This window comes from Nyctibius grandis, chromosome 10 (genome assembly GCF_013368605.1).
Source record: "Nyctibius grandis isolate bNycGra1 chromosome 10, bNycGra1.pri, whole genome shotgun sequence".
Classification (NCBI taxonomy): domain Eukaryota; kingdom Metazoa; phylum Chordata; class Aves; order Nyctibiiformes; family Nyctibiidae; genus Nyctibius; species Nyctibius grandis.
The window spans coordinates 1,603,300-1,672,974 of record NC_090667.1 but is presented as its reverse complement, the minus strand read 5'-3'; the positions used below and the strand labels follow the sequence as shown (position 1 = coordinate 1,672,974).

General features: G+C 46.0%; 3 protein-coding genes and 1 long non-coding RNA gene across 4 annotated transcripts; 2 read left to right on the top strand and 2 right to left on the bottom strand.

The window, feature by feature from the left end:
- Positions 1 to 6,693: 6,693 nt before the first annotated feature.
- IRF1 (interferon regulatory factor 1) lies at positions 6,694 to 13,786 on the bottom strand. Its single transcript, XM_068409454.1, has 10 exons — positions 13,637 to 13,786; positions 12,540 to 12,631; positions 11,535 to 11,634; positions 10,850 to 11,026; positions 10,636 to 10,685; positions 10,373 to 10,508; positions 10,058 to 10,183; positions 8,918 to 8,961; positions 8,179 to 8,314; positions 6,694 to 7,812 (listed from the first exon to the last, which is right to left on the bottom strand). Exons 2-10 carry the CDS (start codon positions 12,624 to 12,626, stop codon positions 7,712 to 7,714), a joined length of 957 nt encoding a protein of 318 aa, XP_068265555.1. The 5' UTR covers positions 12,627 to 12,631; positions 13,637 to 13,786; the 3' UTR covers positions 6,694 to 7,711.
- Positions 7,158 to 11,105, top strand: LOC137668148 (uncharacterized). Its single transcript, XR_011048882.1, has 3 exons — positions 7,158 to 7,739; positions 8,135 to 8,218; positions 9,964 to 11,105. It is a non-coding gene; the product is annotated as an uncharacterized lncRNA (long non-coding RNA).
- A 12,365-nt stretch (positions 13,787 to 26,151) lies between the features above and the next one.
- Positions 26,152 to 29,258, bottom strand: LOC137667980 (interleukin-5-like). Its single transcript, XM_068409249.1, has 4 exons — positions 29,133 to 29,258; positions 28,934 to 28,966; positions 26,583 to 26,717; positions 26,152 to 26,244 (listed from the first exon to the last, which is right to left on the bottom strand). Exons 1-4 carry the CDS (start codon positions 29,256 to 29,258, stop codon positions 26,152 to 26,154), a joined length of 387 nt encoding a protein of 128 aa, XP_068265350.1.
- An 18,638-nt stretch (positions 29,259 to 47,896) lies between these two features.
- On the top strand, positions 47,897 to 68,358 carry RAD50 (RAD50 double strand break repair protein). Its single transcript, XM_068408882.1, has 26 exons — positions 47,897 to 47,954; positions 48,971 to 49,150; positions 49,558 to 49,641; positions 49,870 to 50,021; positions 50,624 to 50,809; positions 50,960 to 51,164; positions 51,640 to 51,768; positions 52,012 to 52,177; positions 52,937 to 53,130; positions 53,693 to 53,899; positions 54,293 to 54,475; positions 54,822 to 54,979; positions 55,873 to 56,048; positions 56,601 to 56,838; positions 57,350 to 57,539; positions 58,381 to 58,507; positions 58,750 to 58,943; positions 59,242 to 59,352; positions 59,922 to 60,014; positions 60,095 to 60,208; positions 60,914 to 61,041; positions 61,838 to 62,062; positions 65,324 to 65,409; positions 65,656 to 65,798; positions 67,412 to 67,545; positions 67,896 to 68,358. Exons 2-26 carry the CDS (start codon positions 49,022 to 49,024, stop codon positions 68,080 to 68,082), a joined length of 3,939 nt encoding a protein of 1,312 aa, XP_068264983.1. The 5' UTR covers positions 47,897 to 47,954; positions 48,971 to 49,021; the 3' UTR covers positions 68,083 to 68,358.
- The last annotated feature ends 1,317 nt before the right edge of the window (positions 68,359 to 69,675 follow it).

Sequence of the window (69,675 nt, the reverse complement as noted above, 5' to 3'; positions counted from 1 at the left end):
AGGTGAGCACAGGGCTGTGCTGATGGATGCTGTGCCCACCCCATGGGTGGCAGGGGGTTTCCTGCGCCATCCTCTCGACTTCAAGGAGGGAGCCATGGTAAGGACAACACCTGGGTCCTCTGTCTCGTAGCTCGCCAGGCCCTGCACTGAAAGCAAAAAGAAACACGCTGCAAGACCGGTGTCCTCCTCCTCACCTTTCCAAGGGCCATGTGAAATGTTGTGGAAATGATGCAGCGGCTCCTCCCAGCCGAGGGCCCCTGGCTGATATAGAATCATAGAATGGTTTGGGTTGGAAGGGACCTTAAAGACCATCTAGTTCCAACCCCCTGCCACAGGCAGGGACACCTTCCACCAGACCAGGTTGCTCCAAGCCCCATCCAACCTGGCCTTGAACACTGCCAGGGAGGGGGCAGCCACAGCTTCTCTGGGCAACCTGGGCACTGTCATCGAAACACCTCACTGAGTTGCTTCTCTCCAGATGTTAATTGGGTAGAAGATTTCCTACCTGTTCATCACAAGTAAAATACTGGAGGAAGGTGAGCTGGGGTCTTTCTTCAGCTGAGCTGTTCATCAGGGATGGGGATGAGGGGCTCAGGCTGCGCTTCGAGCGAAGCTCTCCGCGCTTCTCCATGAGGAATTGCTGTTTTGAGGGAGGGGAATTTTCCTGAAGATAGGAATTATATTCAAGCCTTGCCTTGGCTTTGCTGCCAGCACATGCACGTGGATTTTGTGTGCCGCTGCCTGTCTTGGAGCAGAGGTGTTGGAGGTTTCGGCCACAGGGATCAGGCCGTTGGGTTCTGAACTGGTGGGATGAACCCAGCAGCAAACAGGATCTGGGAATTAAGGCCCAAAAGTTAGCTCTGCGTAGAGCTGGGCAAGGGTATAATCTAGGTGGGCCCAAGCCCTTTAAAATAAATGGGAAAAGCTTCTGTTGTCTTTGGCTCTAAGGGAAGGTAATAATAAATCAGCTAAGAAAGGGCAGTTTCAGTAATTGCGCCTTAGTTAAACACGCCACCAATCTGAAATCTGGTCAGTCACAACATGTAAATGCAAAATAGGTGCAAGAACATGCCTATTAATTGCTGTGGGTTTTTAAATCCTCTTTTTGATGATTGCATTCCTTTCCTTGCCTCATGGAGAAAAAGCCAGTCAAGGAGACGGGCTGATCACCCGTGCATGGAAATGGCGTGTGTTGCCATGTCCCTCCAGAATTTTTTAAAAATATCCTAAAAACCAACCACAAGGCTGGAAACAGGCCAGCATAATCCACGCTCTGCTCTCCTCAGCAATAAAATTGGTGAAAACAAAGTTGTACCTGTCTGGACTTGGCTTCTCAGTTAATTTCTTCTGCCTGAAGATTGTTGGTGAAAACTTTATAGTATTTAGCTCGTGACAGAACAAACTGAATGAAATGTATTCTTGCAATGCAGGTATTAAAGCTGAGCCTGTTCCGTGTTTCTGCCTGTGGTTAGCCTGGGTCTTGTTATTTAATAGCCCTGCCTGCAAATAGCTATTATGTGTAATGTTTGTGCTGGATTCATTTTGAGTTAGGGCCAGCATCCTCATGCTGTTTCTGTCCTTTCTCCGTGCTATCACTGCTAAACCACCGCATGCTTTGAAAGGAGCAAAACCTCCATCTGCGTCCCAGATCCCCAGAGCTCCTCAGACCATTACCCCTGCTCCTCCCAGTGAAAGCTGCCTTTTAACCACTCCCTTGCTCTTGCATTTTTAACCATTGCTCCATGTAAACAGAGAAAACAAAGTCCTTCCCTTTCCCAGCGGCTGGCAGGGCAGCCCTTGTGACGCTGGCGAGGTTGGGTTCCCCTGGAAGGCCCCCAGGAGCTCCTGCACACACCTCAGCTTGCCCCAGCGTTGATGCTGTGGCCCCGTGCCTATCACGGCCGTGCAGTGGGGAACGATGCACAATAGTCAGGAGCATTTATTTAAAGTGTGACATTTCCTATACTGAAATAGGTCCCGAGTTCCTCTGCGCTGGCTGAGCATCCTCTGAGCAGGCGTCGTGGCTCAGGATGCTCATGTTGTATAAATACACTGCTGTTCTGGCCCCAGAGCTGGGTGCCCCTTGCCAGGGTAGAGCCACCAGCAACCCGTGCCACCAGCTCAGCCTTCTCCTCCCTGCAGTGTTTTAGCAGCTGAGGAGACACGGGTGAGCTGCGAGAGGCAGGTCTGTGCTGCGCGGGCTGTGACAGCATCTCGCCCCTGACCCCTGCTGATGTCCCTTGCTGGCAGGTGACACTGGCTGTGCCCAGCCGTGCCCGGGCTGGCTGGGTACTGACTGTCAAGCTCTTTAAAAGCTTCATGGTGAAGTTTTTGTATGAAATGTGAGCAAAATGAACAGGGTGGATCACCCTGAAGAGAGCCTGACCACTGTGTCAGCTGTGGGAGGGCAGGGAGAGCGGCTGGGTGTGCTGTTCCGTTTGCTCCCTGCGGGTTGGATTCCTTAGTCCTGGAGATGTCCTGATTGCCATTGTCCAATGCCTGTTCCATCCATGCATTTGTCCTGACTCCGTTTACCAGCCCCATATACCAGAAGGAATGATAAACTGCCTTTGTATTTGTGCAGACCCTGGTAACTCTGGCACCTGGGGCCCAGCCCGCAGTGGTTTTGGATGGGTAGGTGATGAGATCTGGCCCTCATTGTCTCCAAGCCCTGTGGCTACAGATCCAATAGGTCTGCCAGCGGGATGAGCAGGTTTTCTAGGTTTTAGGTGATTTATGGCTGCTGCTGGCTTGGGTTTGTGTGGCCTTTGAGCGTTCAGCTTGGTGGCAGTTCATGCTGTGCTCGTTTGAGCTCTAAGGGCCATGGGAAGCTTTCCCTGACGCTCCTCAGCTGCTGGGACAGGGTGGCCACCCACAGCCCCGCGTGGCAGGGAACCGCCGGCTGAATTTGCTTCCTGACGTTATCAGAACAGATAAGACCAAAGGTTAGCAGGGAGGGACGTAGCATGAGCTACACGCACCATGCTGCCTGCACGAACGCACTTTTATTATTGCCTTGTTTCTTTTACGCGTGGGAAGGCTGGGGAGGGACAGGGGTGAGTTTAGCAGTGAGAGAAATATTGAAGGGGGTGGAAAAATGCGGGAGGAAAAGGAGCTCTGAAGTGCGGCGCTGTGGTGGGAGAGGGTACAGAGTGGACTGAAGCGTTTGGCGTAGGAGAAAACACAACTTAGATACAATTTGTCCATGAAACTGTGGCTTTTCTTCCTTTCTAGGGAAGATTTTCCTCATCTGAACTCTCAAACTGACTTTTCTACAGACAACGCTTCTTCCTTTGGCCCTCGTGAGCCTCTGGGAGAGGTTTCTGTCCCACAGAAGTTTCTGTCCTTGTGTTGTGTGTACAAACACGGGGGGGAAAATGGACCCTTGGGGAACTGGAGAGGAGGGATGAACCAGCACGACAGCAGAGAAATAATGTTTGCTGTCCAAGACGCTCAGCTGCTACCTAAGCAGTAGTTTGCAGCAGAAACAAATATTCCACTGTGTTTTGGTGTTATAAATCCCTACCTTTGGTCTGAAGCACTTCTATCCTTTATAGGCGTGATAGCGTAAACCATGTGACTGCCTGGAAATGTGTCCAATTATCAGGATTCAATCGCCACGGCAAATAAAGGCGAAACAATAATTGCAGGCTCCGCTGCCTGGCGGGCAAAGCTCACACGAGGTGCCACCGAGAGCAAAAGGCTCCTTCAGGTAGCGTGGGGCTGAGCCTAAGGCTGCTCCTAAGGACGGATCAAATGCTGAGCGAGGTGCTAAGCAGACACAGGGGAGGAAGTTGTGTTCCCCTCTAATTATGGAATGGCATCTTAAGCTGTTTGGACAAAGAACAGGGGAAAAGCAACAACTCTCTACTTATAGGTCAAGGGTTTTCTCTAGGAAAAGCTGCAGTTAACAGGCGTGTGATACCCCTGCCTCTGCAGCACTGAAGATCTCCGTTGGCATGACCCGAGCTCTGCCTTCCTGGTGCAGGATGCTGCAGCAGGAAAACCTGTGCCTGCCTCGCTCTGGGGCTTCCCCACGTTCAGGCAGTGGGACTGTTTCTGAGACTGTCGTGTCCTTTTCAGGAGGTTTTGTCCTGTTGATATCCTAAAGCTCTAAAATTAAGTAAGGAGAATTTTGGCTTTGTTTTTAAATGGTTTCAAGGGTTGCAAGTGAGCTGCAGCCCGTGATGGTTGAAGTTGGGTGGAAAAGCCTGCAGCATTGGCTCCCTTCATTCCCCAAATGGCCACTGATGGCACAACGACTCCTTTTTGGTTGCCACCACAGAGAGGTGATCGCTCTTTATTTTCACAACAGTTGCATTACCTATAGATCTTTCTCACTGTCATGCAAGGTTCATGGCACAAGGAACAGCCGCTTGCCCTTGGAGCCCTACCCATAAAACCTTCCCTTTTATTGCTTTGTCTGGGTTTGGCAGGGGTGAGCTCTCTCCAATGACCTGCTCTCCTGGCATGTAACTGCTTCCCAGCTGAACGTAGCTCTGTGCACATTAAAGGTGAAAACAGCTCTTATTCCAGCACAGGAAAGCCAGCTGAAGTTCACTGTGTTTATGAATACCTGGATTAGGACAGGCAAGTTCAGAAGAATCCAATGTCAAGGTTTTAAAACTGTTTTCACGCCTATGCAGGAGGTTTATCCTGAGGAGCTCATGATGCTCCTCTGGGTACAAGCAGCCTAAAGGGCTCCTTGGTTTGCACTGGGGGCAGAAATGTTGCTTCTACAAATCCCACCTGCCCCAGAGGTGATGGAGGAGCCAGTCGGGCATGGACAGGGCACAGCAGCCTCTGACTCTCAGCTGGGGTTCGGCAAGTCTCACCCCTCCCAAGCTGGAAGGCATGACTCTGCTTTTATTTTTCCCCTCCCAAAGAGTTCAGAACAACAAAACCAACAAGAAAATACTTTGAATTGGGCAGTTATTCACCCAGGGGAGCAACTGGATGGATAAATTCCACCCTGTCATGGGACTTCACCACGTTTCACTGGCAAAATACGTAAGGTGCGGGCGGTCACACAGGTACCTTGGCAGGTGGATAGGGAAAGCATCTCCTGTCCTGGGAAAAGGAGACGTGGACCGTGTCTGCGGTCCCTCGGGGTGAGGCACTAGCTGCTGTTTTCTTCTGTCCTCAAATCTTGGCCAGACCTTGTATCTGTGAAAAATTTAAGTGCTGGGTTTTTTTGTATCTGAGCATGACTGGGAAAAACTTGCTCCTTTTAATGCATGAATGGGCAAATTAATCTCTCCTTTATTTTTAGCGCTGTTTGCATCATAGAAAGTTTCCCTTCTCTCTTCCCCCACCCCGTCCCCCTGTGTATAACAGACTCGCAGTGGTTCCTAAACAAACCCCAGTCCCTCTGGCTGTGTCGATGGCACTGCGACGGTGGCCTGTCCCAGATGCACAGAGGTGGCTCTGGATCCAGCAGCCCCACGCTCTTCCTGCTGCTGCAGCTGCCCAGGGCACAACGCTGACCTGGTGGGTGATTTTCTTTGCTTGTGCACAAAACTGTCCTGCTCTAGACCTGCGTTGGGCAGTTGTGTGGGATTTTGGGTGGGGATGATCTGAGGCAGCCGTGGGCTCAGCCCTGGTACCCGGGGGATGGATCCCTTCCTGGGAGGTGACCCCTTGGGGCAGATACCCTGCCAGGGAGTGTGATGGCTGGGGGGGACAGCAAGGAGAGCTGCCACCACACAGAGCCAGGAGGAGGCTGTAGGAGGCTGCTCTCTGCCCAGTGCTGCCTGGAAGGGGGCTGCCCCAAATAGGGCCAGTTAATGACTAAGAGGCACAGCAGTAACCCTGCCTAGCCTCCCCCTCCCCGGGCCACCCGTCCACCTCGCTGTGCCGTACCCAAACTCTTCAGCTGTGCTGGGTTTGAGACCCACCACCTGCTTCCTACAGCACTTACTTGTTCCCTCTTCCCCCGGCAAACCCCACATCTGTCCCTGCGCCTCTGCAGCTCCAGTCGCAGCTGAGCCTGTGCCAAAGGCAGTAGGAAACGTCCGCTTTGTTCCAGCCCTTTGGGTTGGGTCTTCCTCTCCCGCAGGCTGATGCTCTCCCCGCCCTCACTCTTGCTCGGGGGATGAGGTTGCTCCCCCAAGGCCCCCACGGCAGAGCTTTGTTCGGCTCAGGGGTTTTCCAGGCAGCGTCGGATGCAGCTGGAGACACGTTGCATCAGCCACGCTTGTCTCCCACCCCAGACAAGGCAGTAACAGGTCAGACCCTTCCAGCCTGGAAGGACGGCAAAGGAACAAAACACAGGGGAAAACCAGCTTGCTTTCCCCTCGCCTTGTTAACGTGCACGTGCTTTCTCTTTAGGCAAACCAGAGTTATTCAGCCAGGTCTTCACTGCTGACCTTCTCCTCACAGAGGCTGATGGTGCTGCTGATGGGGACGCCCAGAGCAGGGACTTGGTGCATAGGGGGGTTAACAGCACAGCCTGTAACCCCGCTCTGGGTTAGGTCTAGGTTAGCAGGATTCCACCCATCAGCTGCTCTGGGAAAAGGGGGGATAGAAAACAGGAGCAAACTGTGCTAACTTCCCTGTGCTTTCATGACTCATGAAAAAACCCCTCCAACAGTCTCTTGTCAACAGCGCAGTTGTTTGGGTATTTTCAAGGAATCTGGAATGCATTCTTGGAGCTCTCCCATGAGAAAAAGTAAACATGTCATATATAAAACATTTTTATTAAAACAAATATACAGCACTTTATATACAAAAATAAAATGTACAAGACAATAGACTATTAGAGCTTAGTGATTCGATCCCTGGGCACTACGCTCAAACCAGACCCTCGGCCATCCCGCACCCACTGGCCCAGGGTGTAGGTAGTACCTACGGTACTGTAGGTAGCCTGGGAGCGTGCTAGAAGAGATCTCAGAAAGGCATGGCATAAATAAAGAGCTCTGTCCCTACCAGTGCAAAAATTGTGTCATGCAGCAGCTCTTCAACTACGATGTGTAAATGGATACAGCATGCCTGCGAGCAGAGAGCATCGTCTGAGCGGGCCGGGGTAACTGTGCTAGGTGGAAGCGAAGCCTAAACTGAATTTTCACATTTTATTGGTCTAAACTATTTACACAGCTGAAAGATCTGAAAGATGAATTAATGTGATGGAGTAAATCAAAGAAGAGAGGGCCAATTAGTGCAATTTTGCTGACTAAGTGTAATGACAGTTGTTAAGTTCAATGTCACCAGTGTTGCACATGTAAGCAGCAACCAAAACTAATAGGTAAGAAGGAGACTCATTCGCAGGGTCTCTCCTAAGCACTCCACGGGTAAAGTGCTCATCACATCTCGCGGGGGGAGGACGGTAACCTCCTCCCAGGCCTCCGGCATATGCTGCCGTTCTGCAGACCCCCACCGGGTCAGACCCCCACCGGGTCAGACCCCCACCGGGTCAGACCCCCACCACACAGCAGCAACCTTCCAGCAAAAGCTTCACCTCCGAATCGACGCCGAGGTGGGTACTGCAGCTGAGCATCTTCCGTGCCGGGAGTCCTGCTAAGGAGATGAAATTCCTTTTTTTTTTTTAATTTATAATGGAGTTTTTCCTTCTATCCTTTTCCAGCCTAAAAGTTAAACGGAATATAAAAGCTACTTTCTTCGCTCAGTCAGTAACAAACTCTTTCTTCCATTCTCTTCAGGCTTGTCCAAGTTCCCACCCAAGAGCAGTTCATGGTTGGAGGAAGCCGGGGGTTTACAAGCCACAGGGAATGACTTGCATGGTAGGTCTCACTGTGTCCAGCCAGGAGAAGTCTAGGCTGCTCTTCTGGTCGAAGAACTTGAACTCCATCTCTCCTAGACACAACAAACTGAGAATGAGCACTGAATCACATGCAGCAAGGGCAAAATAGTGTATATACATACATGTGTGTATATATATAAAAATATAATTAGTAAATACCTTAGACTAATATTTTGCTAAAATACTCTAAACGCTCTCTATTAACTGTCCCATTTCAGCTATTGCTAGTGGAAATCCTTCAGCTACACTGCAAGGAGATCCTGAAGGCTGGCACAGCTTACATGTGTATAACCTTAGGATAAATCAGTAGTATAGTCTTACTGGTGGCATTTTTCTCCTTTTCCTTTTTATTTCACCGATTCCTTACATCTGCAGCACCCTGTGGCCTTGCCCGTCGCTGATAACCGAGGAGCCTGTACCTGAAGTCGTGTCGATCTCCCCATCCTGCTCCTTGTAGCTGTAAGTGCTGCACATGGTCTGCGTGCCCGGCTCGTTGGTGAGGTAGCCTTTGCCCCCGACGCTGGTGGTGTGCCAGTCTTGGGCTGGTTCAAGCAGCTGTAAGAGAATAAGGAGACGGTAAAAACTGCTCCTTCTTTCTGTGGGCACAGTATTTTCTTCCTTTCTCTTAATTAGAAGGCAGGTAAGCAAAAAAGATCAAATTATATCTTCTCATGCTAAATTATATAACACTCAGTTTACTCCCAGTTAAAAAAAGAAAGTTAATGCAGAACAGGGAGGGCCAGAGCACCTTTGGTGATGAAACCCCCACCTTATCAGTGGGATGAGCGTGGCACGTCTGGAAACACTGATTAAGTGCCACGCATGTCAGAGGTGGAGGGAAGGGCAAAATTAAAAAAGTCTAGAGAAGCTTTGCAGACTCTAATACAGCAACCTCCACTTGTAGCAGTGCTCATAGCTTCCTCTGACTTTCACAGGAAGAGTAAGTATTTCCCCAGCCGTGTCCTCTCCAGCTCATGTTAGTGAAGTAGCCGCCTTTTTGTATTTGCTGTTTCAGGCTTCCTCGTTAAATAAGGGTCCTGGATTGCTAAGTGTATGTTCAGCTTGTATAGGAGTGGGTCACATAGCTGCTTCCCTTCCTCTCTTGGTGCAAACAGCAACTTTGGCCAATTTTATTCTGACCAGAAGGGCTGGTTTTACCTTAAAAATCTCCGAATTCATTTCCTCTTCATCTTCATCCGTGACTGTTTTGGAAGCACATAAAAAAAGAGAAGAAAACAGAGAGAGATGTCAACTTTTTGCATGTTAGCGCTCACTTCTGCTTCTTTGCCACACAACCCACTTCATATTCTCTTCTCACACAACACCACTATCTCTTACTCTTCCCCCCCCTGAGGGATGACACTGAGGAAGGGCTCATGGGTTTGAGGCAGGGAGGCCCATCAGCAGCTCCGTGCCCCAAACTCCCCACATCTCGGATGCTCTTCCACAACCGTGTGTTGGGGTGCCTGGCTCCAGCCAGCTCCGACGCCTCCCCAGGGCTCACCAAAGCAGAGCCCCCTTGGTATGCAGGGAGAAGATGGTTTGCACCCCAGGTGCAAGCTTTGCCTCAAGCTTCGCCAGGGGAGGGTCAGGTTGGACATGAGGAAGCATTTCTTCTCAGCAAGGGTCATTAGCCATTGGAAGGGGCTGCCCAGGGAGGTGGTGGAGTCACCATCTCTGGAGGGGTTTAAGAAAAGACTGGACATGGCACTTAGTGCCCTGGTCTAGTTGCCATGGTGGTGTCAGGGCAATGGTTGGACTCGATGAGCCCAGAGGTCTCTTCCAACCTGGTTGATTCTGTGATTCTGTAAGAATCACTCTGATATATCCATGTTAATTTTTTTTTCCCATTGGAAAGCACGATTATCTCCACTGTCACTATTGTACCTAACTCAGTCCTGCTTCTGGCATCGCCTCCTTCCAGCTGCCTTGGGAACCCCCAAGTCCCACCCTCCCAGCTCAGAAATCTCTCCTCCTCTTGACGGGCTGACCTGTCCATGCCATCGCATCGGGCCTGCAAGACGACGCCAGCCCCTTTGTCCTCACGTGCAAAGTAAATGGCACTTGGAGCCTTTCACCCATGAGCAACTACTGCGCGTGGCACATGCCCATCTGTAACGTGGCCAGTTTGGTAGCTCCAGTAACCCAAGTCCATCAGGTGGAGGTTGGGTTTTTTTCCTACAAGACAACTCTTGTTTCTCCAGATCCCCCAGGCACTCCTTCATCCCGCTGCCTTGCCTCCAACCTTCCTCCAGCAGAGCGATGAAAGACCCAGCGTAGGAAAAAAGAACCACCCACCTTCCGAGGACGAAGCCAGGGGAGACACTTGGAGCTGGTAGAGGTCGTTGGTGCTGTCGGCCATGGTGATTTCCATCGGCGGCCTCCAGTCGGTCAGGGAGCTGCTCACCTCGCACAGGGAGAGGTCTGCGGGATGCACGGGGAGGAGTTGGCACTCACGGGAGAGACACAACCACCTCCATTTCCTCCCTGCCCGTCTGACGGCGCAGCCGGGCCCAGCCCCAAGAGTCATCTTTGTCTTTTGGCGCAGAGACCGTGGGTTTAGCACGAACGGCGCCTTCCACTCTGCTCAGAGCAATAAAAACGGAGGCTCACCTAAGGTGATGGACGTGCTCTCAACCTCCACTTCCTGCCCCGTGTAGTCGTGAACGGTGTAGCCGCTGTGGTCATCTGGCAGAGGAGTGTTGGTTAGCCTTTCTGCTGACTCCTCCGTCCTCACGTCTTCATACGACTACAAAAATAAGGGCAACGCATGGAAAGACTTGTCTAAGAAGGCGCAAGTTCCCACATGAAAAAAAAATTAAGCGTGAAAACCACCAAAACCTCTAGCTTCTTCAGCTGCCTCTACAGACACATACCTTTCTCTTGCTCCTGTTTCTTCCCTCTCTTGAAGACTTTGACTTCCTTTCTGGTAAATAAAAATAAGACAAATGTGAGAAAGGGCTGCATGGCGTGAGCTCTTGCAGCTTTGAGCCCTGATCAGCAAGTCTGCCTACGCGGAGCAGGGAATCTAAGCGGGGTTTAAGCGTGGGAGCAGGAGCCACAAGGCCAGCTGGATGGCCAAGGGCTTACCTTTCTTCTGATCCTTTGTCAAGGGCGGCAGCATCCTGTAAACCCTGACGGCGCTGGAGCCTTTGTTGATGCTTTTATCCTTCACTTCTTCGATGTCAGGCAGCGAGTTCATAGCACAGCGGAAATTCGCCTTCCAGGTTTTTGGGTCAGGGTCTTTCTCCCCTACTTTATATCTTCCTATAAATAAGAGACGAGATAAATGTTTAGACTTTTAGTGCCAGTTCTTCCCATCAAAAACAAAGAAGTTATTTTTCTATTTTCTCTGACATATATGCCAGAAGTTAATGTAACTACCTGAGGTGTAAGTCAAGACAAAAAAAATGCCTTGTTTGAGCTACTGTTGTGGTTTAACCCTGCAGGCAGCTGAACACCACCCAACCATTTGCTCACTCCCCCTCAGTGGGAGGGGGAAGAGAATTGAGGGGGAAGAAGGTAAAATTTGTGAGTTGAGATAATGAGAGTTTAATAGGACAGAAAAGAAAGGGAAAATAATAATAATAAATTACACAAAACAGGTGATGCACAATGCAATTGCTCACCACCATCTCTGCGTTACCAACATTATTCTCATCCCAAATCCGAAGCACAGAGCTATACCAGCTACTAGGGAGAAAATTAACTCTGCCCCAGCCGAAGCCAGGGCAGATATTCCTGCGACCGATGGGGGTTTAAAGCCAGCACGTACCTGTGTGAATGGCCCAGCTCCGGAAGAGGCAGGCGTCTTTCTCCATGTCCCAGCCATGCTTAGCTGCGTGTTTCCACGGAATTTGAAACATCATCTTATCCTGTAGTCAAACCAATAGAAATCTGAATTAAAAAAGCATCACGTGCCAGTTTGGAACGATGGATTTAATCAAAGAATTCTCAGTAGCAGCTCAGAAACTTCATAAACCCTCTGCTCTGTATCTTAACGAAGCATCCGTTGTTCCATCTATTTTGTTCAATGCACACAAGGGTTTTTTATGAGTTCTGAAACTGGGAGAGCCACATGTGGTAAGGTACAGTAGAAGCAAGCAATATTGTCAATTTTATCCCAGAATCATCTAAATACATTGCATCTAATCTATTAGTATGTCATAAACTACAGCATATTTTCTAGGTACACTTTGGTAGAGATCCCTTTTTAAAGTTGTCCATAAGATCCTGCAGGAATCTGAAGAAAAACATGTCCCAGCTTAAATATCACCTCGGGATGGATGTGGAAACTTCAGAGAAAGAGACCTGGTTCAATAAGCCCAGTGATCTCACCCTGTGCTACAGGTACAGGGATGTGCCTTCCTGATCAAAGTGAGACAAATCCAGAGCTTCTTTCAGGCCAAATCTTAAAACTGGGAGTGGAACAGGAGGTACTGAACTGGGACAGGAGGTGACATGGCTCAAGTGGGCAGGAGGAGTTAAAAGAGATCTTGGAGTTCTCTTGGTTCTCCATCACGTTCAGGCTGCTTTTATTTTAATTTATCATTTGCCTCCTGGGAATTTTCCCAGGGAAAAAATGGAACTACTCCATTCTGTCCCAACCAGAGCTACCTTTTCTGAAAACAAAAGGTTTTTTTTAAATATAATGCTTGCAAGTTTTCTCCATATTCTCCTTTCCTTTATGATCTTGACTTATGTTTAGTGTCAGCCAAGAACAAAGATCGTTAATGATACAGAAGTAATAATGATAATAATAGTAACGAACCACCCTCACCTTGTTAATCCATATCAGTCCTGGTATTTGATTGGAATTAATCTGCATTTCCAGCCAGGGCCTCATGCGCATTCTTGACACCGGCATGTTGTCTAGGAGCAAAACAACAGGTCAGCAAGAAACTCATCACTGTTTTAACCATTCTGCAGAGTCACCCCTCCCGTCCCCTCCGTCCTGCGAGCAATTCCACCGACACTGTGGATGCAAAACTACTTTTCCAGCACCTTAACTCTTTCCTAGTGTCTTCCACCTGCTTTCTGGAGGGCAGTGCTTGCTGCTCTGCCTGCTGAGCACCAAAACCACGGCGGAAGGTTTGAACCCTAGAAGGGGCGGGGGGGAGCCCACCGCCAGCACCGGGAGCGGGTGCGGGTCTCCCCGCGCGGACCGGTGGGGGACACAGAAGGCACTAACTGCACAGTCGCCTTCTTCAAAGTTTATTATTAATTAAATTGCGCGGGGGGGGAGCCCACCGTGCTGCAGGGGGGATCCCCAGGCAGCATCGCCACCAGCCCCGGCAGAACGGCGCCCGGCGGCGCAGGACCGGCCGCCGGAGCGGGGCGGCGCGGCCCTCCCGGCCCTTCTTCTGCAGAAATAATTTCCTGTTTGCGGGTTTTTTTTCAAGACAGGCGGCCCAGGGGTTCCCACACACCACCCTGCTGCCTCCCAGGGCTGCCCCCCGCGGGGTCCGGCCCCGGGGCTCGGCGCTGGCACTCGCTCAACGGCGGAGCGGAACCTCCGGCGGAGCCCGCAGAGCGGCAGCCGCGCCCGGACATGTCCGTTCCCGCGGGTGCGGGGGGACGTCCCACCCCGTCCCGTCCCGTTCCCTCCGGTGGGTTGGGTAAGGGGCCGCGATCGCTGCCCGCCGCAGGGATGCCCGGTGCCCACCCGACGGCTGCCGCCGCGATGAGCCCCGCGCCCCCAAACTGCTTCCGCACGGGGAAACCCGGCGCTGCCCCCTCTTGGCGAGGCCAAGCCAAGCTCAGCCGAGCCGTGCCGTGCCGCCGCTCCCACGGAGCCTGCGGGATGCCTTCATCCGCAGCCCCGGTGCCGTGCAAAGCTGGGGGCGAGCGATGGGGACGGGACGCACCGCGACCCACCTCGGTGTGCCGAGCCGAGCCGAGCCGTGCAGTGCCGTGCCGTGCTGTGCAGCGGTGACCCGAGCTAAGCCGAGCGGATCGCAGCCGTCCGTGCCCGCTGCCCGCCGACCCGCCTCTGCCGCCCGCGGGGCGCGCCCTCGGGTATAACGCGGCGGCGCCCGGGATTCCCCGCCGCCCCGGGCCCGGCTGCGCCCCGGCCAATCAGCGCCGCCGCAGGGGGCGGCCGCGCCTCCCATTGGCCGCCGCCGCCAGCATCACTTCGGGGAAATCACGCTGTTGTAGCACCAGCGGCGCGGGGGGAGCACCGCCCCCCCCCCCCCCGCGCGCCGCCGCCCCGCCCCGCGCCGCTCCCCGCCCGCCGCGGCCCTGCGGGGGTCGGGGGCCCGCCGGGCCTGTCCGCTCCCGGGGCTCGGACCCCGGCCCGGCCCCGTGCCCCCCCGCCCGGGGATCCAGCCCCCACCGAGGGATCCAGCCCCGTCCCCATGGAGGGATCCGGCGCCCGTACCCCCAGGGATCCCATCCCACCGAGGGATCCAGCGCCCGTACCCCCCAGGGATCCCGTCCCACCGGGGGATCCAGCACTCATACCCCTCAGGGATCCAGCCCGCGTCCCATGGAGGGATCCACCCCCTGTCCCACCGAGGGATCCAGCGCCCATAACCCCTCAGGGATGCAGCCCGCGTCCCACGGAGGGATCCAGCCCCTGTCCCCACGGAGGGATCCAGCCCCCGTCTCACCAAGGGATCTGGCCCCTGTCCCCACGGAGGGATCCAGCCCCCATCTCACCGAGGGATCCAGCTCCTGTCCCCACGGAGGGATCCAGCCCCTGTCCCCACGGAGGGATCCAGCCCCCATCTCACCGAGGGATCCAGCCCCTGTCCCCATGGAGGGATTCAGCCCCTGTCCCCACGGAGGGATCCAGCCCCCATCTCACCGAGGGATCTGGCCCTTGTCCCCACGAGGGATCCAGCCCCCGTCCCCCCGAGGGGCTCAGCCCCAGGCCGTGCTCCCTCTGCGCAGCCGCTGTTCCCGCACACCCCGGGCAGCCGGAGGCGGCGCTATAGCCCCGACGTGTGGACTCCCAGACCTTCTGCCAGCCCACAGCGACCCTCCTGAGCCAGGCAGGGCAGTGACTGCCCTGCAGGGGCTAGCTGGGGCTAGTTGGGGTCGGGTGGGAGCTCGGCCAGCGCTTGGGCTGCTCCCGGTCAACTCGGAGTGTTGAGGAACCAGAGGGCCTGGAGTCATGAATTGCTGGTCATCCCTTCCCAGTGCGGGTGGCAACAGGCAGGAGTGGGGCAACACCGGCAGTTTGCAAAACTTGGGAATGTTTTTTTCTCCCACCTTCCCCTGGGCTGTGTGTGCACGAACCCAAAATAACTGTGTTAGGAGGCAGAAAGTGTGACCGCTGGTGTTCTGTCCTCTCCTACCACTTGCAGATGAAGCACATGGAAGGGAAATGATGGCTTGACAGAAGGCTACTGAAAGCAGCAGGATTTCTCTCCAGTCCACTGGATCTGGATGGCAATGAGATTAGATTTGCATCCGATGTCTTCAAGGTACCTTCAATCCAGCAGAAGTTATTTCAATCCATTTTTAGTTATTTCATTTTCAATACTTTAAAAGCAGGCTTCAAGCCATATGTAACAGAAAGGTGTATTGGGAGAGAGGTAGAAAGATGTGGGGCCAACCTAGACAAACAGCAGGACACACTGCCTGCCTGCACTGGCAAGTTTTCTTCTTTTTTTAACATAAAGATTAAAGAAAAAGCCCAAACTCAGATTTCAGAGCAGAAAAACACCCCGTAGGTGTCCTGTGCTTTCTCTAAACTGATTTTTTTTGTCTGCTTGACACTTTATATTGCGGTAGTATCCTCCAGTCGGGTCTTTGTGCTGGGTGAGGCACAGTTCACCAGAGAGCTTTCACCGTAGGTAAGGATATAACGTATTAGGTAAATTAAACAAATAATCAAAGAAGGAGAGTGGTACGCAGGCAAGGTAGGGACAGCACTAGGACATTTATGGTCCACAGTCTGTGAGAGGGCAGAGGTTCACTCCTCAGCATAAGATGTCCAGAAATCTACAGTAGTAAGAGGTAACATAAAAGTCACCTGAAAAAGAGATGACAGCAGGTATTTGAGGTTCCAGTGCAAATGTCATCTACAAAAATAGTCACAACACCTCTTATACAACCTAAATATTGACAACAAAAGATCGTGCTGTGGTTCCTTTCAAGCTCCAACCTCCCATGGTTTGTTTTTACCCCCTCAGCCTGCTTTGAGAAAAATGAATTTGAGCTTCCTGGTGTGACGGGCCAATGTGTACATACACTACATGTATCTTAAATACCTTAAGCGACCACATTTTGACTAGTGACTTGGTTGATGTATGACTTCAGTACTGTTATGATCCTTACTGGCTATTTTAAGTCTGTATCTTTGTCAGGAGTTGGCACCAGGCACCAAATAAATGTACCTAGAATAGAAATGCACAGAGGAAGGTTAACAGTCCCAGCCCTAAATCCCCACTTCTTCCCTCAGGTTTCAACCCACGCAGATCCTCCTCAGTGGAACTCTCCTGATCTTTATACCTGTGTTCTGCCCCATATCCGCACAGCAGGTTTCCATGGAGCGCGCCCTGCCCCGGCTGGGATGCCGTGTGTTTGTTTGCTGCTTCGTTATCTCTCAGCTGAAACAAGGAAATAACAAGTTGTCTCTGCCCGGTGGTGTGTGTGTCAGGCTCTCCTTACACTACGGTTACAAAACCTTCTCCTGACAACACTGACTCCTTCCTTTCATTCATACCACGACACTAACAATCGTTTCAGCAGCTTGCTTAATGTACCAAGAATATGCACTTAAACTTCACATGTACTTCTATAAAGGTACGAACAAGGAATAATCCACACACCTCAAGGAGTCAATAAATGGTTGGCCATAAAACCCTTCTGCTCCACCCAGCGTATCACCCAGCAAGAATTTCCATCAACACCAACATCTCTGATGCTCTGCAGAGTTACAGTCCTGCTCTGGTTTTATTTCACTGCAGTCCTACCCCGGACACCCACTTGGCCTTTTGGCTCTCAACATCCATTAATGTTCCCCCTTTTTCACATTCCCCCGTGATTTGCCAGTTCTCTTGTTTTAATGGTAAACTGAGACACAGAGAAACTGCATATTTTATCACATTCGCCTGATCCAGGGAGATCCCAAGTCTGGGATTGTTTTTGTAATGCAGACGAAATATTTAAAAATATTTTTATTTAATACTAAATCAAATCCCCAACTGATGCTCCAGGGAGTGGTATTTGTTATTCTGCAATGGGCACCTCTCCACCTCAGTCAGTAGCGCCCTGAAATAAGATGCTCTTAGGGAAACTGTATTCCAAGTAATGCTCAAAAGCACAAACTGGGTGGCATCAGCTCCAGAGCTACTGGCGCAGCCCACGAGAAGGGAGGGTTATGAATTGGGCACACTGCCTCTAACACGGTTCTTTGTTCCCGGTCTTCACTGCTATGCTTGGTTAAGCAGCTCAAGATGAGCTGCCAACTGAGCCCAACTGAGGGAACCTCTTCGAAGACCTGTGACTGACCCCTTCAGAGCTGTGACTGAGCCCAACCAGCGGAGAAGCTCCGCGGTGGGGAATCCCTGCTCTGGCATTGGGGAGATGGGGACAGGGGCTGCCCCAGAAATCTGCCTCTGGCAGCTGGCAGCGAGCCCCAGGAGGGAGCATTGCCCGAGGTCTGCATGCCCAGGCAGTATTTGGGTGGGGGGGAGTGAACAACAGCAGGATGGAGCGGGGGTTCGTGGAGGGGAAGAGCGGGAGCATGGAGAGAGGGAGCCTCTTATCTGCTTCCTCGCGGCCCTGGCTGCTTCCTCCCATCGCTGCACCGTGACCTTTCCGTGCCCACCAGCGCTCAACAGTCCTTCCAGACCCCGCTCTGCCAGGGTTTGTTCCTCCTTTCTACCAGTTTCAAGAGAAACCTGCTCTAACGCAAATCCTTTCTCATTTTCTCCCCCGCTTGCCTTCCTCCCCTTTCCCCATCCAACTCAGGAACAACGATTTCTTTTTGGAGCCGCTCACTGGGGCGTGCAAAATGGGTGCGGAGCGTTCGCTGTCACCTGGGGGATGCCACACTAATGAATACCTGTCACAGCATCACGGCAGTGCATGTCCTTCCTACGGGCTCTCTGGGCTGAAAAGGGTTAACGCAGAGCAGATTTTAGGGAGCAGAGATGGAGTATCAGCCTTAAAACCTGCAAAAGCTAACGACAAAACCCAAGCTGCTGCTCTGTCGGTAGCCCTGCGAGCTGCAAGCTGTTTCCATTTCTTATAAACGCCTCTCTTACAAAAAGGAAGTTTGGTCGAAGCACATGCAGGGGAATGAATAATGTCAGAAATGTTGAAACTCTGCCCAGATGGCATGAGGTAATACTAGCGAGCGCTCTGATCCGCGGGCTACAGCAAATATATCCTGGGATGGGCCGCTCGTGGTTTCCTGGAATTGGAAGGACCTATCTTAGGACGTGAAATCAATTCACTTCTCCTCACTGATGGCACAGTGAATTTTCAAACCAAACCGAAATGAGGTTCTGGGCTTGGTTTGGTGGGAAAAAAGGAAATTCCAAGAATTTGTCTTGTGTCCCCGGACTTTCCCCACTCCTTACTTTTCTCTCCACCAAGACCTTTCATTAACTATTTGCCAAGGAAAGTCCTGTGAGCTGCAGGCACCTGGCAGCTGTGACGAGTTTGCCTAACGAGGGTGCAGAGCCTGCAAAGGGGGGAGAGCCTCACTCCTCTCCCGGTGCATGTGGGAGCAGGGGAGCCAGCAGCCAGGGCACAGCCTTCCCCCGAGGGCACAGCCAGGGGCAGAAGTGGGGCTGTGCCAGCCTGGGGTGCCCTGGGGTCCTGCCATCCCAGCAGCTAACCCATGTGAAGTCAAACGGGGAGTCCATTCATTTTACACTGTGGAATTCCCACCGATGCAGCTGGGACTGACATCAGTAGAAAGAAGGTGAGTTGGGTATTAAATATATATATTTTTTTTTTAATGTGCCCTTAGAGCATCTACCCGCAGGCAGTAGGTCTGAATGAACCCCCTTGCCTAACCGGCCACCTGAGGAGCAGGAGTTAAGCCCAAGGGAGCTCCAGCCTGTTGTGGGCAAGGCTGGTTGTGCCTCTTGCCTGGCTCTGAGCTCGGAGGGTTTTCTCTTTCCTGGTCTGATCGGAAAAGGTGCCAAACTTCCCAGCTGTGGGAAGGGGAAGGACAGGGCACCCCCTGGACCTGGTAGGGCCACGGTACCTGGGAGACCCTGGGAACATGCTGCAGCTCTCCAGGAAAACATGTCTCGCTCTGGAGGTTGCAGCACAGTGTTTCACCCCTGCTCTGCCTCGGGAAGAACATCCATAATCTCTGCTTTGTTTGAAATACTCCATCCCGTCCTCGTGCAAAGGGGCTGCCAAAAAGGAAGCTCCTGCAGACGCTGAGAGAAGCTGTTGGGCTTGTCACGTTAGTGCTGGTGGGAGCCAAGGGACGGGAGAGCAAGGCAGGACACGCTGGGAAGGCGGCTCGCACCCAGCCTGCTGCCGGAGCCGGTGTGGAACGCAATGGGAACCCCAGTTGTGCTGCCCAGGCTGGTCCCAGGCGCTGGGGGGGACTGGGGCAGGATGGTATCGAGGACCTCACAGGGCGACCATAGCAAATAGTCATGGTTCGTCATGACATGGAGAGCTCGTCATGGCTCAGGTGACCTTCCGCTGAGGGGACAGCGGTGGGTCTGCGGCAGCGGGAAGGACCCCTCGCATCCTTCCCCCCACCTAGGAATGGGGGGGACCCCCTTGAGCAGCACCCATGAGCCAGGAGGGACCCCCGGGGAGGGGACACCTTGCTGGGAATGGGTGTCCCACGCGGGTCCCCATGGCCTTCCCTGTCCAAACATGTCACCCTCCCTGTCAGGCAGGTGCGATTTCTTCTCAAAGAAGCACAGGGGTGTTTTTATAATTATTACTATTATTATTATTAATTTTAACACTCTCTGGTCCCCTGGCCACCGACTCGCCTTCCCTGGCTGAAATCTCAGCGGCGTGGCCCTTGCCACCTGCCTCGCGCCGGGTTTCGCCGCAGAACTGCTGACTGATGGGGCAGCAACGGAGAAGTTGCCCTTCCGTGGGGCGCGGGGCTGCGGCGGCGCGGGGGCGAGTCGGCCGTTTGGGACGGCTCCGGGGCCGCCTTGGCACAGAAGGGGCCCCCCCGTGTGACAGCGGGGCTCAGCGCCGGGAACAGAGGGGCTGAGTGGGGCTGAGCGGGGCTGCCCGGCTGGGGCGAGCCTGGCAGCGTCCGCGGGCATTGCGCCATGACTGAGACACAGACATCACGGGCCTTTTTTTTTTTTTTTTTTATTCCCCCCCTTTTTTTTCCCCTGCCTTTTTTCTCTCTTTTTTTTTCCCCTGCCTTTTTTCTCTCTTTTTTTTTCCCCTGCCTTTTTTCTCTCTTTTTTTTTCCCCTGCCTTTTTTCTCTCTTTTTTTTTCCCTGCCTTTTTTCTCTCTTTTTTTTCCCCTGCCTTTTTTCTCTCTTTTTTTTCCCCTGCCTTTTTTCTCTCTTTTTTTCTTGCCTTTTTTCTCTCTCTCTTTTCTTGCCTTTTTTCTCTCTCTCTTTTCTTGCCTTTTTTCTCTCTCTCTTTTCTTGCCTTTTTTCTCTCTCTCTTTTCTTGCCTTTTTTATCTCTCTCTTTTCTTGCCTTTTTTCTCTCTCTCTTTTCTTGCCTTTTTTCTCTCTCTCTTTTCTTGCCTTTTTTCTCTCTCTCTTTTCTTGCCTTTTTTCTCTCTCTCTTTTCTTGCCTTTTTTCTCTCTCTCTTTTCTTGCCTTTTTTCTCTCTCTCTTTTCTTGCCTTTTTTCTCTCTCTCTTTTCTTGCCTTTTTTCTCTCTCTTTTTTTTCTTGCCTTTTTTCTCTCTCTCTTTTCTTGCCTTTTTTCTCTCTCTCTTTTCTTGCCTTTTTTCTCTCTCTCTTTTCTTGCCTTTTTTCTCTCTCTTTTTTTTCTTGCCTTTTTTCTCTCTCTTTTTTTTCTTGCCTTTTTTCTCTCTCTTTTTTTTCTTGCCTTTTTTCTCTCTCTTTTTTTTCTTGCCTTTTTTCTCTCTCTTTTTTTTCTTGCCTTTTTTCTCTCTCTTTTTTTTCTTGCCTTTTTTCTCTCTCTTTTTTTTCTTGCCTTTTTTCTCTCTCTTTTTTTTCTTGCCTTTTTTCTCTCTCTTTTTTCTTGCCTTGCCTTTTTTCTCTCTCTTTTTTCTTGCCTTGCCTTTTTTCTCTCTCTTTTTTCTTGCCTTGCCTTTTTTCTCTCTCTTTTTTCTTGCCTTGCCTTTTTCCCTTTTTCCCCCCATTTTGTTTTTCCTTTTTCCCTTTTCCCCTCTATTTTCGGGGGTCTCTCCCGCTGTCCCTTTCCACCTCATTGATTTATTCACGTGTTTTCGCAGCCCCCACCCGCCCTGTCCCTCCCAAACCGCGCCCGCAGCGCGGGGGCAGCCGGTGGCCGCGTGCCGCCGGGGCAGACCCGCCCGCTCCCCCCCCCCACGCCCCGGCCACCGCCGCCGCCGCCGAGTTTCGGTTTCCCGCGGGAGCAGCGCGGCGGGCGGCGCGAGCCGCTTCCGGGAATCGGCGGTGCCGCGCGCGGCCGCGAGGGGGCGCCGCAGCGGCGGGGGCCGGGGGGGCCGTGCCGGGCCGTGAGTCAGGGGCAGGAAAGCGCCGGGACTTCCAGCCGCCCCGCTGGGAAAACCCGCCCGCGCCGGGGAAACCCCCCGGGACACCTGGAGCTGGTGCGGTGACCCCCCGGGGGGCAGCGGGGCTCGGCCGGGGGGGGGCACCGGCCCCGCCTCCACCCGCTGCCCCCGGGGCGAGCCAAAAAAAAACCCCAAAACAACCCCAAACCGACCAACAACCCCCCGAGCACCAGCTCCCTGGAGCACTGGGATGTCTGCTGCGCCCCACCTTCCCCTCTGGGCCTCTGATGGCCAAGGTCACCACTGTGAGGAGCTTAGGTCTTGTCTGGGGTGGCAGAGCCCTGGGTTAGCCACGCAGGACTGAGCTGGACGGGGCTGTGGTGGAGAGGTGCCGAGGGGCAGAGAGGCAGCGCGGGTACGCTGCCCGTTGGGAGCGAGCTGTGTGTGGTGAGCCCAGGTCCCTCTTGGAAGAGACTGGGGTCAACTGACCCCTCTCCACGCTCTCCAAGCAGCACTGCCTGGTGCTACCTGACCAGACCCGGCAGGGCTGGGGCAGACGGAGGAGTTGTGTGCGGCTGGACGTGCCGCGGTCCCACCTTTCCCATCTTGGTACGAGGGGTCAGGTTGGTGCACCCTGTTGCACAGCGCTTGAAGGTTTGTTGTTGGGCGTCAGCGGGCATTTGCGTTCCTGAAAGACGTTGGAAGGGTTTTGGTGAGCTCCGGGGAACGGGTGGCTTTGACAGCCCAGCACCCACGTGGGCCTCTTTCAGCATTGACCGTTTTCACCCTGACACGGCCCACACAGGCATCAGGTCTGACCCTCCTGAGTGGGTGGTTGACCCTGGCTGTTTGCTTGGCTGCTCTCTGAGTGCCCAGGCGGGTGTTATCTGTGCTGACGTGGGGCCGGAGGACCCCAGCTGCCATCAGCCCCGTCCCCCGGTGACGCCGTCCGGCAGCTGTGCGTGCGACTCTGCTCCTGTGTTGGCTGCATGGGTGGAAAACAAGCCCCCGTGGGAAGGGGCTGGCTCTGGTGTGGCTGTGCCCGCGGGGGCTGCTCCTGTCCGGCTCCTGCCCAGGGCCCCAGCACGCAGCCTCACTCCTCCTGTCTTTCCCAGAGAGTCCGGGATACCCGAGGATCCTTGTGCCCCGATGAGCTGGTGGCCCGGGATGCTGGCTGCCTCTTCCAGCCCCTTCCCTGAGGTGCCAAGTGGTTGCAGCCACATGACACGTACTGCTGGAAAGCAAAAGCAAAATCTTTGCCTGCTGGGTAACGCTCAGGCCTGGCGTCGCTCCAGAGATGCCCCAGCTGCCTGGGGATGATGTTTATCCACCACATCCCAAGCACATCATGGGTTGCCACGTGCCTGCCAGCACCTGGAGGCTGGTTCACTGCTGCGGTGCCTGGAAAGGGGCCCTGCACCTCCCAGCAAACCCCATGCAGGGGCGAGTGCCTGGGCCAGCACCCTCTCCCCGGTCATACGGAGGGGTCACGGCGCTGAATGTGGGGGGCACGGAGGGCCAAGGGGGAGCACAGCAGCCATGGGAAGCCCAAGCTGGAGCTGGCAGGGGGGAGAGCCTTGCGTTCAGTCTGCGGGGCAGGAGGTGTCGAGGGGAAGGCAGGTGGGTGCTGGTGTCCCCAGTTGTGTGGCACTGGGCTGGAGGGCAGCCGGGCACCATCGTTCATCTCCTGCCAACACCACTTGCTCCGTGCAGGTCGGGGGGAAACCCCTCTCGGTGATTTTTCCTGCTCAGAAGCTTGCTGGAGGAGGAGGAGGAGGAGGAGAGGACCGTGCACGCCGCATTTCTGGTCTCCTGTTGCCACCTGCCGGGCCCTTGCGCCCTTACGGGAGGCTGCTCTGGCTGCTGCGGTTTGGGGCTGGATTGTGGGCAGGCAGGGCAAAAAGTCTCACAGTCTGCACAAATAATTTATAAATAGTAATCTTACTGATTAATCTGTGTTTCACCAGCAACTGTGCGTGCTTAGGGAGCTGTACTGTGAAAAACTGGGGGTTTTTTCCTTCGTAAAAGTTGGAGGATAACACTTGAAAACACTGGGAAAATCAGAATTAATGTGAGAAGAGCATGTTTTACTTTGTGTATTTGTTCTGGTATCACAGGATTCTTTCCCGTGCTTCAGCGAGGGTTTCTGGGGATGCACCCAAGAAAGAAGCAGTGATGCTGGCATGTTGGATCAGGACACGTCGGAGCCAGGAAATTCAGAACAAATGAAATCAAGCACTTGGAAACACTGTGACTACAAGTGCCTTGCTCAGTTGCTCAGATTCTTTTTTTTCTTATGTCAAAATAGGTAAGTTTTGCAAGAAGCTTTTTCCATGATTAAAAACTTGGGGAAAATAAGGGAAGGTGGGTGAGGATTGCAAACACAGGTGACTTGCAGCTGAGGTGTTGAAAAACACATGTATCTTACTAACCGTTGTTTAGTCTTGTGTGCTGGACAAGTAGAACATCTGTGGTTAGATACCACAGGCCTGTGATGGACTCGGAGGCATCTTATCGAACACGCTTGAGATTCCTGCCCTGCTGGGAGAAAGATCAAAGCACAGTGGAAAACTACTGTGCCAAAAGGCATCCAGGCAGTCACCTGGCAGAGAAAAGGCAGAATCACCATTGTGCAAGCCAAAAGAGACTAAGGAATAACTTGCAAAAAAAAGAAGTAAAAAAAATAAGGATAAATTATTCTTGAGCACCCGCAGCCTCCCCAGGGACAACCGGCAAAGGGAGCTCACACCCCGGGCTGGGGACAGCCCAAAATGAAAGCAGTAAATGCAGATCCAGGTATGGACTGGGACAGCTCGGGGATGCTCTCGTGGTGGCAGCCTCCAGCTGCCAGGAGGAGGGTGAAAACCTCTTCTGCCAAAGGCACTTTCTTTGCAAACGTTTATTTGTGAATGGCAAGGGCTGTGATTTCTGTTGCAGGTCTGAGGAGACGCTCGCTTATTTATTTTAAAGGTATTTATTTTACATTAGGAACCTCTCCAGCTGGTTTTTCCTCTGTTTGCAGCATGTTTATCCCCGTTGCTTGGAGTGACTCAGGCTGAGCTGGACAGTCAGGGTGTGGGATACTTGTTCAGATGCTGGCAGGTATCTGCATCTGAGAATAAGCCCTGAAAAAAACTGTTCAGCTTTGAGCCTCAGCCGTTGCCACCACGTGGAGCAGGTTTTGCAGTTAGACTGTCACTTGGATCCTCTCCCCTTCTATTTTAATTGTTGAAAAGGAGGGAGAGACTGGTGACCTTTTCTATGACCAGCCACTTGGGTCTCCATGGCCAGTTACTCCACGTTCTACCAGGGGCTCCTCAACAGCTCTGTTAAGGAGTGTTAAGTGTAAGTAAGTTAAGTGTAAGACCAAGTGTACTAGCTCAGCTCCATCACAGAGGTGTGCACCTTAGTGGGCTCCCTGGTTTTTAATTAATTAGAAATAGCTTCTAGCAATACAGTAGCTCATTCACCGAAAGGATCTAATTCCCTTGACCATCAGAGATTTTACAATAACTAGGTTTGCTCAAGGGTGGAAACAGCTTGGGAGAAATTTGTGGAGAAAGAAAGGCAGAGACAAACATTATTTTTCACTTTATTAAAAGTAGTAAAAATATAGAATAAATATTTTCTCCAAAATACATATATCTGTAAAATGTAATATAATTTAATGGACACCACAGAAATAAATTCATGCTGATCTCAACACTCCTATCATCACCATTAGAAAAAACATTCATTCTCTCAGTGGCATATGCCCCAATCCTTACAAATCTATAGTTGCCAAATTTACACTGATCGACCGAAGCTGGAGGTAGAGGAAAATCTCGGGGTGTGTTTCTTACTACTGGTGAAAGGTGCTGGGCAGAGCACTAAGCAAAGTGCATCAAGGGGATCCTGTGTGCACGAGCGTGATGTTCTGGTACTCCGTGCTGGTAAGTGATACACACACACATAGCGAAGCTTAGGCAGAGCTTAAGAGGTGGAACGTTGTGTGCCTGTGACTTTTGCAGTTCACCCTCATCTGGCTGCAAAGCAGTGGCAAAGCCAGGTCTGTACTAGGAAAGTTTTGCTCGTATCATTATATTGATTAATCCTCTTTACTGTAGATGGATATTGCAACGCTGAGATTTTCCCAGTATAGCCACACCAGTTCCCTGAGCTAAATCACCTATTCCAGCAGCACCAGTTGTGTACTGGTTTAATGGTCTATACATGGGTTTTTGCTCTCAAGAATAATACCCCTCCGCTGAGGTTGTGTGATACCAGCAAAACTTCCCAGCAGAAACTGGACCTCAGACCTGCAAAGTTATAGATCCCCAACCCGTATTGCCAGAGCAGGCTGTCCCCCCGACACCAGTCCACCCTGGCCTTGAAGAAGGAGAAGGAAATCCATTCATATCACACCTCGACATATCAGTCAGTGTTTGTGATGGGCTGGGCAATGGCTCGTTAAACACGTAGGGTGAACCAGTGCCTTGTGCTCACCTCCAGCTCCAGGCAGTCTCGCTATGACTGTTCAGAAATGAACTTGACCTTTTCATCAGAAACCCAGCAGTTTTCTGCCTAGTCAGGTCCCTCCATAACACCCTGCCCAATTTGCTTTATCAAGCATTTAGATTTTCATCTAGAAATATGAATTACATCTTGCCCTCGATGCTGTCAAAGATTACATGCCAAACACAACCAGTACGGTACCACTGAAAGGGAAGACGTGCCCTGCCACATTCTAACACGAAGGAGGAGTACTTTTAAAACAAATAAGCATCTTACTGCTCGTTTAAATTTACAGCAATTCTACAAACTTATAACTCTATGCTCTTGCGTTTTTTGGTGCTTTTCGGATGAACGTCATCAGCTTTTCTATGAATATTGTTGCTTTCTTTCTTTCTGTTTCACAGTTCCCCTGAAAAGGTAATCAAGAAAATTAAATTACTTAATATTTAACTGTTATGTAGAGCTTTTTCACCTTGAAATCATTTTATAAGTGATATAATTTTCCTTAAGCTTTAAATATGCTGATCACACATATGAATCCTTATTTTAGAGGTGGGTCAAGCTGAAGACTAGAGCAAGGGAAGGGTAGAAATGTGAAATGATGCCAGGATTTCTTCTTCCACATGTTCAACACAAGCGAGTCCAAAAATTATTCTCTCTTGTAGACATAAGGGCTTAGTTCTGAATTATGGATCACATTTTATAACATCTCTGCTGCATGATCTCTGATAGACAAGAAGTTCCTACCTCTTTTGCCAGGCTCGGTGCAAGTGATTGCTTCAGTCTTTCAAATTTTTGGAAAAACACACTGTATTTTTTCATGGCTGGATTAGTTTTCAGCTGTTCTGTTCCTTCAAAGATCGTGCTGACACAATTCACATCCTGAGGTGGAAGAAAGGGCAAAACTGAGATACAAGAATTTGTAACCATGAACAATAAGTTTATATAATAAACTTATTTATAATAAGTTTATTAAAAATCATCTTGAGTTACGTCCAGCTGCCTGGGTGGCAAATAAATTGTTATTCACTTTTGGGCTCATATTTGCGAATGCCTTCGGCAAACATGCTTATCTGATGTGCACATTTATTTACTCTGCAGATGGAAACCTGGCAGATGATCCGTTTCTGCTAGCATATGTTTTGTAACGTCCAGATGAAGCATTTAATTATCAAAAGACTCAGCCCTCTCTCTTCTGCAGCCATCTGAAGACCAGTTTGATTTCTTACATCTGCTCGTGTCAGCAGATAATTCTGGTGTATGTCTTCAGTTTGGATGGGAGATGCTTTCTGCCCCAGAAGCTAGAGCTGTCTGAACCCAAGAGGAAGAAAATAAATGAACCTGAACTACTCCAGACATTAACCCCTGCGACAGCTGACATCTGCATGCCAGGAGAAACGGGGGCAATGGCCATGCTCACATCTCACAGCCCTGTTTGCCTTGTCCCATCCCAGGGACAGCCATACACCGCTGGTCCTCTCCTACAACGCGGCAGCTGGCATTTGTCTCCGAGACCTTACGGTCCAGGCACGGCGGCCAGAAGGGCTGGAGGGGATCCGGGACGGAAGCGGAGCAAAGAGTGATGATGGTTGCACTTGCCAGCGCGGCGTTGTTTTGGAAGAGATCAGCTAAACTGATGGAGAAGGAAAGAAGGAGAGGACACGACCATTGGCAGCAGGAACAGACTGAAGTGTAACAGGAGGAGAAAGTGATGACAAATAAAGCAAAAACTAATGAGCGGAGGTCGGAGGAAATGCAGACAGCTGCTGAAGGTCAGCATCATGCTGATGACGTTCTTGACCAACGCGTGGTCTTCTGCTAGTCCTTCCTGGATGCTGCACGGCGAGGAAGATCGGTTTTCCCACGCCCTTGCTTGGGAAGCTGCTTGCTTCTACCACTGACGAACAACAACCGCAGAGACGCTGGGAAATTCTCCGTCATCTCTGTGTCGGAAGCAGGTGAGAGCACAGCAGCTCTTCTCCCCAGAGAAGAGCTGGGCATCGGCGTGGTGGGCTGTGGTGGCAGGGAAAGGGATGAGCAAGCTGCCAGCGTTCGGCACTGCTGGTTCTGGGTCTGTGTTCACTATTAAAACCTCAGAGTTAGACCCAGCCCAAGCCCCAGCCTGGGAAGAGAGCTCTTCCAGATGGGATCCAGAGAGAAGTGACAGAGCTGGGAACTTTACACCTGATTTACAAGGAATGGGCTGGGTTTGCCCCCCAAAAAACCCCACCCTCCTGTAGCTAGCTTAAGGCACAAATGTGAATTATTCTGCTCCTTCCATAAATTAATGACTGGGATTACATTCCCATAAATAGGTTGTGATATCACCCAGGAGCTCTGTGCTGGGCTGTGGTCTCATGGTGAAACCAAGTTGCCAGTTGATGCACAGCAGAAAAAAAAAGCCTTGTTAGCAGCATCTGCATCAAGAGGAAGTTGTTTAAAGTCAGCTCGCAAAGAGAAGAGCCTTTACCCGGGAGGGAGCAGGAGAAATTTGCTGGAGATGCAAAAGAAGGTGGGAAATGCATGAAGGGAATTGGAGCTTTAAGACAGACCTTGTTCATGGGCACACAGTAGTTGGTGTCTTGCTCTTGGGCATTAACACCATCCTTCAGACAAGATGTGATAATACAACTATTTAATCTCCTTACTGATGGTGAAGGTAGAAAAAGCCATTTCTAAAAGTAGACTGAACGAAATAGGCTAAAAAGAGGGATTTTTGCAGATGGACAAGCAAGAAATGTGCACGAGCTTGTTCTTTCCTACTGTCCTTCGTTTAACAAGCTGATTCAGAAAATCATTCTGTGTGTATTCTGCAGGAGAGTTACAAAAACATAGAGCAAGAATATTTGCTGTCGCTGGCTACTTTTATATCTCGGCATATTTTTCTTTGACTCAACATTTGATTGTTTTTAATAACATGTTATATCTTACAATAACGTTCAATATCTTTAATAACTTATAATAGCTACACTCAAAGTCACTGCTCTTAAATAGAAATAGAGTATTTTAGGAGATAGTTTTAAAATTGTTATCTCAATTTCCAATGACTAAATTTATGAAAAAGTTAATTTCATTTTAAAAAAAGGAGTTTTACTTACATCTATATTGTCCGGAGTTTCAATCCTCAGATTCTGAAAAATAATATATTAATTAAGCCTCTCAAATATCTTCATCAACACTGATAAAAATAAAATGGCACTTTAAACAGATGGTTTGACTTTCAGAAGTTAAATATTCCAGAACAAGAGGATTCAATATATCAAATTTTAGATTAGTAAAGTGGGAAATGGAACTTACCTGAATGTCCTTTGTCGTGGACTCCCACATTTGCTGTAACAATGTCAGTAACTCAGCCACGCTGCTCAGCTGGGGAGCAGCAGAGATGCCAGCAGCCAGCAGAAGAAGGTAGAGATGGGTCTGCATCCTCCTGATGTGCTCGGAGAACCTGTAAGTGCTTCTGGACCAGTCCTCGACCATTTTATAGGCTCTCTGCAAGGAAATAACAGTTTAGGTTGATTTTTGGAACTGATAGGAAAAAAAAGGCCACTCGTTGAGACTTTCTGGAAGAGAAAGGTTCCAGTAAATTTGGTGTTTAACCTTGGGGCACACTCCTTACCCAATCAGCATTTCCACAGAAGTAGGTAATAAAGATACAAGGATGTGGCCTTTCCATTTTTAAAATCAGTAAAATATAGAATGACCCAAAACATGACCAAGCAGTTGCCCTCTCCACATCATTTCTCTAGAAACTGGAGATGCTCTGATAACAGTGTATGATCTTCTGATAGGCAATAGGAAAAAGATTGTGCTGTAAGAAAAAAAAAAAAAAACCCACAGAAAATATGTGGACCACTGCCTAGGCAGGGAAAATGCCAGCGGTTGTGCAACGCTGGGGGAACAGTTTTGTCAAAATGCAGGTATTCTGTATGAATTAATTAATTTACACCAGGGAAGCTGCTGCCCTGGAGCACGTGCTGGAGCCAGAGCGTGGCCCCGGGGATGGGTGCAACGGAGGAGCTCCTTTGGGTGGGGAAGGAGGGATGCAGGATGCCCCAAGCGTGGCAGAGCTGGGGTTGGGGAGTTGATTTCGAGCCCTCGCTGGCCAGGAGCTGGCGAGGGGGGAAGCCCACCAGGTTGGCGAGGGGGGAAGCCCACCAGGTTGGCGAGGGGGGAAGCCCACCAGGTTGGCGAGGGGGGAAGCCCACCAGGTTGGCGAGGGGGGAAGCCCACCAGGTTGGCGAGGGTTGTGTTTAAGGTCTTAACTCATCGAAGGCGTTGCGGCTTGTTATCTGACCAAATTAGCCAACTCAGTGACTTGTGTTTCCCTCTTGCCTGGAAGCCGGAAAAAGACCTTTTTGATTTCTTTTCAAGAAGAACGGTGTCATTTTTCAAAAAGTTGCTGTCACTCGCTTTCTGCTCGCGGGTCCCTGCGAGGGCAGCAGCCGTGGCCCTGCCCAGGAGCAGACCTGCTGGCTCTGCTTGGCGTGGCCGGGTGGCCCAGAGCCTGATGCCACAGCAGTTATGAGTAAGAGCTTCAATATCTCAATACTTTGAATCGGGGAAGTCAAAAGTCAGTAGTGGTTGCGTGGCTTTGCTCAAGCTAACCTGCAAGCTGGTCGCTGCCCACTTCACTGTACCCAGTTTCTCATGTCTAAGGGGAATAGGGTTTTTTTTCCACGCTCCATGCTTCTCTGCAGAGCTTTCTCATCACGCAGCTCCGAGGATCGTATCCTTGCAGGAACATTGACTCTGCACCAGCACATCGCTGGGAGCTCTGCGGAGAACCTGCCTGGGCTACCAGTCACCCTCGGGCTGAGTTTGTAAATCATACAGCTGAAAACATGAAGCCTCGTTCTTGGTCTGCTATGTTTTTGGTGTTTTACAGCTCGTTTCTTTTGGTCTCCCACAAACCCACACTGATTTTTCGTGCAAAGCCATCTTTGGCTGGTACCTGGGCTCTACCTGAGGTCTGACCCCACCACTGGAGACCTCCGCGGACAACTTGGGTTTGAGTTGCTACGAGACCTCAAGGTTGGCTGGGAAATCTCTCTTTTTCACCTTTTTCTCAGCCCATGGTTGGTCCATCCCGTACCACAGCAGTTCCCATCACTGCTGAGAGGGATTGCCCACGGAGCTGCCTGCTTTCTTCTCCTGCCATTTTTCTTTTCCTTTTTTTTTCCTCCTTTTTTTTCCTCTTCTGCTTCAGATGACAGAACTGCTCAAGTGCTACTTTTTCTCTCTAAGCTTGACGTATCCCTACACCAACTATAGTCCAGCCTCACGTTTGTTATTCAAATTGTTTGGCTTTTTTCACATGTGAATTCAGGGTCAGAAGCTGAGGGACAATGTAAGAACTAAATAGGGCAACGTAAGCAACAGGTCCTCACCTTCTCGATGTTGTGCACCTTTGATCCCTATCGCTCTGGGATTTGTATGATCTGTGAGTATGGGCAGAGCAAAGGCATCACAAACCCTGACAGAATTGGTAGGAATAGGAATATTCTTATTATTTGAGTCCAGAGGAGGGCGACCAAGCTGGTGAAGGGTCTGGAGGGTCTGACCTATGAGGAACAGCTGAGGGAGATGGGGATGTTTAGCCTGGAGAAGAGGAGGCTCAGAGGTGACCTTATTGCAGTCTACAACTACCTGAAGGGAGGTTGTAGCGCAGTGGGAGTCGGCCTCTTCTCCCAGGCAACTAGTGATAGGACAAGAGGACACAGCCTCAAGCTTGGCCAGGGGAGGGTCAGGTTGGACATCAGGAAGCATTTCTTCTCAGCAAGGGTCATTAGGCATTGGAAGGGGCTGCCCAGGGAGGTGGTGGAGTCACCATCTCTGGAGGGGTTTAAGAAAAGACTGGCCATGGCACTTAGTGCCCTGGTCTAGTTGCCATGGTGGTGTCAGGGCAATGGTTGGACTCGATGATCCCAGAGGGCTCTTCCAACCCAATTGATTCTGTGGCTCTGTGATTCTGTGAATAAGCAAAGAAAATATTTCTGAAGAAACTCTGGAGGCTGGAGGAAAAGACAGTAAAGTGTAAATCCAAATTGTTGGATCAATCCAAAGTGGCTCAATTTGAATTTGGAATGATGAGGAGTATGGAAGTGAATAAATAATGTAATTAATTAGTGAATTCATGAATTTTGATACTAATAAATAGGTATTTCAGTGGTAGTCAGTGTGACAAGCAGTGTTTGTGTCATGGCTGCTTTAGGAATAGTATTGAAAAAAGAATAAGATGATGCTGTGAATGTGAGAACAAAGCTGCCCTAAAAGCTGTGCGAGGTGCTGCTGGTGCCAGAGCTGCAGGCTGGGATCATCACCTGGGGCGAGGGCTTCTCCGCATCGAGAAGTGGTGATTCCCGTGGGTCTGTGCCGGCATTAACGGGCTCCATAGACTCGGCGAATGCCTTGTAAGAGTTGAGGGAGTCAGGCTGCCCTTGCAGCGTGCTCACCAAGCTCCTAACGGGCAAGACTACTGCTGAGCTTGCTTAAGCACGAGCTTTTCTGAACCTGCTTGTGGCTCAGTTGCATTGCCTGCGCCTGGGTGGCTGCGGGAGCTGCTCAGCACTTGCTGCCTGGTCCCCAGTGCAGGGTTGATCCCCACCGAGCTGTAGCAGAGTCACAAAGCCCCTGCAGAAAGCACAGCAGCTTCAAACACTGCAGTGCCCAGGGCAAGCGGACCTGAGGTGGCACAGAAGGACTAGCAAACTCTTGTGTGTTACTGTCACCTTCGTAACTTTTTGCTGGCATCATTAGCTGGAAGCTGCAGCTGTTTGCAGTAGCTGGTTTTGCTCCTTCATCTAGATAAGCATGAAGTTACAACGCTCAGATAAGGTCTCTCTACCTTTACGTAGCGCAGCATGGATATGGTGCAGCAGCTCGTGCCTCGCCAGCCTGCCAGGCTCAAGAAAATGGAAACTTCTGAAAATCAGGGAACAGACTTCACTCCCTAGACCGCCTTTCCCCTGAAGATGCCGATGGCTGCTGGAAGCCGCTGGGGCAGCTCCCGGGGGAGCTGGGGGACTCGGTTGGAGCAGCGCTGCGGGCGCAGGTAACACTCGGGGTGCTGCAGGGTAGGGAGTCCTCTGCGATATCCCCCCTCTCACGATATCCCCCCTCTCACGATATCCCCCCTCTTCCCTCCTGGCCTTAGGTGTCGGGGGACGTGCTGCGAGATGGTGCGTGGGTGTTTTGGTGGTAAATGGGACAAATGTGTGGGGGTAAATGCAGCCCTAGAGTAGAGTGACATTTGTGACAGATTCTGCGTTATGTCCTTTTCCTCCCTTATCTGAAAGGGCAGGCGAGATGTACGAGGAGATTATGGGGCTTTGGAGACCATATCTTGGTTTTTAAATCCTCCTTAATAAATGGGCAGCTTTTGACTAATGTAATCTCCCACATGGAAACTGTATTTCATCAGTTAACCTCATTAATAAGTGTTATGTCTCTCTTATTGAAGATAAGTGTTTCCCGGGCATCTCTGAAGGGCTGCGATGTCCCGTCTGAGCAGATGCTCTGTGGCCCCGTATGGATTTCCACTGCAGCCAGTGCCACGTATTTGGCCACATAAAAAGCAGCAGCCGTGGTTTGTGGGAACCCCTCCTGACCAGCGCTTCTCCCCACTCCTGGGAAAGCAGAGCTGCTCAGGACCACAGCGTTCGCCTCCTCCAGAGCTGGGTCCAGCCCGATGCCCAGAGACGAGCAGGTGACGTGGTGGGGCCAGGAGGCTCCCGGCCACCCGCTGCCATTTCTATCAGAGTATGAATATGCCTTTACTAGCCTGCATAAATGCTCTGAAATGCTTTCTCACAGGGGTTATGTTCCCATAGTTTGTGCTGAGGGCTTAGTTTAAAGCAATCCAGCTGAAGTGAAATTTTCTCATATCCTGGCAAATTTTCTGACCCCAAACGGACCCATCTCCTGGGGCTGTAGAGACTGTTTTAACCTTTAGTTATGCTCTCACCTCTAAGCCAGCCACAGAGAAAAGCCAGGTAAGTGCAAAAAGCAGGTCACTAGCAGGGGCCCTGAGTCCTATTCACAGTATTTAGGGAATGAATACGGAGCTATTCGCTGCCTTCCCCAGCACGTGCCCCTTGGGAGGGCAGCTGGTAAAGCGAGGTGCACGCGCGGCAAAGCCCGGCTGTGATGCTCCGGCAGCGAGCACAAATCCTGCTTCATGCCATGGAGATAAAAGAAACCCCAGGGCTTTGCTCTTGCTAGAAGAGCATCCTGCAGCAGTGCTGCTCCGTGCTGCGGTTCCTGGAGCACCTCTGCCACAGAACCGGCTCTGGTCCCTGCTCAAGGGCTAGTCCCCAGCCAGGGAAATTGAGAAATTTTGTAAAGATTGGTCTTGACCTAAATTACACAAAGTATACTCTTTTCTTAGGAAACAGGCTGTGAGGAGGAATGTTGTTTACAGTTCTGTAATGGTCCGTGGGAGTGACTGCCTTCTGGAAACAACATGCGCAATGTCTGACCAGCTTCTTGGGGGGAGAAAGGTTTTAACTCTGCTTGGAGAGATCAGAGCCCGCCACGTAGAGGTGGACTGGGCCAGGATACACGGGGAATGATGCTCTGACTGTTTTTTTGTGGTGTTATTTTGGTATGTAAGGTTTATTAAGTATGTACTAATTACTTAATGCACATAATTTGTTAAGTATGTATTACTAAATACACCATAAATTATTTTAAACACAAGCACTAACCAAGGCTTTTATTTTCATAGATTTTCCCTTTTTCTGCACAAAGTGACCCACAGCAAGAAAGTCTTCCTCGGTGGTGTTAAAGACACCTGGAAGAAAATAGAAAACATTGGCCAGATGACCCTGACTTCTTTATTTATTGCTGCTTCTTAAAGGCGAGCCAGGGCAGAAGCTGCTCGGGTAGGCGAGGGGAGCAGCGTGGCTCCTGTCTAGCACCAGCCACTGTCGTCAGTGGGACTCTGCCAGGTGCCACCCTAAGCCCAGCTTGACTGAGCTGCTGCACAATGTGGGATGCTTCCTACAGAGGAAAAAAAAAAAAAGGCAGAAGAGAAGCAGAGAGCCAGGGAAAGGAAGATGACCCGGAGGAGTCAGCTGCTGCTCAGGACTCAGCCAAAACTAATGGGAACGTGGGTGTCGTCTGCTGCTCGCTCTGTCCCAGCCTGGAGTGAAGGCGTGACCACTGCTGGCCCAGGCTGCACCAGAAAACTTTTCAGCATCATGGGAGATGTCAGGGGGAATGGTAGCCAGAGTTGTTAACAAAAATCTAAACCGTTGTCCTGTAGCTCCCTGAAGCGACGAGGCAGAGGAGCAGCAGTGGGATGCTCGCCTCTTCGCATCTCAGCAACTCCTTCTGGCAGCTTTAACATCTCTTCGGGTTTCTAAAACCCTTTGGCTTCCCCAGCCAGAAAATGAAACTGGTAGGAGCTCAGAAACTTGTGATTATAGTTCTTTCAGCTTAAACAATTCGGTATATTTGTCTCTAGCTTTTTATTTCTTTGTTTTCTGATTTTTATCGTGGAAGCGACGTGCTGGGTTTCAGTTCCCACACCCCACATCACGCTCTGCAGAAGGAGCTGCCTCGGGGCGGGGTGTGCTCTGCATTGGGTGAGATGCTCTGCCCTACTTTGATCTCTTTTCACCTGTACCTCTTGCAAATGAAAGCCTTAAGGCTTTTCCTCTTCACCCCCAGGGGTGAGCAGCATTGTGTACGTTGAATGTGAATTTTAAAGGTTGCACAGCCAGCCTCGTAACTTCCTCTTGCATGTACAGCCTTTCCCTCCCAGGACTCCCCAAAACCTCCTTCATGTGCCTTGATGACTCCAATTTGAAACAGCACCTTTCCTTCCTCTTCTGAAATGACTCTTCAATAGGCTGGCCAGATGGCAAACGGATGGTGCACCGCGTTGGCAGCACACCAAACATCCATTTCTCCCACTCAAGGTATTTTAAAATGCTCCCAAGGACTCTAAATTGTCTTATAGTCCAGGCACTAGTGTTCCTGAAGAGCAGATAGCATCAAATGAGAATTAGAGGTGCTCCAACCCCTGGTAAACTGTACTAATGCAGGAAATAAAATGCTTCTAGAAGAGCCAAATGGAAAGAAAACAGATTTCCCTGTGTGGGACCCACCGCAAGGTAACGCAGAGGAACCGTGAAAGAATACACTTGTAGGTATGAGCTGAGCTTGTGCAAGGTTGCATTAAAATATGCAGTAATTAGAGCTCTCTTCTGTTTAATTAGCTAATTAACGTCCAGTGTGGTCTTTTAAGCAGTCAGTAGCATTTTTCTGCGCTCGCCTTCTGAGGTTTAGCTTGGTTGGGTGAGCGGTGTCGTCCCCACCCGTAGGCACCTCACGTTACAGCTGACACTTTAACGTGTTCATGCTTTGGAAGGAAAGGTGAGTTCTTAGCGTGACCTGCAGTAATGCCACAGTCACTCAGCAATCCTTGGTTGAAAGGGGTTTTTTTGGGTTTGATTATGATTATATTGTTTCTGCAAACTGTGGTAAAATGCCGACTCTGCTGCTATTTTTCAGTTTTGTGCAGAAAGCTGGAATGAACCATGAAGTAAAAGAAAAAACTGATGCTCTCCAGCCTTGCATCATTTATGGTTATTTGTGAAAGCTGTCGGTCAAGTACTTAATACCTCCACTGCACGGGTCAGGTTTCCCAGCTCGCTGCATCTCCGAGGATGCGCCGTCATTTCCTCGGGAGCTGCGTCAGAGGGGCACTGTTTAGAGAGGCACCTTCTCGTGTTTGGTTCTTTCAAAAGTCACTGTTTTGCTGTTGCCTGCTCTTGCTAAACCTCCGGCAGTGACTAAGGGCCCAGGCATTGGCTCGTGGGACAATGTCCTTTGCGTTTCCTCTTTATCGTTGGATCTATTCGCTCCGGCTGTCTATTAATTTCACAACCCGATGGATTAGCCACTGTCACTCTGCTAATAAGGGTCTGATTTCATCCTGGCTTTTCTCAGTCACCCAGATGGGAATCACTTTGCTGTGCACCCTTTCATTTCTTTACTTGTCCCGTCTTGTCTGTCTGTTACGATCTTCACAAACCTGCTGGTTCCTTGGACATAATCAGGAGGCAACTCGGGTACTGAGAGAGCTGGGGAAAGTGCTCACCAAGCCCCTTTCCATCATTCCTCAGCAGTCCTGGCTAACTGAGGAGCAACCAGGTGACTGGAAATTAGCAAATGTGATGCCCATCTACAAGGAGGGCTGGAAGGAGGATCCAGGGAACTACAGGCCTGTCAGCCTGACCTTGGTGCCAGGGAAGGTTGTGGAGCAGATCGTCTTGAGTGCCATCACACAGCACGTACAGGACAACCAGGTGATCAGGCCCAGTTGGCATGGGTTTATGAAAGGCAGGTCCTGCTTGCCTAACCTGATCTCCTTCTATGACAAGATGACCCACTTACTGGACGAGGGAAAGGCTGTGGATGTTGTCTAACTAGACTTTAGTAAAGTCTTTGACACCGTCTCCCACAGCATTCTCCTGGAGAAACTGGCTGCTCATGGTCAGGATGAGCATACGCTTTGCTGGGTAAAAAACTGGCTGGATGGCCAAGCCCAAAGAGTTGTGGTGAATGGAGTTAAATCCAGTTGGTGGCCGGTCACAAGTGGTGTTCCCCAGGGCTCAGTGTTGCAGTCAGTTCTGTTCAATATCCTTATCAATGATCTGGACGAGGGGTCGAGTGCACCCTCAGCGAGTTTTCAGAAGATGCCAAGTTGGGTGGGAGTGTTGATGTGCTGGAGGGCAGGAGGCTCTGCAGAGGGATCTGGACAGGCTGGATCGATGGGCCGAGGCCAAGCGTATGAGGTTCAACAAGGCCAAGTGTCGGGTCCTGCACTTGGGGCAAAACAACCCCATGCACGGCTACAGGCTGGGGGGAGAGTGGCTGGAAAGTGCCTGGCAGAAAAGGACAGCAGTGTACCCAGGTGGCCAAGAAGGCCACCAGCATCCTGGCTTGTATCAGCACTAGTTTGGCCAGCAGGACTAGGGCAGGGATCGTCCCCCTGTACTCGGCACTGGTGAGGCCGCACCTCGAATCCTGGGTGCAGTTTTGGGCCCCTCACTACAAGAAAGACCTTGAGGTGCTGGAGCGAGTCCAGAGAAGGGCAACAAAGGTGGTGAAGGGTCTGGAGCACAAGTGTGATGAGGAACGGCTGAGGGACCTGGGGGTGTTTAGCCTGGAGAAAAGAAGGTTCGGGGGAGAACTTATCACTCTCTACAACTACCTGAAAGGAGGTTATAGGGAGGCCCACCTATAACTAAGGTCAGTCTCTTCTGCATTTTTTTCTCCTGCCTTCAGAAAAGAAAGGTGCTGACAATTTTGTAAATGTCTGCAGGAGAGCACATTAATGGATCTGCCTTCCAATCTGTTTTTTTTTAATTTCACTCACATAGTTTTATTCAAGCCTTGACCTATACGCTGATCATTATAGTGCACAAAAACCCACAAAAGAATTAATACTTTTAAGTTATTTTATTCATTATCACTTCGAATATTATGACTCTGTACAAATATAAAAGCTCCTGATAAATTAAATAAATATGTTAATACCTGCAATGAGACATAAATATCTGATAATACACATATAAAACATTCATGTTAACGTTGAGCTGTCTCTACGTGGCTCTCTGTGGCAGCTCTGCAGGACAGAACCAGCTCTAGTGTTGGATAAACGACATCTCCTCCTCACTGGGTTGCCAGCACCCGTCAGCAGGGCTTCTAGCACTTCTCGTGCAGCTTTTGGAAGAACCTCTTGTAGCGCCTCAGGGCGCTCTGCGGGGACATCTCGGCCGTTGGGCAGGAACGGTCTTTCTCGGGCTTCTAGAAGAATAATAACAACAGGTAAGAGTGATAATAAGGGAGAGAATAAAAAGAGCATATTGCTAGGAGCTGTCGGTGGTTGTCCAAGGCAATATTGAGTCAGGAGGAAAGATAGATCTTCATGAATGAATGGAGAGAAGACTTTTGAGAATCAGGAATACTTCCTCCTGGCTGACTTTGCTCACTGAGAGGAAGCTTAGGGCCTTTTCTCATTGATCTCCTGGCTAATGACAAGGCCAGGATTTGTCTAAGGGTGATGCATCTTCTAGAAAACCGTAACTTCCATCCAGACTCTATGAATTTCAGGTAAATATTTTCTATACAACCATTGCTGAGCAGCAGCTGTAATGCTCAACAGTGCGAAATTACGAGTGTACAGAGATGGTATCAAAAGTTTTGCTATTTACCTCAGTTGACTTAGGATGCTGAGTTGCTTAATTTCATATGTTTTGAAAACAAAGGAGCAGTCCATTCACAGCAATTTCTCATTTTTACTTGTTTAATCACTATAAATAACTGATGAAAAACTTACTGTATGTGCTTTATTTAAAGTTGATATTATGTGGTCCATGTTTTTCTCCATCAGAGAAACGTGTGTTCTCATTTGATCATTCTTAAAGTAATCTTTCAGCCATTCTATGGTTCTTTCAAGGTGACAGGGAACGTGGTTGCACTGAAAAAAAATATATCGAACAGCAGCAAAATTATATTCTGCCAAATGAGTGAAATTTTATCTTTCATTAAATTCAATAACTAACTGCATGCACAGCAGAAACAGAAATTACCTATTATCTACTCTTTGTCTGTACAATTAGGGAAAGGAGTACTTTCCTATATTTTCTGGGATTTGATAAAAAGCAGGAGAGAAAAAAGCATATAACATTTTAAAAATCATTATAAAGGAAAACAGGGAAGAGTTGTAAAAGAGGGGTTGTAGTTTTATCAAAATCACACTGAGTAGCCCGAGGAGATTAGATCTGCCGGTTGCCTTTCGCAGCCACCATCTCCATGTGGAAGGGCAGACTGTGCTCTTCTGGCTATAAAGTGCTGCTCTTCACCTTCTTTACAGTTGCAAACTCTAAACATTTTTTTTTTTCCTCTAAAGATAAAGCCTCCCAACAACAGGCTGCCTCTTGGTTATTTTTCATGAACCTTTTTTCAGTGCAAAGAGCCTGAGAAATCTGCAGACCACAGGCTGAAAACCACTGATCAACAAGGCTGCGTGCGACAACTTGTCATGCCTGCAAATTGCTTCCTTCGGAGACAAGCTCCGTTACAACACTCAACTCGTCCGTTTGCCGAGAGGTAAGAACATTTTAGCGTTTCCAGTACTAACCCTATCCACCACTTTCTGTTCTAAAGGACAGCAGGTCACATTCAGGGTCTGCACCTCGTATAATCTTGAGAACAGCCTCAGTATTAAGCTCTCTGTGAGATCTCCCAAGATTGCCTTCAGTAGGAGTATAACCAAGTCTGAGACCCTGCTCTCACAATTACTTACTCATTTCCATAACTTCTTGCATACAAGGAACTTAACTGAATTTGCTAGAACTGCTCATGAACATACCGTTAGCACATGCATTCCCTTTTTGTGAGACTCGGTCTTTTTTAGTAGTCTAACTCTCCTTCTCTCAAGATCTGCTGCAAAGCATCATCATTTTCCAAATTATTAACAGTAATAAAGAAGCTCTAGAAGTCTTACCTGAAATTTCCCAGCAGGTACTGGAAGAAAGATCTAAAATTTTAAAAAAAAAGAAAATAGCGTTAAAAGGCATTTCTCTTCTAAGTGACTGCCACATTGTTAAGCATCTTTAACTACATATCGTCTTCATCAGGTTTTCTATTTCTGAACTTCCTTTGGGGAAACAATTGCAGTGCCAGTTTCTGAGGAGAGGTTGACACGCAGTGCCTTCAGCATCTCAAGCGTAACAAACAAACACAGGACATGCAAACTAGAGCTGAAACTAGCCCAGACTCGATTTTATACTTCCATCAAAAGAACTGTACAAAATGAAGGAGCAAAGATAATGACCCACCTCCTTGCTTGCTAGATCCACTAGAGCCTTGAGGTTCTCTTGAAATTCTTCTATTGCACTGCCCACTGAGCCAGAGAAGCAGCAACTCAACAAGAAGATACAGAGCCACAGCATTTTTGCCTCCAGGAAAGCTAGGTTTGATTCATGCCTTTTTACCACCACACACTGCCTATATATACTCATGTACACCTTGAATATTAAATCGAAGGGAAAGTTTTCTCATATAGGAAAAGGCACGAGAACAGAGCGTGAATTATTATAGGTACTGTGGGATGCCTCAGTGGGGACAGGTTGGGGGTTTCCTTCCCTCTGACATCAAGTAAGGGGAAAATACCTTTGTAGATAAGAGATGTCACTTACTTACACGATATCAAAAACTCATCACAGGAAACAGGAGTATTCCTTGTATAACACGCATCTTTATGTGGTTCTATTCTTACTTTTGCATCATGTAATCAGATAGCTGGAGAGCTGGAAACCTAAGTAGTTCTTACATTCCACTCACTAATATGACGTTCTTTGTTCAATAGGATTTTCTAACACAAACTGCAGTTCTAGAAATAGTAAAAAATAATAGCAAATTCTTAGACATACAGACCCTAACACCACTTAACCAATGTGACTTCTTTAGCCTTCCTCCTTCACTCTCGCTGTTCTGTGAAATTCAGCATATAATACATAGCTGGGAAAAGCACGGGTTTAATTAGCAACAGCCGAATGTTAAAAGCATGGTAGACATCAACGGTAGAAATCAGCAGTCCTGGCATCAAGCAACAACCTTGTTTGAATTCAAAGAAGTCCTTCAACATTAGTGGAAAAACTCTATATACTGAAAAACACTGAAGTGGGTATAAATGGCTAAAAACTACTTTCAGATGCCTGGCAAGTGCTTGTGAGAGGGTAACAGTCACTCATTAAAAGGTTACAATTTTCCAGCAAAATCAGACAGATCACCCAACAGTATGAGAAGACTCATCTGGTTTTCCATAGCTATCTGCTTGAGAGTCACAGACACGAAGGAGATCTTGTGCACATCAATTAATTAATTTCTCAATGCATAACTTTGTGAACAGATCTGTTTAAGTCTTATTGAAAACATTGCTAAACTAAACTTGTAAATAGTTTTTAATATATAAACACCTATTCTTGTCCTAAAATTCAGCAAGAGGAGTATAACTAGAGGTCAAAAAAAACCCTCTTGAAAGGACCTTTTGATCCTAACTGAAAAAGCTCCTGAAAAGGCTTTTAACACTAGGCTCAGAGAGCATCCCATTGTCAGAGCAAACCCAAAGAAACACAAGAGGCTCCCAGCTGAAAATGTTTGGATCCTGGAAGAGCACGAGGGGAGTAACACAACACACACTTACATTCCTCCGTAGAGGAATCAGCATTTGACTACTCCTAGAGACACGACGCTGAGTAAGATGGACTTTGCTGCACCTGGGATGGCTGCTCTTTCCTAGAGGCAGAGGGATAAAAAGCATCTATGATAAATTAAGCAGGAGAAAAGCAGATCTTCTGAAAGGTTTCCCTTTCCCACAGTGTGGATATAAAGCAAATATTTTGTTATATTTCACAACCAGTGGTAGTTTAATTAAAAATTATTAGTATAGATATTAGCATGTCTATCATATCATATGCTAATAGAGTATATATTTAATTATATTTAACAAGAATTAAAGGAGTAAATGTTTATTCTTGCTATATTGGCCAATGATCTAATCTTTTTGGGCTGTCACCAGCATCTGAATCACCAACAATGTCTTAGCTATTTTTGAAATAATGAAAAACTTTGCCCCAAACTGATCACACTCATGGTGACATACCACCAAGGTGTGATTGGGGAGAGGAAAAATGATGTGCATAACTTGAATAATGGAAGACTTCTGTCCATCATCCATGGATAGAACCATGGCAGTTCTTTGTATCACAGTATCAATGAGTCTTGCAGAATTTGAATAAAGAAAGAGTTGTGACGTTAGGGGAGGTATGTGGGAGTAGAATGGAAAAAATGTATGAAGGGAACATAGGATAAGTGTCTCCCAGTAAAATGCCATGCACCCAACTGCAGCAGAAACAAATAAGATCAAGATGTAAGGTTCCATTTCCCAGCTGAGGGCAAACATCTTGTCTGTCAGACTTTGCATCCGTACTTATCCTGTAGGGTAGAGTGAAATCAGAACTGACAGTATATAGGAATTAAAAAAAATTCAGGTAAGTGAGGATATCATAGTGGTTAAAAAAGTGTCAAGGAAGGATGGGCAGTTGAAGGAAAAATACTGACATGAGATGTTGCAAGATGGGCAGTGCAGTGAGGGAAGAGCAGCATCTGAAACGATGGGGTGGGCTGCAAAGAGATTAGAAGGAAGACAAAATGAGTTGGCTGGGTCAGCAGCTCTTGGGGAGACAGTCAGGTGTCTGTGGCATTCCTCCAGGCCTGACTTGAGTTTGTAAATCAGGGGATGATAAAATCTACACCCCCAATTCTCTATAAAGTGGTGCACTAAGTTACATATAAAAAGCGACTTGAACTAGTGAAGGCTGGCTCTTCTGATGTGTTGGCCTTTAGAACAAGTTTGGAAAGAAACATACGTTAAGGACATAAAAGTGAAGGGTAGAATAAGACAAAACCTAACATTGATTGCTGTAGATGGATTGTGCCAGAGGGACCAGATATCCTTGTCTGATGAGAGAGTTCACCCTATAAGAAGAGAAGGATCCTAGGTATCTGGGGCTTAGTGAAGCACTGTATCAAACAATAACGTATTGGCTAATCTGGAGAAGATGTGAATGTATTAAGGCAGATGAATAGTTTTCTGGGCTATGGTAAGAGTCGTGCTGAAAAGGCAAGTTATTAGGCTGAAGTAGATAACTGATGAATGGCCTCAAAATGTAGTCTCTGTCCTACTGTCCTTAACGTCGTTGACCAGCTGAACAAAGAACTCAGGCAATGGGAGAGCTTGGCTTGGTTATCTGGGAAAAGGAAGGCTGAGAATATGTGCAGTCTACAAACAGACTGGGAGATAAGAGCAGGAAGAAGATATCTTAGATACAGGACAACGTTCAGACGAATTCAAACTGGGAACGCTCCAGCCACCAGAGGTTTAGCCTGGAAATGTAAAAGTTTGTACCCACTAGTTGTTCTTCTACCTAATGTTCCAACCAGTTTTATAAAGGAGCATTGACAGATTTCTAGAAGGGGTGACACGATAATATGCATTGCAGGAGACTGGAAAAGTGACTCAGGTAGTCCCTTCTGCTCCTCAGCCTTTCACATTCATACTTTCTCATTCACAGATTTATATACTCTGAGAGGCTGGTAACTGTGCTGAGTGTCAGTCAAAGGAGGTAGATCACAAGTGAAGAAATCATTCCCACTAAACCATCCCACAGTAGCATAGACTGATTTAGAGAGCAAATTTCATATTGGTGTGAAAGTAGTGTGTGTGAAACAGAAAACTCTTACCAGAAACAACGCCAATAACTAAGTCTCCTAATTAATGACTTTTGGAGAATATTCCAGAGGTCAGATTGGTTGCAGAGTCAGGACATGGTCTGTGCATCATCCACCAGCAACATGGAAAAGCATTGCCATGGAGAAAGCAGCAACAACAGAGACTGATGGCATTGTGGTCCCCAACACCTGAGTCATAGTGAGGCAGCTACAGGGCAGGAGGCAACACCCAAGTGGAGTACAATCTAGTACCATCTATCTAGAGGAGTTGTATTTACTTCTGAAAGATGGGTATGACTTTTATCTTTGACTTTGGCAATATTCTCACAGCCTGCTGTGCCAGTAACATCTCAGTGAAGTGAATACTAACCTCTCGTCTCAAGATCTGAGTGGCCTTAGTTCATGTTTTGTGAACCTTTATCGCACTCATAAAAAGTAGAATTATCACCAGCCTAGGACCACAGAGAAAGCCTGAATTGTTAGCCACAAAACCACCTGCTGGCTGCCAGCTTATGATAAGGTCTAGGCTTACTTTACCTATCATTTGTATGTTACTAATTTTATTTACAGATGATGCTGAGATTGAGTACACAGGGCTGTTTTCCAAAGGGGGCAAGGAAGTCTGTGGGCCCCAGAAAGAAATGAACTTGAGCAGCCAAAGACAGAGATCCTTTTTCCTACCTACAGCCCCCAAACCTGCCTCAAAACTCTGGTACTCCCTTCCAACCCCTTTGTAGACCTCAAAGCATCTATGAACTGTTGAGTAACCTCTGATTAAACAGTCCCCAATGGCACTAGCTATGCAATGGCTGGAGTCCACTGATCACGTCTTCTAGCTCTGATGATATACAGCTCTTGACACACTGCGTTACCCTTATAATGCTCTATTAGGTGACTTCTTAATGCACTTTGTGCATGTGATCGTTATTAACAATGTTATTTGGTGATCTAAAATTGTGAGAGATTGACTTTCTCATTAAGGAAATAAAGGTTAGTTGCAAACCTCCAGATTAGAATTTTGGACTTTCCTAACGTTCAGGATTTTTCCTCAGATTCTCTTCCAGGACAGACTGGAATGTTGGAAGTATTTAACAAACTATGCTAAGATGATAAATGTCAGAAAATCAGCAATGTTAAGAGTTTATCTTTTCATGGGGGCACAGAAAAGGATAGATAATGGTTGAGGACTTAACCAGAAGCAGCTGAAGTTTCTTGTATTGCAGGGAAAGTGGATATTTCCCCTTTCCCTGTTTTCTTCAGAGTAAGGAAAAACACATTTTAAAGTGATTTGAACTTCTGGTTCCTCATCCTAGTGAACACTGATAGGAACAACAGCTCTTGCAGCACAGTTTCTGTCATTATATCCAATAACGGACCTGCATATTGTCCATTGATTTCCTGTTTAACTCTTTCAGATGTATTATTTCATGTCAGTTTTGTAACTACTTGTTTTGCTGTTGGGAGCAGGATCTGTATTATACTGCCTACCAAGTGGTATAAAACATGTAGCCTTGCTAAGGTATTATATCTGTTTTCATTTTTTCTTGTTTCAGACAGCACTGTGACTAAGAAAGTATATAAAACAGGTGGGTTTAGTGGCAAAAAACTGCATGGAATTTCAACTACATTATCTAGCAGTCTCTCTTCAGATACATGTAGGAGGCTTTTCTGAATGCTTTTTAAATTTTGTTCTAATTTAATTAGGAAACTGAGTTTTTCTTTGTGTTTCTTTCCAAATTATAGAAATTGCTGGAGTAACTCAGCTAGAAGCATGAAGTTGCTTTGCTCAGCTGCCGTTGAGCTGTGTGCGGATCAATGGAAGCTGTTGAAATTTAATGTGAAAAGCTGCTGCAATTTATTTTCACGTTTTGATAAGTCCAACAAAATTCACTTTTGTGCAAGGTAAGTGTCAGTCCACAAGACGGATTTTCAGAAAACTATGAGCCAATAAAAAGCAGGTTTGGTAATGAAGGTAATACTGTTTCTTTACAAACTGCTTATATTCTATTTCCAACAATTTTTGTAGACAGGTGTAAAACATGGAACAGAATACTATATGCCATTAAGGAAAACATTTCTACTTAAGGAGAGGACACCTGTCTGGGTTTCATACTCTGTGCATCAGAGTGGTATTTGAATGATCACAATGACCTGTATTAAATTTCTACAATCAGAAGCTGGAGTCCAAGAGCTAGTGCCTCGCAACAGCTGCCCTGAGAAACTGTTCTCCTTGGCAGGACGTGGCGGAGGGTTCTCACACATTTCATCTACTCTAACAGCACTTGTCCATATGCCCATCAGTTTTTTGAGTCCTGCTAAGATGTTAGCTTCAAAAATATCTTGTACCACTTAGTTTAGTCATTCTTTCCCTATTTTTCATATGGATTTGAAGGAAACTTCCCCCCAAATTAAACCTAAATGAAGGAATCTTACAATAAGATATATATCTGCGCTTTATCCTCTTCCTGTCCTGAGCACGACGAGATTGATGTGGAATTTCTGCAATTTGTAGTCGAGATTTCCTACTAAGGAAGGTGAATTACCAGATCACATAACACCTCAGACTTGTAAACCATTTCCTGGCTCTCATCTGTCGCTGCAACAGAGGGATGCTTCACACTTACACTGCCGACAGCGTCATGGTGAACCGCCGCTCACCCACAGCCCCGAGGACTCATGCTAGTGCTGGAAATACTCGAGCAGAAACATTACTAAAAGGACTGGCATCGCTACAGCCAGCCAGGCACCTGTGGCAGCTCCGATGATGCTCTGCCACCTTTTTGCACGCCGGTCATTGATCCTGTCGTGGCTCTGATTCAACAGCAAGTAACGGGCAGAACGCGCAGACATCAAAGCCAGCATCGGAAATGTGGTTTCTGCGCCAGAAGCACCGAGCTGGATTGCTGTGGGGATCCGCAGATTTGCGTCGAAAGCGGGGCTCAGTACCACAGCCTCGTGCCCCCCACAATTACCCCCAGGTCTGCTCTTCACTTAATGAGACTGTTGGAAAAATGGAGCTTGTCTGTGGGATGATCCGCTGTCACTCAGTCCGCTTGATGCCAGGGCTGGGAGATTTGTCTTCCAACAGGCCACCTGTCTGCTCCGGGGTGAGGGCTGGAGCTGGGGCCGGCTGAGTTTTCCACCGCCATAGCTGCCATACCGGCGGGGACACCGAGCTGTGGCACCAGGCTGGAAACATGATTTTTAAACCATCTGAAATTATTATTTTACAATTGTTTTGTGTTTTTTGATAAAAGTGCTAAGGGCTTCTCAGCTGGGGGAGTAGGGAACGGGGAATTGCTGGGTGCCACTGGGGGTCCCCAGGACGGGGCAGGCGGGAGAGGTTGGGAGAGAGGAGAGGGGCTGGGGGATAAAGGAGAGCAGCCATGAGGATGAGAGAGGGGCTGAGGGATGAGAGAGGGGCTGGGGAATAAAGGAGAGCGGCCGAGGGGATGAGAGAGGGGCTGAGGGATGAGAGAGGGGCTGGGGGATAAAGGAGAGCAGCCATGGGGATGACAGAAGGGCTGGAGGAGGAGGAGAGCGGCCATGGGGATGACGAGAGGGGCCGTGGGGATGAGGAGAGCGGCCCCGGGAAGAGCTGGAGCGGGGTTTCCTCGTCGTTGCCCCCTTTCCCCCCTCGCCCCACACGCCAAGAAGGCGGGCGGAGACCGTGGGGACGCAGCCGGGCCTATCCGCGGGCCGCCGGCCTCGGCGGGGGCGGGCGCCCGGGCGGGGCCCGCCATTGCCGGGGCGGGGCGGTGGCGGCCGCGGTGGCTGCCGGGAGGCGCGGGACGGCGGCGGCGAGCGGAGGTGACCGGGCTGGGGAGCGGGGAGGCGGCGGGTGCGGGGGGCAGCGGCGGGGAGGGGAAGGGCCGGGCCGCCTCCGCCGCGGCGGTGCCATCGCCTCTCCTGGAAAATGTCCACCCCCGCTGCAGCGCGGGGCTCCGGGTGGGAAACTCCCGCTGCCCACCTCTGCCCCGGCAGCGGGGTTTCGCCAGGAAATGCCCTTCCCCGCCCGGTCCCCCCGCCGCTGCCGCCTGCCTCCGACCGCAGCGGTGGCCGGGCAGGGCCGAGCCCCCCTGGGCCTCCCCAGAGGCGGCCCGGGAGGCGCCTGGGCTCGGCCCTGCGCGGGGGAGGGTGGAGGGAGAGCCCTGAGCGGGAGCGCGCTGAGCAACGCGCTTTCGGCCGTGTGAAACACACCTGAAATACACACACGTGCGATTGAAATGTACGTGTTTACCGTGGGTCGGTAACGGGCCCAAGGCCGTGGGTTGCCCCACGGGGAGAGGGGCTGCCCCAGCCGCGCACAGGCCGCGGGCCCGGCGGGGGCCTCGGGGGGCTCCTGCTCTTTGTGTCCCCCTCAGGTCAGGCCAGAGGCAGTGCTGGGTGCCCCCTGCAAAGCTGGCTGCGGCCCTGTGAGAAACAGGGGCAGGAGCGAAGCTGGGGCAGTGCTGGGTGTTGCAGTACAAGAGAAAAGGAAATAATATTGGTGCCTCTGTTGTGTTTGGGGCGTTCTGAAAGCACGCGCGTGGGTTTTGTGAAGTGGAATAAAGTGCGTTTCTCACATCCTTCAAGGGCTATTTTTGTCTGTTGCTTTTTGATTTCATGATAAATAGTATGGCAGTTCTCTTGGAGCTGATTAGCTTCTCAGTTTAAAACTGAGTTTTGCCTTCGTATGTTCTGTGCCTTGAGCCATAACTGAAGAGCCTCAGCCATGTTTTTAAAGATGTTCAAAATATTTAGTCCTTGTATAGATGTGTTGTCAGCTCTCAGTGATATGCTGTGATTTTTGCCTTCTAGATTTTTCACGAAGCTTTATTTTACAGGATTTATAGAGTTTACACTTCTGACTTTGGAAGAGAAGAAGCTCTGCAGAAATGTCGAAGATTGAGAAAATGAGTATCCTTGGAGTGAGGAGTTTTGGGGTAGAGGATAAAGACAAACAAATTATCACTTTCTTTAGTCCGCTAACTATTTTGGTGGGACCAAATGGTGCAGGAAAAACGGTAAGGCTTACTCTGTGTTTGGTTTTGAACTGTAAGTAGCTCTGAAAGGCCTCAAAATATGAATAATGATCTCTACAGAAAGGTATTAATAACATTGCAAAAATCTTGCTGGTTACTGTAAATATTGTGGTGTTCAGCATTACTAGAGATCTGCTTTCACACCTGGATTTTGCAGAGCACTGATTGATATTTTACATAGGAAGCTGATCCAGATCCTGATTAAAACTGATTTTGCAAAGTACCATGTTCTCATTATACTCAAAAAATAAAATGTTATTCTTATTTCTCTCTCCTCGCATATTTAACTTATTTGTAAATATTTGAGCTTTTACGGTGTTTTTGCCTGTAGTCCGTCTTGTTTACTCTAAATTGCCATTGTAACTATATACTTATTTCTGTTTTCTTAGACTATCATTGAATGTCTTAAATATATATCCACTGGAGATTTTCCTCCTGGCACCAAAGGAAACTCATTTGTTCACGATCCAAAGGTAAAAGTCATAGTGACTAGATTTAATATGTGTTTACTCCTAAGTCAAATACTTAATTGCACTCAGGGTAGTGATGAAAACAGGGATGCTAAAGCTCTAGGCAGACATGAGCTGACGTGTTGTTTCAGGAAAAACAAAGAGCTGGGGGAGATGAGAGCTGGGAAGGCACGTATTCATTTGGATGTTGAGAAGAATTTCCTTTATTCAGTTTTTTTGTTTCTACTAAAGGTTGCCAATGAAACAGATGTTAGAGCTCAGATTCGATTACAGTTTCGAGATGTAAACGGAGAGCTCGTAGCTGTCCAGCGATCCATGGTCTGTACCCAGAAAGGCAAGAAAACGGAATTTAAAACACTTGAAGGTGTCATTACTAGGACAAAGTAAGTTTTTTTCCTTACTGTGGCATGAAGATTGGTTTGGGGTTTGTGTACTTTTACATACAAGACAAGAGAGAACTTCATAATGTATTCCTTCATGTAGCTACCAGTGGTCTTAGATTAAAACTATGTAGTTTCATCACTTTGTTAGTTGATTCAAAAATTCTACATTTCATAGCCACTACTTTAAGAACTGCTTATATCTGTTAACTTGCATTTATTAGAAAATTGTATTAATAATGATACGGTTTAAAAGTAGCATTGTGTGGAGTATGTAGGCTTTACTTTAGCACCATTTTCAGTTTCAGATCATTGTTGGCCCCTGTTTTAACTCTTAGCTCCACTATTTAAGACATGTATTCACTTAATTCAAGATAGTTTTTGCTCCCTCTGGTGGTTCTGTGTAGTTTTAGAACATGTAATAGTCTTGACTGCAAAGTACTGACAGTGTTACATGCAGTGCTGAACATGGTAATTATATGCTTAAAAATTGTTGCTCATTAAGTTTTTGCATCAGTACATTACAATGAGATTAGACTTAAAAATGCAGTTTAATTTTTTTGCTAGGAACTTCTTTGTGGATTTTCTTTATCTGTGCTACGCAGGCATGGTGAGAAGGTCAGCCTGAGTTCCAAGTGTGCAGAAATCGATCGAGAGATGATCAGTGCCCTCGGTGTTTCCAAATCGGTGATTAACAACGTCATTTTCTGCCACCAAGAAGAATCCAACTGGCCGTTAAGTGAAGGGAAGGCCCTGAAACAAAAATTTGATGAGATCTTTTCAGCAACAAGGTTTTTCTCTTTACTGTAATTGAATAGAAACTAAGTAAGAAAATGTCTTCTCTAATAATGTAGGTGTTAATGAAAATGTCTTGAGGCGTTGTTTTTTATGTCAGTATTGCTATATTGCCAATAGGATCTGAAATCTTGTCTTTTTTAAAGGTATATTAAAGCACTCGAAACTCTCCGTCAGGTACGACTGAAACAAAGCTTGAAAGTAAAGGAGTGTCAGACAGAACTGAAATATCTAAAACAGAACAAAGAAAAAGCACAGGAAATCCAGGATCATCTTAGCAATAGAGAGGCTCAACTGGCAGCTTCTAAGGAGAATGTAAAATCAATTGAGAGTCAACTTGATCCTCTAAAGGTAATTTGCATGACAATTATGTTAAGACTTTAATACAAAACAATACATAAGTAATAAAGAACACAGAAAAACATGAAAGCTGGATGAATTTCTTGATTAAAATCTTGAATTTTTGCGTTGTGTCATGTAGTCCTCTGCTCTGAAGCAGAATTGAGCATACCTCAAGAAACCTGGTGGATGCTGGTCTAATCTGTGAACAGTTGGTGGAGGTTTAAGAACAGAGTTTGTGAAATTCCTGTAGCGCCATTGCTTTTTTGTAGCTTAATTTAAAAATCTCTCCAATTTAGCTGGTAACAAAAACTATTATAAGCTGTAACTAAAAAACTAAACTAAAACTTAAAAAACCCCTATTTTTAAAAAATACTTTATAAAGCTGAGGGCTTTGCACTTAGACTAACTATAGTGTATAGAACAGTTGATTATGGGATTCATAAGCTGGTGAGATATTTTACTGACAGCATTCTTTTCTTTGCAGAGTTCTCTGGCGGAAGTTGAACAGAATCTCATAAAAGTCATGAGGCTGGATAACGACGTAAAAGCCCTGGAGAGCAGGAGGAAGCAGATGGAGAAAGACAATCAAGATTTGCAACAGAAGATGGAAAAGGTTGCCTTTTAAATTCCATGCTGCCATCCTTTCTGCTGAAGAATCAGTCTGTCATTTGCTACCCAGTGTGTGTCTTAGTATATACCCAGTGTGTGTCAGTATGGAAATTCTATATGGGAGGTGTTTATCTCTTATTTCTTGAGTTCTGTTATGGTAAAAGCTATACTTTTTTAAAACAGTTTTAATTGCCTTATACATGTAGTTAATACATAATAAAGTTAGCTTTTTGTATTTGGTGTACAGGTTTTTCAAGGAACAGATGAACAACTAAGGGATAGGTACCAGAACCACCAGAGAACCGTGAAGGAGAAGGAGAAGAGATTATCAGACTGTAAGCGTGAATTAGATAGAGCCTCTAAAGAATGCCAGAGATTTAACAGTGAGAAATCAGAACTGCTCATTGAACGAGGTATTTTAGACTTCATCTATAACTTTGTGCTTCTTTTTAAATGTCATTAAGATCTGAAATGGAACTACTGATAAGAATTGAAGGGATTTGAACAGGACAAAACCCCTAAAATGTGTATGAGTTTGAGGTCAGCTGCATGGGATGGTGTTGAGACTCTCACGGGTGGACAGGTCTTAGCATTCTTCTGGAGTTTCTGATGTGCACTTGTTTCGAGGTCTAATTACAACACATAGGACCTTTGTTCTTAATTTCTTTATAAAAATACTCAAAATAGTTAATTTATGGTGGTATGGAACAGTATCAGTCTAGCAGTTTACAACACAGTTGTTTTCACTGTCTGAGCTTGTACTTTCTTTAGGTGATGGAAAAGTCTGCTAACCAGATGTGATTGGGTGAGTGTGGTTTAACCAAGAAAAACGTGAAAGCTGAATGCTTGGCATTCTCAGTGTCTCAGGTGGGGGCTGGGGACTAGTCAGAGGGCTTTAGGATAATATTCTTTCATATAATGTGTATTTTGTTGATGGACTATGGGAATTTCAGTAAAGCTGTAGTAGCTGAGACACAGAATATATCCTTACGTAAAATACGTTTGGGCTTTGTTTGTTTATCAGAATAATATTTTTAGTATTTTAAGAGGCTTTCTTTTAAATTACTTCAGTTTCAAAGGTTTTAAGAGAATAGCTGCAACTGACTTTGAATCCTAAATGTACCTTCTGCCTCAGTTTTTGAGCGTTTACGTCACGTTTTCTTTTTGTGAAGGTCGTCTTCAACTGGAAGCGGATCGTCACCAAGAGCACATCACAACAAGGGATTCATTAATTCAGTCTTTGGCAGCACAGCTGGAATTAGATGGTTTTGAGCGAGCACCTTTTAATGAAAGGCACATTACCAGTTTTCACAGGCTGCTGAAGGAGAGACAGGAACGAGATACAGAAGCTGCAAATCATTTAATGGTAAGAATTTTGTTGGTTTAATAGTGTAGTTAGTATTGGTTCTTAGGATGTTATTGGTCCGTATGTGTCCTCATGGTGCTGGGAGGAAGAGGAAGAATGTTGTGGGGGAAAAACTGAAGCCTTTTTTTTTTCTTCTAGAATTCTTTATTATGGGTTGCCTGAATCTTTCCATGGAAGTTAGTTTTGGAACTAAGAGTGGTTATCCAGTGATCTGAATTGCCAAAGCTGTTGAACAGGCAATTCTTCAGATAGGTTGTTCTCAGCAGCCCTCTCATGGTGGTGGATCACTGACAAGCTAAAAAAGAAGAATTAGGGGCAACTGGTTTAAAAATAAGCAACTTTTTGTTGAAGTCATTTTCAGACTGGAGTTGCTCTCACAGAACACTACTAGTATGATGTTTCAATAGGAAAATACATTTCAGCAGAAATTTTTTGACAAGTTCTAGTTATCTAAGTATTTCAGTGTCTTGTATTACAGTGGTGACTATTTGCAACTGAAGTGTTCTTTAAATGTTGCTTTCCTATGAAAAAAATGATGAGTGTTATTGCTGACTTCTTTCAGAGAGAATTTGAACGAAAAGAAGCAATGAAACAAAATCAGATAGATGAAATAAGAGACAAGAAAACTGGATTAGAAAGAACCATTGACCTGAAATCAGACATTCAAAATAAGAAACAAGTTGAGCTGAAGAATGTAAAATATGAATTGCAGCAGTTGGAGGGGTTTTCAGACAGAATTCTGGAGCTGGATCAGGAGATTGACAAGACAGTAAGTTAATGTAATTGGAAACTTTGTGGAAGTTTGAAATAAAAAATTCTGAATGTAATATACAATAGATGCTAAAATACAACGAATCAAACTAAATATGAGTGAGCTTCCTGAAGCTAAATCATGTGGTTATGGCTTATGGTAAAAGCATGAGTAACTTGGGGCATGCTACATTTCAGGACAGTGCATCCAGTATCTGCTTTGCTTTCGTCATACCAACATCACAGCCTTTGTCCTTTTGCATCTGTTCTTTACTAATCTTCTAAGTGTCATTCTTGTCACAGCTAATGATACTGCTGCTGGGCAGCTTAAGAGCTTTCTTGTTTCCTTTAGTTAGAACTTCATTGATTAGTGTAATTGTTTAAGTCTTCTGGGCTTTTATTTTTTGTTTAGGAACATGAGCTGGAGAAGGCTGAGAAGAACAGCAAGGTAGAAACACTGGAACTGGAAGTAAAAACTCTGCAAAATGAGAAAATAAACCTGGACAAAGCTCTTCGGAAGCTGGATCAAGAGATGGAACTGTTGAATCTACAAACCACGACAATTACCCAAATGGAGATGCTGAAGAAAGACAAAGTAATTTTTCTATCATCATCTCATAAGAGAGGGGCAAGAAATTAAAACAGTCCCTTCTCCAGAGAAGGAGACTCCCCACCCTCCCTGGGCAGCCTGTGCCAGGGCTCTGTCACCCTCAAAGTAAAGAAGTTTTTCCTCATATTCAGATGGAACTTCCCATGTTTCAGTTTGTGCCCATTGCCCCTTGTCCTGTCACTGGGCACCACTGAGAAGAGTCTGGTGTTTATCAACAGTCATCTGTAAAGCTTCTGCCTGACTTCATAGAAGCCCCTAATTCCATGAACTCATTGAGTGACATAAACTTGAAGATATGAAAAAATTAATTTAAAATGCTTTATTTCCCCAGGCAGACAAGGAAGAGCAGATTAGAAAAGTAAAATCAAGACATTCTGATGAACTGACATCTCTGCTGGGATACTTTCCGAATAAAAATCAACTTGAGGACTGGCTTCACGGTAAAAATAGAAAGATTAATCAGACAAGGGATAATCTTGCTGGCCTTAAGTAGGTATTAATTTAATTGATTATGTCTCCATAAGTATTTATGTAATTATGAATTTAAACGTTGGAATGTTTAATACGCTTAACATACTTGTTGCTTTAATTCATTATTGTTTATTTAGGTATCTGCAAGATCAAAGCATCCTGCAGAATTTATGTAATCTATAGCTGCTACAGCTTGTGCTAGTTAATAAAATCACAACATTTGTAGGATGTCAAAGGCAGCACTGAAAGCAGATAACATTGTTCTGGAATGGCCTTAATTGTTTATACTAATCCTAGCTGAATGAATGTGCTTGGTGTGGGGGGAATTGCTGGTCTTCTGACTTTCCTGTAAGTCACAGAGTGGATTGTGGCTATATCATGAGTTCATGTGTGATTACCTGTTCCTGATTTAATTTGATTATATAAAACAATTTGTTAGAGTAGGTAACATCAGCACACTACGCAACGATACACATTAAACTTCCACGAAACAAAAAACCCCAAGATTTTAAGTATAAGAATATTGTGTAACTCAAAAATATGGAACATGGGTAGAAGGATGCTAATATCCTTTGCTTAAGAGGTTCAAGGATATCTCATAAGCAATAATTGCAGTAGGGGGAAAAAGTTGATATTGTATTATTCTAGAAAGTTTTGTGTGGCTTTGTCATTAAAAATTAGTTTCTCATCATTAAGCATCTAGAAAACAAAGGGGAATTAAAATGAAACACTTTATGCTGTACTTAGATTAAGAAAAAATTGATGCTATAAACTTCCTTAAAAATATTGAAGAACTGGTGAACAGCTCTGTAACTTCAATTTCAGATCAACTTCCCATGTGTTTGTTTTTGCTTAAAACACTTTGAAATCTTCAGGTTTTTGTAATAAAAGAGTTTGTGTTGATGTTTCAGCAAACGGCTGGCGTCAGTAGAATACCATAAAACTTATGTCAGTAACGAGCTAAGAAAAAAAGAAGCGCAGTTGTCTCTTCATGAAGCAAAACTTTTTGATGTTTGTGGAAGCCAAGATTTTGACAGTGATCTGAACAAACTTCAAGATGATATTGAAAAATGTTCAAAACAGCGAGGTAAATTCATATACAGCTCTACTTTTTTTCCCTATAAAGCTTGTTATCTTTACTACTATTTCTGTTAAGCAGGATCAGTTGTTTTAATTCTTTCAGTTAATTCTCTTATGTATAACTGAAGTATCTGCTTTGGATTACTGTGTGTGTAGCTCATGACCTTCTCAAAGCTGAGGAAATGTTTGAGTGCTTGGATCTACCAGGTGTGAAGACAAGCACAGAACCAGCCATTGGGTTTGGGTTTGGTCCATAGGGTCTTACTACTAACTGAAAGAAAGTGATTTCTGGGGGAAGTCCTCACTTCCACTGTTAATTACAGAGGGGTGAGCATGGTTTAACAAAAGAGACTTGTAGAATAATTCAGGTTGATGAGGACTTCAGGAGCAACCTGCTGAAAGCAGGGCCAGCGTTGAATTCAGACCAGGTCACTGAGGGCCATTTCAGTTTCCTACATTTGTAATTTTGTTGTTACAATTTTATTTATGGTAAATGTTTAGATGTGATTATGCACTGTTTATATTTTTACATGAAGTCTTTTGTTTCTTTTTAAACCAGCTGTGCTTGCTGGAGCCACTGCAGTTTATTCACAGTTCATTACACAACTGACAGAGGAGAACCAGGCGTGTTGTCCAGTTTGTCAAAGAGGTTTTCAAACAGAGGCCGAACTGCAAGATGTAATTAGTGATCTGCAGTCTAAGCTGCGCCTTGCTCCAGACAAATTGAAGTCAACAGAGACTGAGCTTAAAAGAAAAGAGAAAAAACGTGATGAAATGATGAGTCTTAAACCACTTAGGTAAAGTACTTAAACCATATTGTTGCAAGCTGTTTTCTTTCAAATGCTTGGGGTTTTGATTATTAAAAATCATATAGACATCAAGGAAGCTTTATTTTAGGGCTAGTTAATTCATTCAAAAATCTCATCATTGAGATAAATATTTTGCAGACTGTTGTTCTGTGAGAGTTTGGAGAATACGTTAGAGGGTAGAGCTTTCCTTCACAAGAGGGCACTCTTGTACAGTGGATTTAGACCTGCTCATGAGAATTTGCTGTCACTAAGTTAAAAACCAAAAGAGATTTTGTTTGCTTGTTTGTTTCATCTCATCTGTCTAAAATGAGGGGTGTATTACCTTAGCTGGGTATAGAACATAAGCTTAATCAAACCTGGGCAAGGTTAAGGGGATACTATTTTGGCTAAATTTAGTCTTCCACTATTAAATAATACCACAGATTTTGTGATCTTGAATGTCTGGAATTTATGCTGCTGTTTTTGACAGTGGAAATTTTACGGATTTGTTTTATTTAAGGCAAACTGTAGTTGAACTCCAAGATAGGGACATACCAGACTTGAGGAACAAGATCCAGAATGCAAACAGGGATCTAACAGGCCTGAAGGGTGAGATAGAAGAACAGGAATCGCTCTTGCAGACAGCTTTGTCTGAGGAGGAAGGTGCCAAGGCGCGTTTACAGGATATAACGCTAATGGAAAGGTACCAGGTATGCTTTGGTGATTTCTTTTAATATATGAAATGATACTCGCTAGCATTTAAATATGTAGTTAGTCAATAATATGACAAAACTTTGATATCTTAAGACTTCTCAAGCAAAGTAAAAATATGTAATGATTTTTGCTTTTGAGGACCACAGAGTCCCTTGGGTTCTGATTCAATTCTGTGCTATAGTAACTGGGAAAAGAGGTGTAATCCAGAATTTGAGCGTGACCACAAGTACACCAAAGTGTTTCTCAGTCCTCATAGTCGTTGTAGTTCAGTGTACTCTCGGCATCTACTCCATGTACTTTCTGAAATCTTGTCACATGCTTCCATGTTCTGTGCTATGGTAAAGGAGAATGGATATCCTACACTTTTTATTATTCTGACGTAGGAGACTGTTTTGAACAGTCTTCATGCCTTTATTACCAACACAAAATCTTTGCTCAACTGAGAATCACGAGAGGGGTCACTTATGTAGAGAACCTGGGGCCAGGCAAAGGACTGAGAGCATTTCACAGGTGGGAGGTGGCAGCAGCTCCTGAGGCTCCAGTGGCTCTGTTGTCCCAGAGACAGGTAGCACATGTAACTGTTCTGAGGTAGCCTGGGGATGTCAAAAACCCATCCATCTGTATCTGATTTCCTCTCACAGTTAGGAATTCCAGTTTCTAGCACCCTGTAGGCTGACATAACCTTAACTGCTAGTGATGTGACATTGCTTCAGCAGAGGAGATAAGTTTCAAGGTCTTGAGTCGTGTGCCTTAAGCCCAAAGCTTGTTCTTGTGTGACAAAGATAAAAAATACATTGTTGAACACTGATACAATAGTACTTTTCCTTGTACTTTCAGACTGATATTAGGGATGTTGAACGAAAAATTGCTCAGCAGGAGGCTAAGCTGCTAGGGGTCGACTTAAGTAGAACTGTTCTACAAGTAAGCCAGGAAAAACAAGAGAAAAAGCACTTGTGGGATACAGGTAGGTCATACAAAACTGGTATTTCATTTTTATGTTGAAAATAATGTTCTAAATTTGCTGCCATTAAGAATGTAAACTTTAGTTTACTTATTTTACATTCTGAAATAACTATATTCTAATAGTCTGTTGGTTTGATTTTTTGGGGGTCATACTAGCTTAATGTAGAGTTAAATTTTCATAAAGAAGACAATGTGTTTTTAATAAGATTGCCTGTTGCACTGTGTGTTTGTTTTGATCTGCAGTTACTGGTAAAATTGAGTTAAATCAAAAACTCAAGCAAGACCAGCAAAATCAGATTCAGCAGCTGAAGAGTACAGTTAATGAGCTTAAAGCAGAGAAGCTTCAGATTTCCAGCAGCATGCAGCGTCGTCGGCAACTGGAGGAACAAACAGTGGAATTAACCACTGAGGTTCAGTCCTTATGCAGAGAGATCAAGGTAGGAAATACTCTTCTTTGCCCAGGGCTTTGTTGTCCTGGCAAAAAACCAGTCTTGTTATATTTAACATTGTCTGTAATCCTAGCAAATAAGATGTATTTTTAAATGTTTGTCCTGTTCTGCTATTGCGTATCTTTGGGAATTTCCAGAACTTTATTAATACGTATTTTTACATATTTTTTTTTTAACACACCCCCAAAAAGAAGTAGTAACCAAATGACTTTTTTTACCACTTGAAAAATTGTTGATCTTTAACAGAATGAGAAAATAAAAAGGACTTTCTCCGACTACTTTTCAGGAAGCAAAAGAACAGGTATTTCCTTTGGATACAACTTTAGAAAAACTGCAGCAGGAGAAGGAGGATCTAATGAATAAAAGGACTGCAAGTAATAAAGAAACACAAGAGAAGGTTTGTTTGCTTTTGACATAGCTGAGAGAGAGGATTATATATTGTTTTTCAGGCATGGATGGAAGCCATGGTAATGAGTTTGCTTTTAGGAAACAGCAGTGACTTCAGCAAATGCTTTAGATGGGCACAACTTTTAGGGAAGAAAAAGATCACAACCGAGTCAGGAGATGAACTCAATTGTAATTAACCTTTGACAGTCTTGTCAAAAAGCTTCTAGGGACATTTGGCAATATTTAGTGACCAGTGGTATTAAAAGCCCTTCCCAGTAGATCCAAGAGAAATAGCAAGGATGACTGTAACCTGTCCTTGCCAAGAGACAGACCTGTTTTTCTCAGGTGAGGTGGCCCTCCTGTGCAAGATGAGTGGTTTACCATTGTTTTGGAGAACATTTTCATGGTAATAAGGAACATCTGGATCTCAAAAGCTGAAGGCTTTCTTAGTAAATTAAAGGCAGTTATGATAAGAAATTGTACTTTGACAATAGTGTTATCCAGTATCTAATGTTTGATGCAGAGCATATAGGTTCTTGGACATAAGACTGCATTTCATTTGAAATATTGTCCCTGCAGATAAATGGCATAAAAGAGAAAGTTAAGGATATAAACAAGTACATAAAAGTGATTGAAAACTACGTTCAACAAGGAAGAGAAGACTATAAAAAGGTAACCTAAAAAACAGTCAATAAAAAGTTGACATTAAAAGCACTCTTGTGTTTAAATCATCTACCATTTTATTTCTTTAGCAAAAGGAGTCTGAACTTGATGAAGTGAATTCTCAGTTAGCTGCCTGTGAGAAACAGAAGGAAAAGATAAGTAAAGAGATGGAAACGATTCGACAAGATATTGACACTCAAAAGGTAGATGCATTGTTTTACAGTAAAGTGTATTTTACATAGTTGAAATAATTTCTGGGTTTGGTTTAAGTCTGCCTAGGTCCATAGTGGTGCAAAGTTTGTCTCAAAGTAGATGCATTTTAACAAACTTTTCTCTTTATGATTTTGTGGTATTTCCAAAAGGGTTAAGTCTGTTGGGATAGTACCCAGCATTTTCAAAAGTATCTTTGTGTGGAGAATACCTGCCTTCTGAAGGAAGGTACCAAATCACAGGTGCCAAAAGTTACCAGTTACTCCAGATTTTGTCATGTACTTGAAATTCTTGTGTATATATTTCAAATACTGTTTACATTCTTTATAAGAAAGATATCTTTCCCCGTTCTACCTCACCACTTATTGTCTAACTTGTAGAACTGATATGGGGGACACTGTTAAATCCATCCTAAATTACTTAATTACTGATTAATATTCACATACAGGGTCACTCTTGTGTTCGCCTGCGACAATAAATACTATAAGTATTATTTCACATTGAAATATGAAATAATACTGCTGATTTTCCATTATACCCTATTTCTACCACAAGATACGTTCTCACTGTGATAATTTTTGTTGTTGACTATTACTTTATGCTTGCAGAATGTTTTAGACTTGTGCAGATCTCATACGTTGTAATTGAGCATGGATATACTGAAACATTATGCAACTTCTTGCTTTCTGTGGAGACAGATACAGGAAAGGTGGCTGGAGGATAATCTTACCTTGAGGAAACGGAATGAAGAGCTAAAAGAAGTTGAAGACAATATAAAACACCTTATGAAGGAGATGGGAGAAATGAAAGTCCCGCAAATGAAAAAGTAAGCGTCTTCAAAACAGAACAGCATGTTTTGCACAAGAATTCACTGAATATCTGAATGTAATACAGTGTTTTAAGTGTGTTTCCTGGTCCACCTTTCTCCCCGTTCATGTAGACCACTTCCTCCTTCAAACTCATGTTTGCATATTATCCCTGTGACGACAACATAAATGACAGTGAAATTATGTAGTGCTTCTAGCTAGAAATACATATCTGTGTACATGTGCCCTTATCTGTTCCAATCTAATCCATTTTTAATGACTTCAGCTGTTAAATCCACATTTAAAAAATAATTCATGTCATGGGATGAGAATATTTAGTTTTCATTTCCAGTCTGCTCACTTAGGTCTCAGCAGCAAATCTTATATTTAGTTTAATATTAATTGCTTAGATAATGAACACTTTTGAAAAGGAATTAGCATTATGCTAATTTATTTAGCTTTCTAGAGGTTAGCCAATGAATTCATCTTATTTTGCTCAGTATCCTAATTTAATTCCACCTATGAAATTAATTCTTTTCTACGTTTCTGCATATAGCACTTTGGCATTCGAACTTGATAACTTGTTTCTCCCACTCAGAATAGTAGTTTGAATATGTTCTTAACAAACTTAGAAATATTTTTATTTCAATAATGTCTTAATTTCAGTGATATTAGTACTATAATTTTACCTGTTACAGACTTTATAGGTACAATATGATGAGCTCCTGTCTAACATAAACTCAAAATTAGAACCCTGATTAAAAAATTGGGAAATAGTAACCACAAAAGACTTGTATATCAATTATGGTTTCACAGTGAACAGAAACATTTAGAGGAGAAAATAGAATCTCTGAAAAGAAACCATCATGTTGCACTTGGTCGACAACGTGGATTTGAGGAAGAGATTGTTCGGTTTAAAAAGGAACTTCGAGAGTCACAGTACAAAGATGCAGAGGAAAAATACAGGGAGATGATGATTGTTATGAGAACAACAGAGCTGGTGAACAAAGATCTGGACCTTTATTACAAGGCTCTTGATAAGTAAGTATTGTCATATCAGAGTAATTCTTAAATGTTTTAGGCTGTATTACTCAATAACCTTGATGCAAAAGCAGTTTTCAATTTCAGGCTTCCAAGGGTAGCTTAGAAATAGTAAGTTGATATAGTTCTTTGAGATACATAATTATTTCTCTTTATGAAATCAGGCATTTAAATATTAAGATAACATAGATACACCTTTTTAAGAAAAATTAATGAAAATATACTACAAACTGCACAGGATTGGTAGGATATATAACTTAATGTATATAAAATATACCTGCAGTAAATGCATTGATGGTGATCACTGGAGTTTAATATAGTCATAGATAAGTCCAGTGATCATTATAATTTTATTCCCAATTCTCTGTAGGACCCTTTTTGAGTTATGGTTGACCCATATTTGCAATGCAACAATTCAAGTTGAGAGAGACAATAGTGAGTGAACCCAACACAACACCCATCTGTGCCTTCTGTGCCGAATTCCTGGTGTGAATTGATCTTTTGCTGTGTTGCCTGTGGTGGTTAGAGAATGTCCAGACAATAAACACGTTCAACTTTATTTTTTTTTGTATGAAAACACGTGGAAGATCCAGTGGAGCCACGTGCTGTTCCTCTGACCCTATTTCTCTGTAGCTTTTTTTTCCACCTGAAGGCATTTTTAGGAAGCTTTTGTAAATGTGCCTTCCAAAATTGCTGATGGTTTTCCCTTCTTCCTGTAATTTTTTCTTTTTTTAGGGAAATAAAGGAAAATGTTACAGGATACGCAATAGATAATGGGGAGAATGTGTTTCTTAAAAGTCTGTCTCACGTGTTACCTCAAAATACATACATTCCACAGTACAAGTTTAGGAAAGGTGAAATATGTGTTTATTATTAACCCAGATCTTTCTTGCGTAGTCTCTCATACTACTTTCATTTCTATAGCAGTATATTTTAGCATCTTCTGGTTGTATCTTAACATGAATAAGGTATGCCAGGTAGATTTCTTGTTCCCTATGATCATCTTCTCAGGTAAACAATTGTGTTTTCATTAAAGAATATTAAAATATAGAGGTGTTTTTTCCCCTTTTCCAGCATGGATGGGTTTGTGCTTATATTAGAGGAGGTGAGATCAGAAGAAGCATGTCTTGCATTTGATGGAAAGTGTACTAAACTTTGTGATAGTTTCTGCTTCCTCTGGAAGCTTGTTTTCTAGTCTTGGACTGACTGGCCAAAAATAGCATCTCAAAATTTGTAAACAAATACAAAGTAAAAAATATGGCTCCCTAAAAAACCCTGTATGTTCAATTATACTGATGGGATTGCAGTGAGCTCTTGCAGCTTGATGGACAATGGGAAAGGATCTTTGAATCAATGGATGTGTTTCAGGAAATATGAAGCTGGTGCTCAGTGACAGAAAGATAAATTGAATTTTAGGAACAAAAAAGGGAAAGAGAAACATTTTGGCCGCTGTATAAATTCACAATGCACCCGTGTCTTGACTGTAGTGTGGAATTTTAGTCTCCTGTATTGAAGGGGGTCTAGTAGTGCTGGGAAAAGGAGCGCAGAAAAGTGGTAATGTGGTGAGGGCACAGCATGATGGTCAAGAAGAGAAACTTGCATAGATGAGAACTTCCCAAGTTGAAAAGACAGGTCTCAAGGGTTATTAAACACAGTGGTCTAGAGGAACCCTGTTTTAAGCAGTTTTAATGAGAAAATAAATATGTTTAATGTTAGAATGTAGGCTAATCCTAAATTTACTTTGTGAAGATCTCAATTACTCAGAGTATGTATAATTCCTCCCTTTCAGCTTAAATGGAAATGCATTCCAAGAATTTCCCTTTTAGAACTGAGAACCTTTTTGTGTGGTATCAAATAATCTATTGTTTCTATTTAAGGCCAAACAGGAAGTCAGTCTTGTCATTTCAAGAAGAATAGATAAGCATCACTTATTGGTAATCGTCTGAAAAATCGGTGAGACGAAATGTTAACTCTAATGGCCAGAGATTGAAAACTGTGTAGCTGGGAAAACCAACGTTCTGGGTGTTCTGTGCTATCAATTGATCTTTATTGACTTAATATTTAGAGGTTGGTGATAAATATTGATGAGGAATGCATTCTTTGGTTTAATTTAGTTGAAAACACTGTTGTCTTTCTTCAGACTTAACAAATCCTATTAGAGTTGATACTTCAGTATTCCCAGAGCAGGTGGAAGTAATTCCTGTAAGAGGGGAGGTAGGAAAAGTATCTGTAAAAGACCGTTTCAGAAGTATACTTTATTTCCACCATATTTTTTTGAAAGAAGACACTGGCATAAATTAAGCAAGCTTTTTTTTCATTACAGAGCACTTTTTCTTTAGAAAGCCGAGTTAGAAATATAGCATAGAATCACAGAATCAATGAGGTTGGAAGAGCCCTCTGGGATCATCGAGTCCAACCATTGCCCTGACACCACCATGGCAACTAGACCAGGGCACTAAGTGCCATGTCCAGGCTTTTCTTAAACCCCTCCAGAGATGGTGACTCCACCACCTCCCTGGGCAGCCCCTTCCAATGGCTAATGACCCTTGCTGAGAAGAAATGCTTCCTAACGTCCAACCTGAACCTCCCCTGGCGAAGCTTGAGGCTGTGTCCTGTCCTTTCTTGAATGCTTTCCTAAGGAATCATCTGTTATTGAACTGAAGTCATGTTGATATATTAACCAGGGAAATTAAATTGAAAATTATTAATGACATCCTATGTTACTCTTGCTGCTGAACAGAAAAATAGCTTTAGTCATAATTTATAATTACCCAAACAGATATTATATTGTCAATACAGAATTCTCTGCTCTGAGGAAACTTCTCATGCTCTCCTTTCCTACTGAGACCCAGTTATTTGCCCTGTTGGGGGACTGTGCCAATGAGTAACACTACTGCTGTTTTGGAAGACTTAACATCTGATTCGTTTTCTTGGTGTCAGTCTGAAAATATACCTCACACATAAATTAAAAAGTCAGGTAAACTTGCTCTCCGTTGAGTGACTGACTGGAAATCTTTTTGTCTTCATTACTCTCCTACTTCTTGAGACTGAGCTGTTCGTGAGAGCAGAATTATTTACACAACAGAGTGGGTTTAATCTTTAGATACTTATGAATTCAAAATGAACTAGTACTTATTACATTTTTAGTGAAAGTATTTAGGGAATGGAAAGGGAGCTGCTGCCTTCCTTAAAGCTCCTGTAGCCCATAGCAGTCCATGGCTGCACCTATAACAATTTGCACTTTTTGTTGTTGTTCTTCAGAGCAATAATGACATTTCATAGCATGAAGATGGAAGAAATCAACAAAATAATTCGTGACCTCTGGCGAAGCACCTACAGAGGACAAGGTACATAATTTCTTGTCACCACTATTCTCTCCTTTATTACACATTATGTGGTTAGTTACAGGATAAATAGAGTTAATTTTCATTTTCTGTGTTTTCCAAAGTTAGTTTCCTTGAGACAGGGGAACTGTATGAGTTCAGTTTTGCATATTATACATCTCAGCTCTGTTTAATCCTATGATATTTTTGAAGATTTTTGATAATGTAAAAATTTGATAATGTAAAAATTTGTCTCCTTCCCATTTTCAGATATTGAATATATAGAAATTCGTTCTGATGCAGATGAGAATGTCTCAGCCTCTGATAAAAGAAGAAGTTACAATTATAGAGTAGTAATGATAAAGGGAGATACAGCACTGGATATGCGAGGAAGATGTAGTGCTGGGCAAAAGGTAATGGTGGTTTTTAGTACACAGTAAAGAAGGTTCTGAAAACTGACTCAGGTGAGTGTGAGAGTAACGCGTTCTGAAGTGACCGTGAAGAACAGGTGGCTCCAACTCTAGTTTACAGTTCTGAACAACTTTCCTTCACTGTATCTGGATTTTGCTGTCAGTATGCAATATATGATTCTGAACATCTGCCTCCAAAAGCACCATCTTTACTGAATTTTTGGGTTTTTTAACAGCTGAGGTATGGAAAAAAATCCATCATACTTGTAGCCGTTTGACACTTGGCTTATTGCTTGTGCAGCTTGGGCGACCAAAGCTACCTGCAGTATTACAGCAGGAAGCTCCGGTTCATGTTTAGATGAGCCTTTTCCACTAGACCAAGCAATCTTCCTAAATGCAGAGATAGAAGAAAGGGACGATAATGCAGCTGGGGCTGCTCTTATTTCTTCCTTGCTGGAACACTTTCTACCCATCCTTTGTGCCTGCTGCACTGTAAACAGAAGACCTGGAGAGCTGTCCCTGACACTTAAGGCTCTCTATGCAAGGTGCAGTGACAACCTGACCCAAGGACACTGCAGTTGTGTGAGGGAGATACATTCTCCTTCCTCTTGTGCAGTGGGAGCTGGAGCTTTCTGGGTCCCTTTCCTCTGCAGTAGCTGAAAGGGCTGTGATGGCAATGGATACAGATCTCTGATGTTGAGGAAGGATTGCCATTATCTGAAGTAACAAACTGCCTGTTTCCTTACCTCCAGAGCAGCAATTCCCACCGTGTTGCTGCTCCAGCAGCGTTTCCTTAGCAGCCAGGCCTTTTCCATGACCAGATGGTACAGACAGTAGTAGAAAGTGAAATCAAGGAATGGAACAAAATGATAGACAAGATTTTTAAGTGCATACAGCAGTAGAATCGTGAAAGGATATTTCATGAGAAGATAAATACTGTATTGTTGCATGAATACAAAAAATGCTGTCAAATTAATTCCCACCTGAGTGTAGACGTGTACTTGGTTTTGAAAATTCCATACTAATTTTGGGGGAAATCCAAATCTTCTCATAAAATAGCAGTATAGGCAAAAAATGTATCCTCTCCTAAAGCAGTCTAGGATGTTACGTTAGAGTCCTATGTAAATGAGAGTGAAACTTGTTCACAGTTTCTTAGCTTATATTCTGAGAATTCTTTGATGATGAACTGTGATGCCCGCAGTCGTGATAATTGGAAAGTATTTTTGGCAGCACAGTTTCCATCGAGTGTTCTGTAATTTTCACTAGTTCAGGAGATCTAATAATAATATGATTAGGCATGTTAATAGAAAACTAACATGTAAGGTGGTAAATCCTACTGTCTTCAGTTTTAGTAAGTAGTGGGGAATTCAGTAACTCAAACTTGGTGATACGTGTACAGACTTCCATCATCCCTGCTGCAGCAGGGTGGGGCGTGAACAGAGTGGGGGGGTAATGCAGAGGGTAATTAATTAGTTATTGTCATTTGTGAACTATCAGCACATTGTTGTGTAGACTTTAGTCACGGTTTGTAATGGCATTAGAAATAGCATGTTACATGTAGTTCCTCTATAAACACTTTGAAGAGTGAGATTTTGGTGGTGTTTTTTTTCCCTTAGGTGCTTGCTTCTCTTATTATTCGTCTTGCTCTGGCAGAAACATTCTGTCTCAACTGTGGGATATTGGCACTGGATGAGCCTACGACCAATCTTGATCGAGAAAACATCGAGTCTCTTGCACATGCCTTGGTGGAGTAAGTGATCTCTTCTTGTGCAGCTTAAAGATGGGTATTTTTAAGTGTTGATAGTAGCCAGCAGAAGTGAATTATTTTTTAAGCAGGCATATCTTTGTTGGCATCTGCAAATATACATGCAGAGCAGTGGATTTAGATTCCCTCTGCTTCATCTGGAAAAGGAAAACTTTCTTAAATAATTTGGGGGTTTTTTTATGTGAGTAAAAAGAGTTGCTGATCTGCATTAGGTTGCTTGACAGTCCATGTCATTCATTATCAATAGTTAAATGTGTTTGTGCTATGTATTTACAAGTTGTATAAAACTAGAATGTGATGGAGATAAATAGACACTAAATAATATCTCTTTCTAGGATAATCAAAAGCCGCTCACAACAGCGTAACTTTCAGCTGCTGGTGATAACTCACGATGAGGATTTTGTTGAACTTCTGGGCCGTTCTGAATACGTGGAAACGTTCTACAGGATAAAGAAGAACATTGACCAGTGCTCCGAGATCATGAAGTGCAGTGTCAGCTCCCTGGGCTCCTACGTTCATTAGAATTCCAAGTAATTATGTGTTATAAACTGGCTCAGCTGCCAAACTTGATAGAGCTCAAATGAGTTCCTCTGTATCGTATACTGCGGAAGATTTGTAACAATTTTAGCTAGAATCTGAAACTATTAGACTTTTAAACTTCTTCTTTCTACATATTTCTGTGCCTGGGTTTAATAATCACCATGATTTGGAAGAATTTAAATGAATACAACGCAGTTAACTTTTTAGATGTATTTTACAGTTTAAAAGTGAAAATAAAGTTGTGATGTTCCTTGTGTATGTCCCGGCGGGGAGATCCAGGTGCAGATTCTTTGGAACAGCTGCAGCTCTGTCACTAGAACAGGGTTTGCTCTCCATCACTGCATTAGGGCAAGTTCAGGATTGGTTTGTAGCTCTCTAGTCAAGGCGTGATCATAGCTACACACCTAGTCTGCACAAAATTCACGGGGTTCAAAGAGAACTTTTACTGCTTTCTCTACAAGGTAGCATTACTCTGTCTGTTCAAAGACAGAATCTTCACAAAGTGTAACAGATGGAAAGTCTCATCTCTAGGTGAATGAGTGAATGGATGACAGAAGCTTTGCTTAGTGTCATTCACCTCTCTGCTGTTTTATAATGATGACATTTATGAGAGTTGTTGCATGTTCTGATTCTCCATGAGCTACAATCAAGTTCTGTGAAAATGATCCAAAAATGCCATAGCAAGTTAATTTGCGTGGATGCTGAGCTTCACCTGCACTGTGAGTTCTTCCTGAAGCTCTTTTCCTGGTACAGCAACACCCGATGGCCCTACAGAACAGGGGCAAAGCGGAACCTGCCGCTCAAGAATGACAAGGGAAAGCCAACAGGTAGGGGATGGTTCAAAATGCAAAGGACCTGATCATCACAAGTCCTGAGATCTCAGGCAAGGGTTCAGCAGCAACGTGCCTCGCTGCCTCTCAAGCCACGCAAGCCCTGGGGATGCAATTTCTGGGTCTCTGTTTCTTTGTAACCAAGTAAGGGGGCACCTCGTCCAACCTTGAACTCTGGGTACCGGGTACAAGTCCATAAACAGAAGCTGGACTTACAACCCTTTAAATCCTTGTAGACAGCAGTGATCAGTTGAACCTCCTTAGCAGGCAGCATATGACCAAAGCTCAATTTCAGAAGAATCTTTAAACCACTCTGAAAAGAAACTTAATCTCAGCCACATCAGGACCTTTGTCTTTGGCAAAGACAGGAAAGCCTGGGAATGTCGCACGCTGCTTCCTCCTGCTTTGGGATGCCAGAATCCCGTTATTTCACAGGGCTGAAGAGTGGTTTCCAGAAGCGAGTGAGGACAGGGATGAGTGAGGGCAAACCCCAGAGGTGGAGGAAGGACCTGGGGCTGGTTAAGCACCACGGACAGAGGCAGCCCCAGGCCTTTGCCCATGGGGACGGGGGAGCGTGGCCCTGCCTGCCCCCGGGGGCTGTGCTCTGACTCCTGCCTGGCCCTGCTGAGCCCCTCACCTTAAACCACCCCACCACTTGCTAAAGGGTATGGACTAAAAACACTAAAAAAGAAAACCCAACAGTACCCCAGGTCTGATTCTGCATCTCCATGTTCTTGAACCTTCT

Bases quoted from the DNA above. Each gene is read 5' to 3' on its own strand.
- IRF1 (XM_068409454.1), bottom strand. From the start codon at position 12,626: ATGCCGGTGTCAAGAATGCGCATGAGGCCCTGGCTGGAAATGCAGATT. The intron at 10,184-10,372 runs GTGAGCCTCCGT...TGCATCCCGCAG, and splicing joins GAGCACGTCCATCACCTTAG to ACCTCTCCCTGTGCGAGGTG. The intron at 8,962-10,057 runs GTGGGTGGTTCT...CTTCCAAAACAG, and splicing joins CCTGGCTTCGTCCTCGGAAG to TCACGGATGAAGATGAAGAG.
- LOC137667980 (XM_068409249.1), bottom strand. From the start codon at position 29,258: ATGCAGACCCATCTCTACCTTCTTCTGCTGGCTGCTGGCATCTCTGCT. The intron at 28,967-29,132 runs GTAAGTTCCATT...ATTATTTTTCAG, and splicing joins CCACGACAAAGGACATTCAG to AATCTGAGGATTGAAACTCC. The intron at 26,245-26,582 runs GTAGGAACTTCT...TTACCTTTTCAG, and splicing joins CACCGAGCCTGGCAAAAGAG to GGGAACTGTGAAACAGAAAG.
- RAD50 (XM_068408882.1), top strand. From the start codon at position 49,022: ATGTCGAAGATTGAGAAAATGAGTATCCTTGGAGTGAGGAGTTTTGGG. The intron at 51,165-51,639 runs GTAATTTGCATG...TTTTCTTTGCAG, and splicing joins GTCAACTTGATCCTCTAAAG to AGTTCTCTGGCGGAAGTTGA. The intron at 60,209-60,913 runs GTAGATGCATTG...CTGTGGAGACAG, and splicing joins AAGATATTGACACTCAAAAG to ATACAGGAAAGGTGGCTGGA.